The 72,089-nt window shown below is 32.3% G+C and overlaps 4 protein-coding genes across 9 annotated transcripts; 2 read left to right on the top strand and 2 right to left on the bottom strand.

Moving 5' to 3' along the window:
• The first annotated feature begins 734 nt into the window (after positions 1-734).
• LOC120090168 (WEB family protein At5g55860) lies at positions 735-4,748 on the top strand. The gene is made up of 3 exons (XM_039047692.2): positions 735-1,732; positions 2,362-2,578; positions 2,712-4,748. The coding sequence occupies exons 2-3, from the start codon at positions 2,399-2,401 to the stop codon at positions 4,491-4,493; spliced, it is 1,962 nt and encodes a 653-aa protein (XP_038903620.1). The 5' UTR covers positions 735-1,732; positions 2,362-2,398; the 3' UTR covers positions 4,494-4,748.
• Positions 4,749-5,081: 333 nt separating this feature from the next.
• Positions 5,082-10,856, bottom strand: LOC120090169 (Sec14p-like phosphatidylinositol transfer family protein). Its single transcript, XM_039047693.2, has 11 exons — positions 10,119-10,856; positions 9,990-10,018; positions 9,064-9,147; positions 8,898-8,951; positions 8,138-8,215; positions 7,898-7,951; positions 7,492-7,551; positions 7,314-7,409; positions 6,940-7,041; positions 6,730-6,810; positions 5,082-5,600 (listed from the first exon to the last, which is right to left on the bottom strand). The coding sequence occupies exons 1-11, from the start codon at positions 10,171-10,173 to the stop codon at positions 5,280-5,282; spliced, it is 1,014 nt and encodes a 337-aa protein (XP_038903621.1). The 5' UTR covers positions 10,174-10,856; the 3' UTR covers positions 5,082-5,279.
• Positions 10,857-20,440: 9,584 nt separating this feature from the next.
• On the bottom strand, positions 20,441-26,817 carry RPAC43 (RNA polymerase I subunit 43). 5 transcript variants are annotated; one of them, XM_039047546.2, is made up of 10 exons: positions 26,620-26,817; positions 26,243-26,472; positions 25,732-25,917; positions 24,002-24,128; positions 23,770-23,850; positions 23,457-23,650; positions 22,180-22,275; positions 22,018-22,108; positions 21,416-21,532; positions 20,441-20,702 (listed from the first exon to the last, which is right to left on the bottom strand). In XM_039047546.2, the coding sequence occupies exons 2-10, from the start codon at positions 26,417-26,419 to the stop codon at positions 20,599-20,601; spliced, it is 1,173 nt and encodes a 390-aa protein (XP_038903474.1). In that variant the 5' UTR covers positions 26,420-26,472; positions 26,620-26,817; the 3' UTR covers positions 20,441-20,598. The 5 variants fall into 5 exon arrangements, with proteins under 5 accessions (XP_038903474.1, XP_038903476.1, XP_038903477.1 ...); XM_039047548.2 differs by having other exon boundaries at positions 26,243-26,534; positions 26,620-26,796; XM_039047549.2 differs by having other exon boundaries at positions 25,732-25,913; positions 26,620-26,787.
• A 30,295-nt stretch (positions 26,818-57,112) lies between these two features.
• Positions 57,113-61,321, top strand: LOC120090160 (oligopeptide transporter 1-like). 2 transcript variants are annotated; one of them, XM_039047683.2, is made up of 7 exons: positions 57,113-57,391; positions 58,009-58,454; positions 58,799-58,896; positions 58,988-59,560; positions 59,792-60,056; positions 60,149-60,331; positions 60,482-61,321. In XM_039047683.2, the coding sequence occupies exons 1-7, from the start codon at positions 57,307-57,309 to the stop codon at positions 61,100-61,102; spliced, it is 2,271 nt and encodes a 756-aa protein (XP_038903611.1). In that variant the 5' UTR covers positions 57,113-57,306; the 3' UTR covers positions 61,103-61,321. The 2 variants fall into 2 exon arrangements, with proteins under 2 accessions (XP_038903611.1, XP_090162764.1); XM_090306638.1 differs by lacking the exon at positions 57,113-57,391 and adding an exon at positions 57,578-57,724.
• The last annotated feature ends 10,768 nt before the right edge of the window (positions 61,322-72,089 follow it).

Raw genomic sequence — 72,089 nt, 5'->3', positions numbered from 1 at the left:
TTTCAATAGACTAAAGACCAAATTAATAATACTCTAAAATATTAGCAACTATTTAAAATATCTAATCTATGAAATATTAAAAATCCTCACCGTGTGATCTAAGAATGAATACTTGATCTTAACTCTATATTTATAGAAAACAAGAAAAAAATACAATAATATATAAAATTTGTGGAAAATCTTTAAAATCTTCTTTGTAGCTAAGATTATAAGTTACACTACAACTATATAAGTTAGAGGAGGAAAAATAATAGAAACAAGTAATAAAATTCAAGGGCAAAATTGGAAAGTAAACACTTCTTTCTCTTTTTTTTTCGTTCTTTTTTATTTTTCCTTTTTTTATTAAATAACTATAGATTATTATATACATAAGGTTACTAGGAATCAAATTAAGAAAACCCTAAAATATTAAAAACTATTTGAAATATCTAACCTATGAAATATTAAAGATCTTTTACCTTATGATCGAAGGATGAATATTTGGTCTCGAAAAAATACTAATATAACACATGAAAGATCGAAAGTACAAGGAACTTAATTCTTTCTTTATACCAGGCAAGATTGTAAATTACACTACAACTATAAAGTTAGGGAGGAAAGGATAGGAACAAGTAGTAAAATCAAAGGGCAAAATAGGAATATAACACTTTCCCCTTTCTTACTTTATTTATTTATTATTTAATTAGAAACTATAGATTATTATATAAACAAAACATCATAAATAATGCCAACCCATATTTAGACCAAGCAAGGGAAGAGAATATGATAGGCCCATGTAATAAAGAAACAATAGGTTTGTCCCATGTCCATGTTGGTGTGACAAAAGAAACAACCATAATTTACAAAGAGAAGGGCTCCATCATCTTCCCTTAACATATAAAAACAAATACTTTGAGCCTCCCACCTTTTTTCTATATACAATAATCTTTCATAAAAGAAAAAACTATTCAATACAAAATGATTGAGATAAAACCAAAAAATTTCACATATTTCTTGCATCTACCTATAAAGTGAAGTGAGGCTCCAAGTTTCATACAATCCATGGAAGCTGTGATCGTGTGAAAGCAAGTCCACCCCATGATCTCTGAGCCTTTCTTCTGTAAATCTTGGAAAGGGGTAATTGGATCAATGATGTGGGTCATGATTGTCCATTATTAGGTGAAAAAGATGAAACTTTTTGGAAAAATCACAGCGAAGATCACGCGCCAGCATGGAAGACATTGTAGAGGATATTGGCTCTTCTTCGTTTCTTCTTTTCTTTCCCCACCTTCATGCGTGTCTGACTATTCTCTGATTCAAAATTTGTCTGAAACAAAAACAACCCATTTTCAATTGAAGCTCCTTCGACAAAGAATCCCTCGGTTCCTTTGGCCATTTTTTCTTCTCAAATCGATACTGCGTTTCACGTATTGTATCGTTTTGGGAATACCCTTTTGCGTTTTCTTGTGATACGATTGTTGGGTACTGGTTTTTTGGGTTTGAAATACCGAAGAAATCCCTTGTTTTCTTGACCCAGTGTTTTTTTGTTCGATCTTTTTGTGGGTTTGTGTTAAAAGGGTTTGTGGGTTTGATGGAGCTTCTTTGTTAATATGGTGGACGATTTGGTTGTTTGATTTTGTGATGAATAGCTGACTCTTCTTTTGGCGCTTTCGCGTGGTGTTTTGATCGTTTCTAGGGTTTCATATCTTCTTGGCTTTTTGGTGTTTTGTGTTTCTGGCTGAGTAATTTTGAGGTTTGTTTCCGACTCTTCTTTTGATTTATCCTCTGTTCTTATTGGTTTTTTTGTGTTGACATGATTGTTCATCAAGTATCTCTCAAATTCTTGAGTTTGGCTGGAAGTTTTTAGTCATATGGAGCTTGAAATGGCTTTCATGGAAGCTTTTTGGTAGTTTAAAAATGTTGGGCTGTTATGGGGTTTGTTTGACTAAAGAATTTTCTCTGATTGATTGGTCCGTTTCTGATATTGATAGGGAACTTCTCTTGATAGTTACTCTTGATCTTGATATTGTCATGAAAAATTGTAAAAATTGTTGTGGATCATTGACACGAGTTATGTAGCTTTGTTACTGCCCTGCAAAATTTTTAGTTTCATGATCTTCTGAACTTTTAGTGATTGTTATTGCATGTTGAGATCCAGGTAAGTTTTTCCAGCTTCATTGTAATGAATAATAATGGCCTTCTGAACATATGCAGCCATCTCTCTATGTTCCTAGAGATGATATAGTTTAGGAAGATGGAAAATAACGTTTATGTTTGGAGAATGTTGGAGGATTCGAGTGGATTGGATGTCTCATGTCTATGTAGCTGTAAGTTGTTCGTATATAGGTTCACCTTGAACCTGATGTTGATTTGTTCTAACAGGTAGAATTTGCATAATACTTGGAAACTGAAAAGTAAAATGGGTGCGAAGGACCATCAAATTGCGACTCACTCACCTAATGCCAAAGTAGAAGTAGGAGAGATTGACACTAGTGCACCTTTCCAGTCTGTTAAAGACGCTGTTAACTTGTTTGGTGAAGGTGCTTTTTCGGGAGAACGAATGATTGTGAGGAAGGCGAAACAACCTCATTCTGCAGAGGTGCTTATTTTTGTGCATTTAAGAAGTTCATCTAGCAGCTTTTTTTTTTTGAGGTTTTATTTTCTTCCACAAAGGGGTGAAGTAAAACAGTTTGTATTGTGTTGGTAATTTTTTTGGTTCTTGTTGTCTACAGAAAGTGTTTGCAAAGGAGACTCAACTCCACTTGGCAGAAAAAGAACTGAGCAAATTAAAGGATCAGCTAAAGAATGCTGAAACTACCAAATCTGAAGCACTTGTTGAGCTTGAAAATACTAAAAGAGCTGTTGATGACCTGACCAAGAAGCTGCAATTGCTGAGGGAATCGAAAGAATCAGCCATCAAGGACTCAGAAGTTGCCAAGGCTCGAGCAAAGCAGTTTGAGGAGACAAATGGAAGCAATCATTCTGGAAATGATTGTGCTTGGAAACAAGACTTGGAAACTACCCGAGATCAGTACAATGTAGTGATCGGAGAACTAGATGCTGCAAAGCAAGAATTGAGGAAAATCCGTCAAGATTCTGATGCATCTTTGGAAGCAAAAGTAGCTGCATTGAAACAGGTGGCGGAGGCTGAGGAATCGGTCAAAACTCACAAGCTGAAAGCAAATGAACTTTCTGAGGAAATTTTGGCTGCACGGGAGTCCATTGAAAAGCTCAAGCTTGCATCCCTGCAAGCACATAAAGAGCAAGAAAAAATATTTGTGGAGAAAGACATCCAGAGGCAGTCTTATAAAGCGGCTCTTGAAGATTCGGCAAAAAAATTGTTTTCTTTGCAGAAGGAAATTGACCCTGATCTCACCCGGAATCTTGAATTGCAGTTGAGCGAGACGATGAATGAAATTGGGAAACTGCAGAAACAAATGGAAGATAAAAAGGCGTTGGATTTAGATTCAGTGAAGAATGTCACCTCAGAGCTTGATGATGCAAAAGAGTCCCTACAAAAAGTGGCTGAAGAGGAAAGAACTCTCCATAACCTGGTTGAAGCTCTGAAGTTGGAACTGGAAAATGTGAGGAAAGAGCATTCTGAACTCAAGGAGAAAGAAGCAGAGGCAGAATCTACTGCTGGGAATTTGCATGTCAAGCTCCGGAAGAGCAAATCTGAACTTGAAGCATACCTCACAGAAGAATCTAAAGCAAGAGGTGCTTGTGAAGAGATGCTCTCAACTCTTAACCAGCTGTCGTCAGAAACTGAAAATGCTAGACGGGGAGCAGAAGAAATGAATAATAAAGCAGAAGATTTGAGGAAGGAAGCAGAAGCCACCAGAATAGCATTGGAAGATGCTGAGAAGCAGCTGAGAGTTGCACTGGATGAAGCTGAAGAATCAAAAGCAGCGGAAGGTAGGGCCCTTGATCAGATTAAGGTACTGTCTGAGAGAACCAATGCTGCACGAGCTTCGACTTCAGAGTCAGGCGCTAACATCACCATCTCCAGGGAAGAGTTTGAGTCATTAAGCCGGAAAGTTGAGGAGTCTGACACATTAGCAGAAATGAAAGTAGCTGCTGCATTAGCTCAGGTTGAAGCTGTGAAGGCTAGTGAAAATGAAGTTCTAAAAAGGCTAGAAGCATCCCAGAAGGAAATTGAGGATATGAAGACTGCAACTGAGGAAGCTTCAAAGAAAGCCAATATGGCAGAAGCAGCTAAGAAAGCTGTGGAAGGAGAGCTACGGAGGTGGCGTGAGCGAGAGCAGAAAAAAGCGGTAGAAGCTGCATCAAGAATTTTGGCTGAAACAGAGGTGTCATTGGAATCATCTCCAACCCACAATAGGATTCAAAAGCAGAGCACAACAGTGAAAAGAGTTGAGTCCAAAAAATTGGAGAAAGATAAAACCTTCTCAAAGAAGGTGCTTTTACCGAACCTCAGCGGCTTATTTGTTAGGAAAAAGAACCAAGTCGAGGGTGGATCGCCCTCCTACCTGCCTGGTGAGAAGTCTACGTGATATTTCTTTTGCTTGACTTTCATGTTACTTTTAGTATTCAGGTGGGGGAACATATAATCATTGTGTGTACATTTTGTTGCCTGTAAATTTGTGCTCAGGTAACCAAAAATGACCTTGTAAGCAACATGGATGAGTGATTTTGTATATGGGCTGGTTTGTTAGATTATTGATCGAAGCATATTGTATTGAGATTTTCTATCTGCTAACGGAAATTTGTTTGCTAATCAAGGTATGATTGGATTACTGAGCTGAAAAGGGATGGATCATTTGTTACTACTAATCATATCAACATTTGTTACTACTAATCATATCAACCTATCTCTTTAACTGGAAATGCATAATCGGCAAATGAAGTGCCTAGTTTGACAAGCCAGGGGGTCTTGTTTCAGCCATAATTCTCTTGGTTCGTTGTACATGGAAGGTGTTATTATATGTTTTAATCAGCTGCTGATGTTAAATTTCAATGAAATGAAATGAGATGTCTCTTCTCGAAAACGATGAAATGTTGAAAAGTTTTGCCCCTTTCGGACCATGTGCACTTAGATCTTTAATTCATGGATTTTTTTAGTTTAGTTTGAGAAATCGAAATAAGAGCATTGAATCATTTCATTTTATGTCATCTCGAACAAGACCAGCCTTAAGCATAGGTTAGAGATGTGTACCAATGCAGCAGATAGTGTAAATAAACTTTCTATTACATATGAAATTGGAAGCAGGAGCTTTATCCTAAATGTAATAATAGAACAAGAGGCTTGTAGTTTCCAAGACATGATTGGTATTCTACATTCATTCTCCATTGACTTGAAGGCCATTCATAGAATAACTGAGTGCATTGTGATTTTCCAACTTATGGAACTCTGTTTCTATCGTTCTGGCGATTTCGACATCTCTTGGATCTGGTTCAGGGAAATCCACATGGAATGATCCTTGTTTGATTGGTACAATCGACTCCCTAACAGCACCTTGTTGCTGAACGTAATTGTAGAGTTGTTGATGGAATGCACTATCAAAGGAGAAACAGTTTTCTGTATTTCCATTCTCAGCATGCCGAGATGATCCTGATTTTTCTTTTCGACAAAAATGTGGTAGTGATGCATAATCCATTACCTGCAATTGAGTTCCAAACTTTAAAATAAGAAAATTGATGTTAAGGATTAAATTAGTGCACTAAATGATAACACATAGTTGTTTAAATTTTCAACTTCTACTATAGGGGGGGAGTTGAAGATGTCAAGAGTTGTAAAGCATGAGAGCAGGTAACAACCGACAGGTCAAATCTGATCAGAAACATCTAGATTCACAAGAGCTCTAAGTCAATCTCAAAAAAATTTCTAGTACGATGGGAGTATGAAAAATTTTCCATACTCCCTCAATTTATTGTGTGCCACGTAAGCATGCTTTTAAAAATAGGGTAGGGTCTATTGATACTAATGTGAGGTCCACTAATATTTATAAAGACAAATTTATGGTGTGAACAAAAAAAGTATGTAACTCTTATAGTAATGGAAACTTTCGTATCAATCACCACTAGAATTATAACTTTAAAGTGCAGAATTGAAGTTTGAAAAGCTGACAAAAACCAAATGAACTGGCTGGTTCTAATTACTTTCAGTTGATTTAGTGCAATGCAATTTGATCAAAGTTCTTAGTTGGTTTTCATCAGTTTTGGTTGGACAATTGGTTTAGTTTCTAACAATATTTGATTGACAGTTCTTGTAATCTTTATAAAACAAGGTATCGGTTCCAAACAAAATTGAACCGTATTGTCCAGCTTAAACCCTGCAACTTTATGTAGTTTTGAAATTTAAAGAGGCAAGGATGAACCTAATCAACATGGAACGGACCCATATGGATATCAGGCTGGGTTCGACATCCACTGTATAACCACCAAGAAAGCAGCTATCCTATCCACAGTTGATGATTCGGTTCCATCATAAGTGAATCTCAGTATTGTAGAATTAACATGTATCATGGAGTGAGAAATACAATGATGATTCGTTTTAGATTGAGATTTTCCAGATTTTCTAAGGATAGAAAGATATGGTGATGCTGTAGTATAGTACCAAATGTCAATGTCAGCTTAGTGGAACTGTAACTTTCAGTAAGAGATGTTTTATGTCCATTCCACTAATATGGGGTGACTTTTTTCTTCTCTAAAAGGATGAGAGAGAGAGAATTTCATGTCGAAATGGTAATCATACTGGGTGAAAAGTAACAACAGAGAAAGGAAGCTTGCCTTTAGTAGTTCATCTCGTCCACAGTTCTGTAGCACTTGGATTTTCTTCCTTGTCCTTTCTTGCAAAAGAGGTTTTACGACCTGTCAGCAAGGTCAACAAATCATATTCACATTCCCTTCGAATGGCTTACCGTCCCAGGATTTTCTTTTTCTTTCTGATACAGTAAGTATATCGAGAATACTTCTACATGAATTAATATAGGCACACACCTTCCAGCAAGCAGAAAATACATATGGAACATTTACAATGTAATAAGTATCGGTCTTCTCGGGATAGTTTAAGTCGTCAATGGTGGATATGACAGTCAGAAGCTGCATTAACCGGGGAAAAAAAACATAATTAGCATATTACTAATACCAAATGTTTTCGTAGAAGGAAGCACCAACAGCATATGCTGCCGGAGAAAAAAAGATCAACGAGTAAACAAGCAACTGTATTGTAAGCTTCACATCAATGATAAAATAGAAAATGCATTCTGTCAACTGAAGTTTGACTAAATTAGGCTTGTCATGTTTGTGAACGTTTGATTCCAAAAATAAGGCTGAAGGTAAGGAAATGTTGTGACGTATAAAGAGCTAAGTACCTTTATTTGATTTAATGCTGAAAGCTTTAACCCTGTCATATCCAAAACCTTGAGGCAGGTGCTTATGTGTCGCCCATGCTTCTTTGTCGCAGCAGGCTACAGCAAAAAGAGCATGTTATATTAAGCAACATTTATTAGCCAGCAAAATGATTAAACGGTCTTAATCTTACATACTTACCAACACAACGCGATCCCTATATTCATTCATTTGGATGTGGGACTGCACATAATAATGAACCTAAAACGAAAGAACCCATGTAAATATCCTTTGAAATTTTAATGGAATTAAATGGTTATTGAAGTCTTGTGCTTCTAGCAGATGTGATGTGACATCAATTAACCTTATTATCCATGATATCACGACAAATGTAGTGAATGTATATGCACATTGCTCAATGTAATGAATTCTATCACAGATATAGTTAATGTGCACACAGTTGCAGAAAGTTTCATAGCTGCAATGTCATGCATTTGATCTGTGCATATTATTTGATCATGTCTTGTTCAAAACTAGGATTTCCATTCTCTAAGCTTTAAGAAAAGATCAAGATAGAGATGGTACACAGAGGGAAGTAAATCCTTACAGATGCCTTGTCAAATGTGCTTTGACCAACACCAACAGCTATGACAGGAAGACCCTGGAAAATATTGTTCAGTGGAAAAGAGGAATAAATTAATGAGGGAGGAAAAATGTAGCAGCCTACCCAAGGGAAGAAAAGTTGATTTACTTCTCGGTAGCAAAATATAATTCATGTTGCTAGTTGGATAACTGGAAACGTATTAAATATCAAATATTGAAAGACAACATGATTCAATTTATGTACCTCTTTTGAGTATCCAGACAATCCTACTAGCTGAGAGTCTCGCACTGCTCTGTATAACTCAGGAGGAATGATCGGTTTCTGTAAGAATAGGAGATAAATTAAAACTTGTAAACGTATGTAAAGCCAAAAGTAACCTGAAAACTTCAACATAGAATAGTGATGAGACATATTGTACCACCTCTGGTTTACTATTGTCAGTATGCTTAATAATAAAAAATTAAAATTTAAAAATTAAAAAAAAAAAAAAAACTTGAGTTATATGTTACAATTAATCCATGATTTACATAGAGACATAAATGTTGTAAAAAAAGCCTAGGGTATCAAATTTATCAAAAGATTAACTGAAGTTAAGACTCTTGCGTTGCAAATGTAGGAATGAAAAAGACAGACTTGAGACTACTATAACAATTGCTAGCTTTTCCATTTTCTTGCTTTTGTGGCATTGAATAGAGACAAACAAGATGTTTGATCTCTCCTCCACCTTCCTGATTCTTTTTGTTTCTATTTGTAGTGATAATTGCCAGAAACTTGACCTTTTAATGCTTTTTACATATTCTCTGGGGGGAAAAGATAGTTTACCATTGGCATTTGACGTTATAAAGGCATATCTTGTAATGGTTGTCTCTACATTTATGTTTTTCAATTTTCTTCTACTGATGGAAATAAAAAATGTATTACAATACACATAACTAGGGGAATCAAAGGAATTATAAAAAATGACACATTTATTCAATAATAACAGAAGGGGGGAAAAACTCACCGCCAATATGTTATCAATCTCATTTTGTATCCTCCAATGTAGACAGTCTATTAACTGAAGATTCCGAAGCAAAACAAACCAAAAGTGAGTGAATGTGAAACAGACAAAAAATGCTAAGAGAATTTAACAGAAAATTGAAACTACTAAGCTAACCGACTTATCTAACCATTTTATGGGCTTTAGCTAAATTCCAGTCTCTGGCCTTCAGAAACCGTTCCAAAGTTTCAGCTGGATGACCTTGATGCATATTCTGGAGATAATAAGATATTCAATTCAGTCAGTTATGCAATTAAAGTACAATTTTATTCAATAACAGTAACAAAATGCAAATCATTTCCAATGTAAGGAAGTTTGTAATCATCCCAGTTACATTTTGGAATCAAATATTATAACTGAACAAGTTTCTTTCTCATTATTATTGGCAATCTTCAACAAGCTCAACTTCTTTTCCAGAAAATAGCTTGCATTACTTTTACATCCAGAAATCTCTTAACCCTTCATTTTTGTTATCAATGCAAACATCAAAACAATCCTGCAACAATTTCCAGATTCTAACTTGAGTGCCTACCAGTTCAATTCATCCTACAAAGCCTGGAGAAATTAACTTGTTAAACCCTTTTAAACTACTTCACCCAGAAATCAACAAATCTTCATTCGTCCAGGCAGTTAAATTAACAACAATTTGATCTTCAAACCTATTCATAAGACTTGATCCCATATCAACCAAATCATGATCTTGGTTAAGGAGAAAAAAAAATCAATCGATTTCTCTGGACAACAAAAATTTATTCTAGCTTCAATTGCAAGGCAGCCCTATTTCCTACCAAGAATGAATGTCATTCATGATTATAAAATGTTACGAAACCACTGTCTCCAACAGCCAAAAAAATAGATTCAGATCTAAGGCAAAGAGAAATTTACGATTCAATAATTGAAGCTGCGATTGAGCAATTAACCTTCTATATACTAGTTTGCGTTTATAAAGCTTTTAGATCGAAAAGCCCGACCAATGTCGCAATACATTTTGTTTTATTCACATTATCCAATAAAAAAAACAGATCCAGCAGTAAAGATCAAAATCAAAGAACAAACCTCAAATGTGTTCTTCATTGATCCATCGACTGTTGGGCGTTACAAAGAAAATTAGAGAGAGAAAAATGTCAGGTCACAAATATCCATCACAGAACAGAACAAGATGAAACTACAAGGAAATGGGATTACCTTCCTCCATTAGCAGTTGAAACTGCTTCATGGCTTCTCGATTGGCAATACCCATTTCTTCTTTCACCTTTCTTTAGCAGAAACTTGGGCAAAAAGAGAGAAGGAATCTCAAAACCAGGCAATGGAAAGAAAAGGAAAAGTGGGTTTGTTTCAAATTCAAATATGATCCTCGTTCCAAGTAATAATTAGTGATGAGATTCAGAGTTGGTTCAACCAAATCTGGGGGAATGAAAGGTGGAAGGAGGATCAGAGTGAGAGCAACAACATTGTTTGATTTGAAGATGAAGAAGAAGAAGAAGATGATGATGAAGAGAGTGAGAATGAGAGGGAAATTCACTTGGGTTTTTTGGTTTTAAGCTTCAAAAATTGGAATTTCAAGTTTCAACAACAACAAGCGTTTGTTCTACAAAATCTAAAATTAAACACCAAAATCCTCTCTCAATCAATGCTGATTGCTAGAAAACGGAAGCTGCTGACAAAAAATAAATAAGTTGTAATTAAAATAATATCAATTTGTTTGGTTAAACTGACATTTTCCTTCCTATAATTGGTATAATTTTAGTCTAGGATATTTTCAATAAATTTTAGATTTAATCTATGAAAGTTGATTTTTTTTCGAAATTGGTTAAATAAAAAATAATTTTTATTTAATTTAATATAATTTGTAAATATATTTTTAAAATTTATAGTAAAAATATTTCGAGATAACAAAAAGTTTTTAATAAATCAACAATAAACTAACATTGAAGATTAAATTTAAGATTTATTGAAAGTATATGTACTAAAATTACACAAACGTTAAAGTATAGAGTCTAAAATGATATTTTAATTTTTTTTGTTTTAAATAAAGGTTATTTTTTAAGTAAGGTTTTGAATTTACATGGAAGTGTCCCATTTCTATTTATATTTTTGGAAGTTCATGTCCTTATTGGTAAGAAGATTGATATGAAAATAAAAGAAGGAACAAAATATTATTGATGTGAATATAAATTATAAATAATAACATTTTAATTAATTTAAAATGTGTAAGATGTTTATTTGTTAATTTAAATAATTTTTTGAATTCATTTTACTTCTGTAATTTGTTAGAAAATCATCAATATTGATATTTAATTAATATTTTTATAAAATTAAGACATTGATGTTTTTGTCAACATGACACGGACCATTTAAATTTTAGAATAGATGTGGTTTTTTATAATAATATAAAAGGCATGTAATATTCTACTAAACCTAACGTATAAAAATGATCTTAAAAAATATGGGCAATACATATATTTTTTGACAAAATGAAAGTGGAGGAATCGAATTTCTGACCTCGATTTTAGTTTACCTATACACTTGTTGACAAAAATAATATAATAATATAGCTAAAAAATTAGAACTTTTATTCTTAATTATTGACTTATGCTCATATCGATTTTTTATATAGAATTATTTTTTAGAATAAAATAAAATTAGATTTAAAATGGAACAAAATATACTTTTATTCAGAAGATTTAAGTCTAATTTTTTAGTCTTTAGATTTCAAAAAAGAAACTTTAATCCCTTAATTTTTTTTAAAAAAAAATATTATAAAAAGTCTCTAATCTCTTTTAATTTGGTCATTAAGTTGGTCTAACCGAATGTTGACATAGAGATTAATATGTTGATAGAAGGAATAAAAGAGAAGGGAAATGAGAGAGAAAGAGCAGAAAAATTGGTCACGTAGTTCAACATTGATAAAAAAAAAAAATTTGACATTATGTGGATGAAAGAATCAAACCTCTGATCTCGAAATGGATTGATGATTAGTTTGACCAATATCGATAAATTAATTTCAACATCAACTCCATGACAACATTCTATTAGGTTAACTAACAATTGAATGAAGTCGAGACATTCTTAGAATCATTTTTTAAATTTATGATGAAAATATTCATTTTAAAATTTCAAGAGCCTAAATAGACATCAAACTCGTCAATCCTCACAAAATCCAAGTTGACACCAAACCTATGCTTAAAATGTTCCTTTTATTGAATCTAAGTTAGTTTCTAGTAACATATAAAACAAAATATAGACATATATATTTTTTGAACTCAAATTCATGTTATTGAATTTCGTCGACATGTCGGTATTTTCTTCGATATTTCTACTTTTCTGTAGAGTTGATATCGACATGAAGGGTAAATCGATATTTTCATTATATCATAAAATAATCCATGAAATATAAAAATAAGAAATATCATGTCGTAAATATAATATAAATAATAATACGTTAACTTGTTTAAATAGCCTGAAATATTTTATTTATATAATTTTTCTAAAACTTACATCGACATTTGATCGATATTTTATCAATACATTTTCGTAAAGTTGAGATTTCAACGTGTTCGTCGACATCGACATTTTGAATCTTGCTAACTTTATTTCTAAGCATGTCCTTTATTCTTTCACAAAATTTTTGGAATGTTTTTTTTTCCTCGAATTACTCGTATGTTGATTTGGTAATGCAATTGGGAATCCAACAAATAATGACCCTTACCTATATAATGGAATTCAAGACATTAATATTCCTATCTCCATATCCATATTGGATATGCTTTTATATTTTTATGATTAAATTTAAGCACTTTTTTTTTAAATAATAATAATGAGATAACAATATTCTATATAACTATAAATACGTTGTATATTCATGCCTTGATATTCTAGCACTCCCAAGAGTCATTTAAAACAAAGAATTTTTATGTAGAACTAATGCAACTTTTATAAGTATATGATTTTCAAATTAAAAAAAATTGATTTAATTATTTTTAAAAATAGGGTACTCATGAAAGTAAACTACTAAAAATTACACATTAAAAAGTTAGAGCATGTTTAATTTTGAAGTGATTTTGTAGGGAAAAAAAATTTGTGTGAGTTTTTATTCTGTATGTTTTTTTGTTTTCTTTTACGTTGTTTTTACCTCTTCTATGATTTGTTTGCGTATTAATCTCAAATTATTGTTGTCTCTATCTATTTGATACAATTCAAAATCTTTGGAGAAAAAAATATTTGAAAAACATTCTCATCATTCATAAAATTGAAATTTCATATTAAAAATATTTTAAAAAATAAATATTTAGAACTTTTTTACTTGTGCTTTGTAATTTTTTTACAATGAATTACATCTATCTCGAGGAAATTTTTGAATTATTGGCTAGCTAAATTTCAAAAATAAAAATATGTTTTTTTTAGTGACAAATTTTGAAATAAAAAAAAAAAAAACTTATAAGTGAAAATAGTATTTATAAGCTTAATTTTTAAAAATAAAAAATTATTGACCTGATAATTGGAACCTAAAATAATTTCAAATAAAAAAATATTCCAAAACCAAGAAACCCTAAGTTCCAAATGAAATAAAAGTTTGAATTGAATAGATGATTATTAGAATTAGATTGGCATTATTGAAAGCCATGTGGAAGAATTTTGAATGCTTTAATCTAATTCCCCATCCACAAGACTAACAAATTTGTATGCAATCAACACAAATTATATTTCAATAAGGCCAAGAAGACTATACCATGCTTCATTCAATCACATGGCATGTTACATCTTGTCATCTTCTAAGATTTTGTCCCCTTCAATTCATATTTTATATAATATGAGCAAAATCTTAGGAATTGCTTCAATACATTTGTATTAATTTCATCAAATAATTGTCTGATCTTAAGATTAAAGTATCTACTTCCATGAGTAGCATTAGTAATATTTAATTAACAGTTGCTATGGATTTGAATAGAGATGTTGATAGGGCAGGAGTGAAGATAAAGATGTCTTTTTTATATGTCCCTTAAGAGAACTTTCTCAAATGTTGAAGGTTGTTGCAGACAAGATCTAAAACTCACGAAGATGTCCAAATCCAAGAGAAACTTTAAGGTAGCATAGGGAAACACACATCTCAGTAGGAAAAAGTTAAAGCCTCAAGTTTTGGGCCGACCAGCCGAACTGATAAATATATACCAATCAATAAATAACCAAGCTATGCTCGGTCTGGTGCTTACAAGCTCAAGCGTAATAAACAACCATAACATCGCTTGAGTTATACATAACCACAAGCTAGAAGGAGGGCACTAGAAATAGTCTCATTTGACGATTCCGAAAAGAAGAATAAGTAATCTCTAAAGGAGGGCTCTAACCTTACTTTTGTATATTCAGCTAACTTAAGCATCAGAGTATGGTAGGCTCAGTACAACACTAGTGCGAGGATCTTTCATGCAAGTTAGCTCGAAAAATAAGACCAAACCAGGAGAAGTGGGTTAGAGGTCAAGCCCATGAGAGACTTGCAACGACGATGAACATGTGCAAGATTCACGCGTCAACCGTCTTACCCTTGATTTTGAGGGAAAAAGATTTTCTCAATCTGACAACTATACAACTGCCAATTAATAACTATTTTGGATGCATAAATTAAAAAAGTTGCAAGCTCTCTAACAAAATACGAAACTGTTAGTTATACTGTGTTGTCTCCTTCAATCATTTCTATTAATTTGGAGGGTGGGAGGTGAGTTTGGGAATAGATTCAAGAAGGAAAATTTTCAACTACTTTTTTCCTTTTTTTTAAAAAAATAATTTAGTATTAAATATTAATAATATATTTTTAAAGTTAAATAGAGAGAAAATTAGTTTTGGATTATTGGAAAAAAAATACTAAAAATACTTTTCTTTAATTAGTTTTTAGAAATAGATGTATTTGGTCCCTAAAGTTTCAGTTTATTCAATTTAAGAACCTAAAAGTTATAATATAAAACTAAAAAATAAAAAGACGAAAAAAGTTAGAGATATAGACATAGAACAGAAATAGAGAATACATTCTCGATCCCTATTTTCAATCATGGTCCCAAACTTTAAATTGGAAAAACAAAAAATTACATCCTCAATTGGATTCCCCACTCCTTGGAAGAAAAAAAAAATTGTGCATGAGTCCCTAGATTTGATATGATTAAATTACATAAGATTTCTAAATAATATTCTCTTTTCAATTATAAGTAAATGGCAAGCACTTCACTATTTATTGTAGAATATATGCTGAAGTTTTGATACTCCCTACCCATCTAAAGTATAACCAATTCAATGCCTCCAAGAATCCACCTTCACTCACAATGAGCTTTTTTCAACCATTGAAAACCTCTTCTTTTCTTGTGCCTAAATCACTAAATCATATATATATATATATATATATATATATTTGTCTATATTATCAATCCCTTTAATTTTATTTTTTTATGATAAATATAGAGTGTGAATTTGAACTTCCGACTTAAAAAGAATACGTATCGATTACTTTATGCTTGGGTTGATTATATGTTTCAACTTCACTTATTAGTTATAGATTTTTTTAGGTTAAAAGTTTTTTTTTTTTCCATTAAGAATGATAACGTATAAATTTAAATGATGTTTTTATGAGGTTGTTAAATATTAGGATAGTATTAAATGAGTATTCGATTTTCAAAGCAATAAATCCTAAGATGTTTAGGTATTATTTTGTTTCTTTTTTTTTTATTATTATTATTATAATGAGGTAGGAGGATTCAAATTATAGACTTAATGATTTCTAGCACGCTTGTATGCTAATTGAACTATGTTCAGTTTGGCTTTTAGATTAGATTAATTGGATAGACATATATATTTCATTCAATTAAAATATAAAGGGAAAATACCTTTTTAGTCCCTAGATTTTGGACCTAGTTTTTATTTAGTCCCTATGTTTCACAATATTACACATTTAGTTATTAAGTTTTGAGTTTGATTTCAATTTAGTCTCCAAGTTTCAAAATGTTGCAATTTACTCATAGATTTGAGCTTTGTTTCAATTTGACTTCTAGGTTTCAAAATGTTACATTTTTAACATCATTTTTTCATTAAATACGCACTTTCAATCATTGACGTCAATGTTTCTTAATTAATGTTAAATAATTATTAAGTGAAAATTTAAATTCAATTTTAAAGGTGATGAAAAATAGTGGAACTTAATTCATTGTAATTATTTTAATTATTTTAAATTTATTAACATATATTAACACTAAATACCGAAAATGAGTATTTAGTGAAAAATCTATGTTAAAAATATATATCTTAAAATCTAGGGACCAAGTGTTTGAAACAAAATCAAAATGTCAAAGGTAAAATTATAATATTTTGAAACCTAAAGATTAAATTGAAACAAAAATCAAAATTTAAGGACTAAATAGAAATCATACCTAAAACATAAGGACCAAAAAGATATTTTTTCCAAATATAAAGTATTTCAAACTAGGTTAATAAAATAATGTGTTTTGATGTTAACTCTTAGGATGAAATTAAAATTTTTAACCAAATCGAGCATAGTTCAACTGATGTACGGATATCTTAGTGACCAAAGGATTTGTGCTCTGAATCTCCCTACTTCTATTGTACTAAAAAAAAAAAAAAGTAAAACTTTTTATCTCCGAGTTTTGAAGAATGTGTTTGGTCCCTTAATTTCAAAGTGTAACTTTTTAGTTTTCGTTTTTTAAGAACATGTACATTTGATCTCTAAGTTTTCAAATGGTAATTTTGTTCTCAAATTCTCTAAATTACTCAAAGAATTTTTAAAATTATTCTTAAAATTTGGAGACTAAAAAAGTATATTTTGAAAACTGAGTGACCTAATGCATTTATTCTAAAAAACTCGACGTTTTGAAAATTCAGTAATTAAATGCAACTATTCTTTAAAACTCGGGATAGTTTTCCAAAAATTTTAAAATAAAGTTACAATCATTGAGAAAATATATATATATATATATATATATATTATGGGCAAAAAAAATGATGCTCGTGATGTTCCTCATGGATGCAAGTGGGTTCTTCATTGTTTGTCTGTGAGGGTAGGGCTCAACTCATATGATACTTTTTAAAGATTCTGATGTGAGAAAGATTTCCATTAAACCACCAAAATTCATTTCTTTTTTTTTTCTTTTTTTTCTTTTTTTTTTTTTGTTTTTCCTTATTATATTGGTAAAGAATCTAATATCATATTGACATTAAAAATAATAACAATAATGATATCATCTTCCTCAAGAGAGTCCAAAGTCATTGCAATTTTTTGTCAAAGGGTATTTAGAGATAGAGAAATATGAAATGTTATTTTCAAGAATCTATTAACATATTTTGTAAACAACATATATTATTCCAAATCACTACATCTTGTCAACTCTATATTTTCTTTTCAAGAATAATTAGAAGAAATGAAATGCAAGAAACTTTTATCTTTTGTGGTTAGTTGCTATCAACCCAAGAAAGCTTTTATACTCTATTGTTCTCACTCCCTTGTTAGATTCTTCGCTCATATGTCAAATATAAGCTCCATTTGATAATCATTTAGCTTTTAATTTTTAAAAATTTGACTTATTTTCTCTTTATTTTTTATGTAAAAGATTTGAATTATTAGCCAAATTTAAAAACAAAAATAAGTTTTTGAAAAACTACTTTTTTTAGTCTTCAAGACTTAACCTGTTTTTTAGGATATTGGTAAAAAGTAACTAAAAAGCAATAAATTTAGAGGTGAAAGAGATATTGATAAACTTAATTTTCAAAAACTAAAAACAAAAGCCAAATGGTTAGGCTCCGTTAGGTAATTATTTAGTTTTCTATTTTTTACTTTTTGAAAATTAAGCTTATGAATACTTTTTTCACCTCTAAATTTCTTGTCTTTTTATCTACTTTTCTCCCAATGTCTTAAAAAACCAAGCTAAGTTTTGAAAACTATTTTTTTTTTTTCTAGAATTTGGCTAAGAATTCAACTCTTTTACTTAAGAAAGGAAAACCAGATAAGATTTTGAGAGAAAATAAGCTTAATTTTTAAAACTAAAATAGTTATCATATGAGGTCTTAGTGTTTTGTTTTTTCCCTTTGAAAATTGTGCCTATAAATACTTATTTTCACCTAGTTCCTATTTTTGTCCACATTTTTATGAATGTTTTAAAAATCCAAGCCAATTTTTGAAAACTACCTTAAGTATTTTTTAGAATTGAAATGATTTTGAAATGAAGCTTGATCATTTTAACTTTGAATTGTGTGAGTCGTATGAATCATGTACACTCTTGAAGTAATTCCTATTAAATAAACACAAGGTTTCAACTCAAACCAATTGACAATGAGTGGAATAACTAATATATTTTATAATAATTGTTAAGTCTCTTTATCTTTTCGTTGTATGAGATTCTCATTTCTCAGCATGCCCACTTATGTTGGCATAAAGCGTGTACTTTCGATTAAGAGGTTAGAGGTTTGAATTTCTCGCCCCACATATTGTTGAACTTAAAAATGATGAATCCAGAGATGAACCATCTTTAGAGAGCATATTGAAGATCTCACATTGGAAAAATGAGAAGAATTCATGATCCTTATAAGATACATTCATTATGACCCTCATAGCCAATTGGTTTGAGAGAAACCCCATGTGTTATCTTATGTGGTATTTGAAATCTAGAACTCGTAATGCCCAAATGGGTATTCCGTCCATGTTAAATTACAAATATAAACTTTTAAGTTTGTGTATATTTGGTCCATGATTTTTAGAATGTGTCTAATAAGTTCTTAATCTTCCAAGCTTGTGAATTTGGTTCTTGAACTTTAAAAGAATATCTAATAGGTCCTCGAAACTTTCAATTTCGTATCCAATATGCACCTAAAATTTCAATTTTAGGTCAAATATGTACTTAACCTATTCAACGCTTTTTTTTTAAAAAAAAAAAAAAACATAAATCTACTAGACATTAAATTGAAAGTTTATAGTCCCTATTACACATAAAAATCAATTTGATAAATAATACATCAATACTTTGATAAATTAAATTTGTAATATAACGTTTGAATATTATTAGTTTCTTCATTTTCATTTCTGAATGTGAAGAGAGTTCGAGCTAATAATGGGCTATTGACTACTCTCATATATATATCACTAAAATGGCAACTTGAGAAGGAAATTAAAGACTAAAATCGAATTTGATAGCAGCACAAATTGAAGAATCACATGTCAGTGACCCTTAAACATGACATTAGGTAACTTAGTGAAAGTGCACTCCACGATAGATAACTATTTGCTCTTTGTAAATTACCATAAACCAAATTTGTTTTTAGACTTTAGCGAAGACTTCAATAATTTTTTTAAAAATATGAAAATATAATTAGAAATTTAAGAGGAAACAAACATAAATTTAAAAATATATAAAACTAAAAACAAAGACCTAAACTACAATAAAAATATCATAGTTTAAATTTGATTTTGGTCCTCAACTTTGAATAATATTTTATTTATCCCTAAATTTTTTAAAAGGTTCGTTTTAGTCCTTAAATTTTGAGTATTATTTTATTTTGGTTCCTAAAATTTAAAAAATGAACGTTTTAATCCTTAAACTTTTAAAAAATATTTATTTTAATCCCTAATATATTAAGATTTTGTTAATTTTTTAACAAAATGGCAAAGTGATTTGTATTTTTAGATGACTAGACTACCAAAGTTAGCTATATTAAAAAATCTAAATTTTCAATTTTGAATAAGGTGACAATGTAAAAAAATTTAAAAGACATTTTTTTGTTTAAAATTTTGACTATTTCATATTTTGGTGTATATTGATTGATATTTTACTTCACTTTCATCTTGTTCAATACATCTAGAGCCTAGTCATCCAAAAAATACAAACTCCCTCACATTTATGTTGAAAAGTTTAACATAATTTTAATTGTAGGGACAAAAAATAAACACTTCTTAAAAGTTTATGGACTGAAATGAATATATTTTAAGTTTAAAGACCAAAATAGAACAAGATTCAAAATCCAAGAGGGACTAAAATATGATTTAAACCAAATATACTACCTAGTAATAAAAAAATGTAAATGTTATCAATGAATACCTGGAAAAATAAATCTTGTTGAACTTGAAAAATAAATCTTGATATTATCTTAAAACCTGGAAAAAAACATTATCTTTTTTTTTTTTTAAGGTCTAAATGAAAATAAAACAAAATATTCAGGGATACGATCAACTAAAAGTATTATTCATTTAGCATCAGAAAAGGCAAGGAAGAAGAAAGCTTGATATTAATCAAAGCTAAAAAGAAGCAAAGAAGATAGTAGAGTACCTTAAGAGTCTTTAGAGATACACAATGCTTTCATTTCATCAGTATAATTTCACACATTAGCTCCAAAGAAAATAAAAATGTTCTAAGTGACAGATTGTAATGGTCTCAAGTTTCTCTTTCTACAGCTGTACTAAATTAGTTCAAGTTAGTTATATTCAACTTCAATTATGTTAGATCCATCATCAAATAAACACATATGAATAGTCCAAGATACCTTTGGTAATCCATTGGTGATCCTATTCCACTGTCAATTCAAAAAGAAAAACTCAACTATTCAACTCATATATTTTACAAAAATTGGTGACCTCTAAAAATATAATGAAATAATATACAGGTCCGTGTCTTTTGGACAAGAAGAATCAAGACAGCTCCGCAATTAAACGTTCACACTTATCTTCCAAAATCTTTACAGCTTCAGTGAATAGCACCTCGGGAGGTAAAGCTCCTGTTGATTCAATCTTAACTGCACAGAGGAAATGAATGAAAATATAAAAACCTTATCTCAATTAAAAACGGGTTTCTTGAAACAAAGATGACTGGGATAACTAAGATTCAACTTGAGCATAGACCAAGACTAAATCTTCGACCTAAAGGTTCGAGATTCAAATCCCTAGATAATAATAATTGGGGAAAAAAAAAAAGATAACTAAGTTCATGTTTATTTGGGAGCATGTTTGGTACAACTAAAAGAAGTTTTTCATGACAAAAATACTACCTACTAAGACTTAAATATGTTTGAAAGTAATCTATAAGGGGACGTTTGGGGCAATGAGTTAGTTATTATAGTCCTAGGTTATTATAGTTTGGTTATAATAGTTTGTGTTTGGGGTGTAGATTATTTTAGTTTTGGTTATAATAGTATGTGTTTGAGGTGTAAACTATTTTAGTTTGAGAAGGAAATAGTAAACACTGTAGCAAATAATAAAAAAATGATGAATATAAAATAGTAAAAACTGTAGTAAATAATAAATACTGTAGCAAATGGGGATTTTAAAATAGTGTTGACCGTAACTAATTGGAGGTTTTAAAATTGTTTTTACTATAGCAAGAGGTGGTTATTATATTTTGATGATAACTCTTGCCCCAAACACTCCCTAAGAGTTCTTTTTTTATAGAAGTTCTAGTTCCCAAGGCACTAAAAGCATCTTAACAAAGGTAGAACCAGCCATTACTTACAAATGAAATGATCTTTCACACGACGCAATGCGACACGTTTCTCCCAGACATCTCCTCTTATGCATTCTCTACACAATGTGCAAGCTCGTGGGCGTGCTACAGTCGCCCTTTTCTTACCTACAAAATAAAAATTGTCCATAAAAGGAAATGCAAGTTGAATTCAGCAAAAAGAGACCAACAGCATGTAACAACTTTGGAATCCATCTTTTGAGTATCAGAAACAACAAATAATTATTCATTTATTCATCAGAAGTGCAAGGGATATAACATACCTAGAGAGGACAAAAACTTAACTCTTTTTTCCAATTACATTTTAATAAGAAACAGAGACATTTATTCTTCAAAAGAACCAAAGAACAGCCTAAAGGCAAAGGTAGACAACCCCTCTTTTTCTCTTACATTGTAACACACCTTTGATATTTGAAAGGTTACAAAGCTTATAGCTCCATCAAGGATATAAACAAGACTCCCAAAGTAGGAAAATTAGTTATATCCATGACAAGAACTTTACTCTCAAGGAAACCTTCCCATCTAGGAATCATCACCATCATAATGTTCCAAGTACGTACATAATTAATAGCAAATGTAAGAAGGAAACTAACCAGCTATGTCTTCAATGTCAAATACATTAACGGGACACTTCTTTTTTAATTCTTCAGCTAGCTCATCTTTTATCTCCTCCAGGAGTACAACCTAATATCACAAGTTTCATTAGTTCAAAATATTGATGCATCTTTGAGTAACACAGTAACATATTTACTCACCTCAGGAAGCATCCTGTACCAAGCAGTAGCCACTGGGGACCACTTAGCGTGTGTTTTACCCATACCTTTAACAGCATGAGCTTCAAGTTCAATTTCCTATAAATGTTTGAAGCAACAATATCCCATTATGAACTGAAACAATTAGCCTTATAGCATAAGCACCACATTCAAAGGTACTTGCAGCATAAATAATTAGGCACAAGCACCACATTCAAAGTGATATCTTTTTCACGATAGGAAACGATTTCATTGATGGCATGAAATTACAAAATGGAGGGAAACCCCCAAACAGAAGATGTACAAAAAACCTCTCATTCGAGAGGAGGGAAGAATAGCTATATCGATGGAAGAGAGGGGAGCATTTGCTCCAAGAGACAACTTTATCAACTATAGCATAAAAAATCTATTAAAATAAAATAAAAACCCTTATTTTGGAAGTGATATCAACTCCAGTTATAAATTAGTTACATCAAATTCCTATTTGATTTTGAGGCGAAATCTCTCCAATGAGGAATTGAAGGAATGGCTCAGCATCATGAACCCACTGAATAATACCCACTTGACACACTAAAGAGACCAATGGGCTTAGAGGTTGACTACAAAAAGCTCTTTTTCTACAAAGTCCTTCTTGGCAGACCTAGAAAATAATTGGGCAGCAACTATTCACACTCTACATGAAGCGATTTGGACTGATTATTACTTAAAAGAAAGCCAAATTATTCCTTTGAGAGCTTTGCCACAATGTCATTGCCATCAATATCCATGATAGAATGCAGCATCATGTTCATACATGTCCCTACCCCCATTGCCGCATCATCTGTAAAGCTTTCCATAAGTCACAAGATGACTTATATATCAATTGTCAGTTTTCCAATAGATTCTCGAAAGAACTTATTGCAGCAGCAAATTGGCGCTTTTTTCAAGAGACTTCAACCGTCTTCTCAACTATTCTCTCAATGACCACCCTTACACTTTGGGGAAAAGAAGCCTTTGGATGAATCCCATTTGGGCTTTTTTGTGGAAAACTCGGAGGGAGCTCTACAGCCGCCTCTTTCAAGATAAGGAAAACACATTTGATAGCTTCTTTGATCATATTGTTTTCCTTGCTATGACTTGGTGTAAATGTGCTACTTTTTTACTACAAGCACATAAATCACAATTTCAAATTTAAAACATGCTATTCTAAGCATAACTCATCAGCTTCTGTCATCTACCCATGCACACCACTGCTTCCCTATCTTTCAATAGATGAGAAATAAAATTTAGAGTTCAGTTACCTGACCCGGGCCAAGTCTGGCAAGTATAATATCACTGTCCTTTGGACCAATTGGATTGTTGGAAAATTCTGGCAGTGTGTCTTGGCTGCAACTAAAAGAAGTATAGGTTTTGGGTTTTGAGTTTGAAACTGATTTGTCTGACACCAAAGGAAATTCACTACCATTTGGCAACCACGTCAATGCTTTTGATGTCACTGAATCACCAATTATACATTCATCATTAGTAATGAGAAAAGAAAATTGTTCTGAAATAAGTTAATGATTAAGAAAAGTATGCACAGAGCATGAACTCCAAAAGAAACTAGAAAAATACCTGTAAGACGCTGTTTTCCACGTTCACAGCAAGCATGCAGTCTAAAAACAATGGTATTCTTCTCATTTGGTGTGTCTTTATCTAATTATAAACGGAAGCTATTAGTTAAATATCCTTGAAATTAGTTAAAGGATAAGAGTCAAATATAAAGTATCTGACAACAAGAATTTAGAAGTTCTCAGCGTCAACATGCATAAGCACATTAAATTTTTATATATATACACTGAAATACCTGAGTACTCGAAAAGCCTTGGATCAACATGAATTGGAACGAGACCTAACCTATGGGCAAGCACTTCATCTTGGACTATTGATGTATTGTTGGCGACAAGAACTTTTTCAATAGCCATAGTGGGAACCTACATAAAAATACAGATCAAACCGAAATCAATAATGGCAACAATGTAAATAATGCAATAGTTAACGTAGGAAAAGATCAAATATGAGCAAATGCAAACAAAAGAACATATATGCAATTCATTATTAAGTATTAACTATCCCTAACCACAAGGAATGCTCTAAAACACTAAAAATACTCTATGCTATGATAATTATTATTTTATAAAAATATATAAGTAAATAAATAAAAGTCTCATTTCTATGAATTTTCACCTTTTTTAATTTCCAACCTCTATTTATTTTTTATTTATTGGCAAGAAACTGCACTTTCATTGAGAGAAATGAAAGAATATAAAAAGGCCACACAAAAAGGACAAGCCCCAACCAAAAATGAGAGTTTGACCTTAGCTACAGAAAAGGACTCCAATCCAAAAAACAAGACTAGGCTCATAACTAGAAAGAGGCACCGTGACCAACGCCCACAAAGAAGCATTAAACCTAGCCCCCAAACTTCCTCTCACATATCTCTCCACCTCTGTAAAAATTCTATTGTTCATCTCACCAAATGCCCCTACAAAACAACGAAAAAGCAAACATGCAACAAAACTTTACCCTGCTCCTTGAATGGAGAGCGTGAAAGCACCTCCTCCACCTGGGTGCCATCTCTATTCCAAACCAAACAGACACCAAACATTCTCAAGTTCTCGACCAACAACTCCAAATGTGGTGAGTAAACTGGCAATCCCAAAACAAATGAAACAGGTCCTCCTCATAGCCCTTATAGAGTGCACCATTGTGGAAACAAAACATTGGGAGAGAGAGAAAAAAGAGGCAACAAGAGGTGGAGAAGGGGAGGACAAAATATGGAAAAGAAGAAAGAATGGCAAAAGAAACCCCTATAAGGATCGAAGGACCAAATACTAACATTCCTTCTCCTTGGGATGACATGCTGGTCTCGAAGAAGAGAGAAAAGATCAGCCAATTTTAATGTCTCCCTATCATACTAGGGACGCTGAAACCTGAAAGGGATTGAAGAAGAAGGGTCTAAATTACCATCAGTTGATTCCTTCTTGGTTAAATCTATCATCATCATTCAGGTTAGCAGGATTGTCTCATTCTTAATGTTTGTCACGTCAATAGTGTCTCTTTGAGCTAAAGTGGTAAAAGAAACAATAGGGTATTACAACACAAATTTCTTTTTCTTCTTAACCAAAGTGTGAGCTTGCACCCTGGGCCATGTCTGACAAGACAAACCTTAAACATCCCAAGCCATTACCACCAATATCCCCATTTTATTAGATTTGAATACATGAACAAACTTACAAATTTTGAACAATAGACAACAACTAACGTAATTTTTATAACCATTTCATAAGCCACAGACTCCAAACATTCATACATTGTCATAGAAAGAATACGTCTTTTTCCTACAAAGCACAAGCTTCAGATGAAACAAAGAAAGCTAAGAGCTTGTAGCTTGTGCTAAATCTCAAGCGTTGTGATATATGACACACAATACAACACCAGAAGTAGTGATAAGGAAGTAAAAGCCAAGAACTCAGCAAAGTCTCACTAAAATAATCAATTATTTATGGTTTTAATTCATTGTGGTTGATTACCTACCTCGGCTATCAGGATTCTTCGAAATGCATTAGCAAGTGCTGGATCAATGCCAATCATGTCAAACTCAATGTCATCCTCTTTGAGATCAATAACTTCAATTTTAAAGTTGTTGCGAAAATAATCCAGACGCAAACTATTATCAACACCCATCGAAGCAAATGCTCCAGAATACTGTATGGTATCTGTCTACAGAAGTCCACGTTTACAACAAGGACCATGAGAAGAAAATTAAAGTAAGCCTGTTACACCATAAAATAATGCGAGTACACGTACAATGAATAAAAATCAAGTAAAGTACACAGATTCCATTAAATTCGCTCCAGAAGCATGAAACGTGATTTAATAGGTTCACATTTAACATTCAACTACAGAAAACATGCTAAAAAGGATATTTCCTCCAGCTTCTACTTAGCTTGAGCAATAAAACAATACAAAATTTATTCTAACATGAATTGAAAAGCATTCTTAAAGTTCGAATAACCAAATTATGTGAAATGGAAAAGAAGAGTACATGAATGGGAGCATCGGCTTTGCATTCGACTCGAGTTCTCTGCAATTCCAAATGTGGTGGGAGCTTCATGGGTACGTCTGGAAGGTTCATAATCCATTCAATGCCTTCTTTGGCAACACCTTCTTGTTCAGATTCCGAATCCGACATATTATGCAAACTCTTATCTTTACCGGACATTATCAATCTTCGACTCAGAGTGTGCACAATTTGGTCGTTGGGCTCGGCCGTAACTTTAAAGGAGATGGGAACAAAATCAGACAGATGAGGGTCAAATCTGGCTGTAAGAAACTTGCTTCTAACGGAATAAGAACAACAATTAGAAAGAGAGAGCTCCAAGACCAAGCTTTGTAGGACAAAGTTGCGAACAGAGAGAATACCTGAGATCAGAACTCTGAAGAGCTGCGCGGTGGAGAAGCAAACTCGGGAAAGACGGCGGCGGCGGCGCTCAACAGCTCGGCTGAGAAGGTTTTAGACGGGAGGGGAGGGTTTAAGCGCTAGCGTGGGAAATAGAATTCGCTAGGGCTTATTGTAATTTTAAAATTGACAATAAATTTAGTCCTAAGATTTTGAAAAATAGGTGGAAAAAATACTATTGGTCCTTTTTTAAGGGATCCTTGTGATTTACCACAAAGATTACTTAAAAAAAGCTTTATCAAACAAAAAAAAACTAAATTCTGACTAATTTTATAATTTAATCTATTTTTTTAAAAAAATAAACAATTTTCTTTTTTTCTTTTCCATCTTCTTAACGATTTCTTAACGATTTGCCCAACTCTCACTGAATGAATATTTTTTTAGATTTCTATCACAAATTTGATAATAATCTAGTTAGAAACCTACCTACTAATTAAAACATCACTTCCTAAATTCACCAACAATTCCCAAATGTTTTAAGATCGATGGGGCATTAAGTTGATGTTTATGCCTAAATCACAAAATGCACATCCAACATTTCTTCCTTGTAAGGAATTGTGAAATCTTCTAGGTTTTGTAGTTTGGGTGTCATTCTACGAAGCACAGACACATATACGACTATACGATACGGATATGATGATTCATCAATTTCTAAAAAAACTAAGATACGGATACCTCTAAGGATGTGCCATTTTTTATTATATTTTTTTAATATATATATTTGTAAAAAACAAGGATACTGATATGTTGACGATACATTTTATTTGCCTTTAAAAAAATCTAGGATATAGATAAATTTAGCATACAAGTTAATAACAATAGCACAAAATAGAATACACACTGAAATACAATACAAAAAAAAGTAACATCTAAGATGTTGAAGTACTATAGTTAATAAAATGCAATAGAAAAGTTATTCATATCGCAAAGAAGAAGAAGAAGATTAGAGGGAGAAGTACGAAGATAAACGAAGAACTTCTTCATTGTTGTTGAAGATATCCAAATGGTTTATATTTTGGTGGACTTTGTGGGGACTCAAATGTAAAGATGGAGATTAGATAATTCTAGTCTAGGGTTTGGTCGGTTATTTATTTATTTTTTCCTTTTAATTTTGGACTCGAGTAGTAAGCTTTTTAAATAGATTGCCTAGTTTTAGATAGAAAAAATTAGATGAATTACTTGTCTTTTTTCTTTAAAAAAAAAAAAGTATGCGTAGAAATAGATACGTCGTGTCAGATACGTATTTTTTGTCTCACATGAAGTATCTGTGCTTCATAGGTGTCATTTTTCTTGTTAACAATATGTCATAATTCTCAATCAATGAAATTGTTTCGAAATCTTCTAACATGTGTTTTTTCATTAAGATTTCGTCTAATAAAAAGTTAGATAGCTAAAAATTTCCTCAAGAGATTTCTACTAACGAGATATTGATGTTAAGCTGGTTAAAAATATCTAAAAAAACTTTGTAAAAAATTTCATCTTGGTTCTTCTTCTTGAACCTCTAAAGAATTGGGAGAGGTGGGCTAACATTTTTATAGTTAGGTTTCATTGGCTCAGGATCTTTATAGTTCATTGATGTAATAATATTGGTTTGAATAATTGAGTCACACTTCACTATGGTGAGGAATTTTGAGTTGCGTTTTGTGGTTTCGATTGTCGTGTATTCTTTTATTGTACCTAGAGATATTCATGGCCGGGTGAGGCAAGCCTTCCCTACTCCCTTTCCATTTCCTCTTCCCAAAAATTTTCCTACCATCATTTTTTTTTTAATTTCAATTAAATATATATTTTTAACATTTTCTTAAACATATCTAATACAATTTTCATTTAAAAAAATATTATCAATTTTGGTAATAAAAACAATAATACTCATTCAATTTAAAAAGTTATAATTAAAATGATAAATTCTCATAATTTTTATAAATTAAAATTCAACAATTAGAACATTCTATCTTAAATTAAAGTAATAAAGTCTTAAACTTAAATAATTAAAACCTCCATAATTATCCTAACAAAGTCTACAATATTAATATTAATATATATATATATACACGATAAATTTATAATTTATATACAAAAGTTGGGGTGGGGCGAAGTCAGGAATATATTTCCCCTCCCCTGCCCCGAATTACGAATAGAAAAAATATTCTCCACTCCCTTCCCCATTTTCCGTGTATTTAGATATTCCCCCTCCCATTCGAAGTTGGTCCTGCGAGGCTTCGATCCTATGAGTTTTTTGGACATCTCTATTTGTAGGTAAAAGATTGAGAATTAAATCGCGATAAGAGTCCTTATTATGTTTGTTGATTTGTTTTTGAAAATTTTGCATTATTTTGTCCACCCATGATAATTTGGAGTGTTGTCCTATGATAACCTTGTTTAGTCCTATATAAAAGATGCAAGGATAAGGATTGACTTAAAAAAAATAATAATAAAAATAAAGTCTCTATGGATATACACTACTAATATACACTTATTGATATATATGATATATGTGATAGTGATGCACTTGACTGATATATTTGATATACTTGTCAATCATGCGCTCATTTATACTTTGATAAATTTGATACATTTGACTTATATACTTGATATACTTAATGATGATGCACTCGATTGATATACTCTTGATAAAATTTTCAATCATGCATTTATGTTATACTACTAATAAATTTGATATACTTGACTGATATATTTGTTTATGCTGCTAATAGACTTGATATACTTGACTGATATACTTGGTAATGATACACTTTACTAATATAATGTTGATAGACTTGATAGTGATGCACTCTTTTTTATTATTTATGCACTTGACTAATTTACTATTGATACGCTTGATTGATATACTATTGATAGATTAAAAAGAAAAAAAGAAAAAAACCACTCAACTTCTTGTTCTTCACACACAATAGACCCCTCCCCCTCCTAACATCTCTCTTTCACCAACATACTGTCTACAATTATACGTTGTCGACCACCACTCTGCCCTTCTTGCCACTTACATCTGTCAATCCCCTTAATCTTGTCACGCATCTGATCACTGGTCGCCTCACCAAACAATGTGGATTGCCATTTCTCTCTCTATCATTATTGAAATAAAAAATAATTTGAAATCAAGATCCGAAGTTTTTGCCATATTTGCAAAATATCAAGTATTGGTGACACACCTAAATAACCATATTCAAATCGTCACCTAAGGAAAATACCCAAAAAATAATAATAAGACTGAACATAACATAATTAGTTAAATTGAAATGCTAAAATAGAGTTTAAGAAAAGAAGGATGAAAGAAAGATGAAGGCTTGAAGTATATAACTCCTGATATAACTTTTCTCAATCTTAACCCTGATTTAACCTTTAGCCAGGAGAATCGGGTTGTATCATTTTTCCAATAATCAATGTCTTCTTCCAATAAAGCCTCCAAATGCTAGAGTTTCTTCTACAATTGGTGCCCAAAAATATCGTCTCGTCACCTTTAATACCTAGCTTAATCAAGTACCAAAACTTCAAAATTTTGTCAAATTTGTCTCATAGTTGTTGACACAGAATTGCAATTGTAATTGGGCACTTTGCAAACTTCCTATACAAAACCAACAAAATCAATGAATAAAGGTCACTTTTCAGATTCACTATTATTATACCATGCTTAAATGGTTCTTGCTTAATCTAAATTTGTTAATTAGTTTATGTTAACATTTCAAGCTAAAGGCATATGAATGTCCAATAATAACTCAAATTTGGAATGCTTCAACAACTTGTTGATGAGAATAAATCCCCTTTTGTTTTTCTTTGATTCTTTCTCAAACCAAAAGGGAAAAGAAAAAGAAAAAGAAAAGAAAAGTATAGTTGTTGCCATATATTGCATATTGTCAAAATTACTATTTTTTTATATCCGCAAGTGTTCGGGTCAGTTTATACACACATCGACTAATCTTATGGGACAACCCGTCTAACACTACAACACTTTTATGTTAAAAAAACTCGTGGGAAATTAATTTCTAGATAGATAACCACCATGAATTGAACCTTTTGACCTTTTAGCTTTTTATTGCAAAACTACCATCTTTCTCTTTAAAAATCCTTACAAAATGTACAATTTTGTTTGTAATTAGTTTTAAATGTACAATATTCAATATTATTTTTGCATTTTGTAAGAAAGCCAAATTTCAAAAACCCACCCTACAAGCGTAAAAATTGGACCCTAAATTTAATTTGAGTAAAAATTAAATCCTTGTAGCCCCTTGGTTAGAGGATTTAAATTTCCAAAAAATCAAACAACCCTTCAAACTATTATAAAGGTAAAACTTTGTATCTTCTTTCTTAATTGATATTATATCTTAACGACTCACTTCTAGGAAGTTCACTTCATACATGTCATTTGGTTGCTCATCTTCTTCTTCTTTTAATTTAATTGTTTATCTAGTTGTAAAATAGATTGCCTAAAATTTGTGACCGATGTGGTCTCTTTTGTTTTTTCAACAATATGTGAGGTTAGGGGAATCAAACCCTTGACTCAGCTGAGCTATATTCATTTTTGTTTTACTAAATAATGTTAAGGTCCTCTATTTCTTAAAAAAATAAAAATAAAAATAACTAAAAGTTTGTGGCTGATATGGTCTCTTTGTTCCATTTTTCTCATTTCTCACTCTTAGATTTATTTTTCTCCTCCTTGAAAGTTTAGGAGTGCAATTGTTGTATTTAAACACTAGTGGATTTTTTTTGCAATTTACCAAAAATAATTCTCTTATTAATGTCCATTCACTACAAGAATAAAAGGTATCTTTCAACGTTACATTGAAGCGTTGGTGGTTAGATTGTTGGGCGAAACAATATCTACCAATGCCTTTAATGCAAGCATCAGGAGTTTAAGACTATTGCCGACGTCGTAGAAACACCATCGGCATATAGGACGGATCTCCCGACGCCCTATTGGTAGGTGTTCGGAATAAGAAATGGCCACCAAATTAAACGACTACTCCCGATGATATTTTATACTTGTCGGGAGAGAACATAATGCCCAACGGTGGTTTTGACCATCAGGAGTTATTGTCTGAAATTCCTGAAATCTCAAAATTTTACCCAACTTTTTATTTCACCCAAAATCGGACCGACACCCAGACCCTTCGACGATATCACTCTCTCTTGGCCAGACCCTTCAACGTATATCAGCATTAGGAAAGTATATCCGTTGATGTGTTGGATTTTATGTCCTAAAACTCATGGTTTGTAAACAATAAAACTTATTCTGAATATTCAATAAGTTGTTATTAACTATATGTATTGCTTATTTCGTTTTAGAAATCCAATAAATTAAAAGACCCATGATATTACATGAGTACTTGAACTATATGTGGAGACATAAAAGTGGATCAAATTCGAGTAAATAGTCAAAATGATCTATAATATATGAATGAGGGTGGGTGCCTTAGTCTGGTAATGCTATTAAATGTGGCCCACTCTCTAGTTGTTACAAAGAGTTGTAAAGTGCTATAGACGATGTGATCCTAATTCGTACATGTTATGACATGAGGAGTGGGGGCATCCTGTGTAATGGGTTTGTACAAGATCGAACCACGAAATCAGTCACTCTTACTTTATAACGTTATTTACTGTATAAGATAGACTATTTCAAAGCAATGACCTAGGTAACTTGACCTTAATCTTGAGCTAACTATGAGCTTCTATTTATTCAGGATTATCCTTAGATTTTCATAGGTGAAGGTTGGCTCAACAGTGCCGGCTCAATAAACTTCTATTTCAGGGGTAAGACCAGGTAGATAGTTGGGGACATAGGGTGCAAGATAAAATTCACTCTTACCCCCTTTTAGGGATAGTAGATAGGTGTTATAGGGTGCAAGATAAAATTCACTCTTACCCCCTTTTAGGGATAGTAGATAGGTGTTGGGAATGTCCTAGAACTCACAGTTCATGTTAAACATTCTATTTATCAATAATAATGACTTGTTGATTTTGCATCTTATTATGAAAATCCAATAAACGTATCCTTTGCTATAGTCTGAGTATTGTAACTTTATATAGTGACATAAACAGGATCAAGTTGATAGCATATAGCCTAAATGGTCTAATAAGTATATGGATGAAATTGGGTATCTCATCCTAGTAACACTATTGGATGCGGCCCATTCTTTAGTTGTTACAAGAAGTTGTAAAGTGTTACAAATGATGTGATCCACAAATCATTCATGTTGAGACATATGAGTGAGGGCATCTTATGCAATGAGTTTGTATATAGACTGGACCACGAAAATAGTAATTTTTCTTTATAACGATTGTTTACTATTAAAACTGACTATTTCATTTATCATCAACCTAGGTTACCTCGATCTTAATCCTGAGCTAGCTATGAACTCCTATTTGTTCAAGATTATCCTTTGATCTGCAAACAGTGAGAGTAATCCAATAGCACTGCTCAATAAGTTTCCCATTTTGGGGATAAGATCGGATGAATAGCTGGGGACATAGCCTTGCAAGATGGAATTCACTCCTACCCTATTTAGGGTTAGCAAGTAGGTTGTTCTCTTAAGTACTGATTCCAGGTCTTGAATAATCGGGGCCCCACCTTCTCATGATAGAGAAAGGATTTGATTCATAGAGATTATGAATCAAAATTATTCATTAGAGGGTTAGTAGGAACTTAAGGAACAAGATGTATTCACAGGGGTAAAATGGTAATTTTGACCTAGTTGTGATTACGAACAACCTGTGAAGGATCGACTTAATGATTATGGTTTTAAGTGGACATAATATATCTATGGTGAGGGGAGTTCAACTATAGGCTATAGTGGAGTGTCCCATTAGTTAACGAATGAGGGTTAGATCGGACTAATGAGTTTAGTCGATTAATCTCGAATCGTTGGAGCCCATGATCTGTAGGTCTGCGAGGTCTCCCTACTAGCTCGTAAATGGTTAAGTTTTAGAGTAGCTTGAGAAATTAATTTGAAACGTTCAAATTAAATGGAATAGAAAAATATATAATTAAATATGATTTAAATATATGAAGATGATTATTGTGCAAAAATTAATTTAATATTTGATATTAAATTAATTAATATTTCAAATTAATTTTATAAAATTATTTTTCAATTTTATAAATTAAAATGGTTTTTGAAATCAAATTTTGATTTTAAAAGAAAATTGAAAAAACGGTTTGCATGCATTAAAAGGAAAATGTTGATTTTCTAATATCATCTTCTTCATGCTCACACAAAACCCATTTTCTTCCCTTCATTAATACTCCAAGCATGAGCTACAAGCCATGCATTTCTCTTCTTTGCATGTTCATCTGCAATAAACAAAGAAGTTTAGAGTGATTTGAGGGCATGCTAGTACATAAACTTTGAGAAAAAATTTCAGTGAGAAGAAAAAGTTCTTCAAAGTGAGCTGTTGTGAGTTTTTCACTATTCTTCATCGTTTCAAGTTGTTCTTGAGTCCCACAACTCAATCTAAAGCTCCAAGAGGATAGTGGGGAAGATCTTGAGGTGGTTCACGGTGATCTTTGGTGAAGACTTCTGCTGTACAATCAAGTTTTTGAAGAGTTTTTCAAAGATATGATCTTAAAACCCTTTTTTTTTAGAAGATCATGTTTTAGTTTCTGCCAAAATTAGTGAATTTGAATGCTTATGGATCCTTGATATTTCCGCTGCATGTTATCTAACTCTAACAATTGGTATCAGAGCATCATATAAGCGTTAAATTCAATTTAATTTTGGTCTGGTGTGTGTTTTTCATGAGATATATGAAACTGATGCACTGATATAGTTTTCTAAGTTTTGGCATTTTAATTCTCTTTAATTTCTCAATTAAATTTGTAATTGGCTCTTGTTTGATGAGCTTTTATATGTTAGCAAGAGTCTGTAATTTATTTGGAGTCATTAGAGTTGAAATTAAGATGTAATTGAAGAAACAAGTGAAAGAGGCCAAGCTGTTGTTCCAGTTTTTTTAACTTCTGCTCAAATTCGTTGTTGGGTAGTTTTTAAGCGATCATCTAGTTCCCGTCGCTACACAATGTGAAAAAAAGCTAGACGATCATATAGCAATGGACACTGGTAGTTGTGACATTGAACGTTAAACGATCGTGTACCTACGAGCTAAGCGATGCGTTCAAATGCTATACGATAGCATTATGCAATCGTTTAGCTTTGGCGTGGGAGCTAAACAATATGTTGGATTTGTTAAACGATGGTGCTACGTGATCGTTTAGCTACAGCGTGCATTAAACGATGCGATGAAGTGCTACGCAATAGCGCTAAGCGATCATTTAGATGTGGTGCTAAGCGATTGTGTAGACAAAATGCTAAGCGACATGATGATGTTCTATACGATAGAGCTAAATGATCGTTTAGCTACGACGGATACTAAACGATGACATGTAAGTGATAGCTAGGCAATGGTATTAAGTGATTGTGTAATTCTATAAGATAGAGCTAAGCAATCGTTTAGCTTCGGCAGTCACTAAGCGATCGTGTACCTCTTCTCAACATAAGGTGATGGCACTAGATGATTGCCTTCAGCGCTACACGATCGGCTTTAGCAAGACTTTGAGGTTGGACCGAGAGCAGCCGGTTCGATTGGTTTTCTCAAGGTTCAATCTGGTTCAGCTTCAAAAGGTTTTTGTCTAGTCCGGTTCAGACTCATCCAGCTCGGTTCAAGATGCTTAGATTCAGTTTGGAGCAGTTCGAGCGGTTCAAAGATGATTTTAAAGCTGTTTGTAATAGTTAGGCTTCTGTTTGCTTGTTTATGCCAAAACAAAAACCATATCAATTAGTATTTAATTTTTTATACATGAGATATATGTAATAATTAAATAATTCATGTATATCCATATAGTATGCCATGTAGATTTAAAACCCCACCATAGGAAGCATGTTACATGCATTGAAAGTATGTTATAATTGTTATAATACATAATATGCATGTTAGGGTTATGTTTAATATAATGGTTATATTAGATATCTTTGTTGAATGTTGTGGATATTAAGCATGTCTAAATTTTGTAGGTTGTTATAAAATTGGTTAGATGTTTAAAATCCATAACAAAGAACAACTGCATGCTCACTTACATTAACAACTAGTTTTAAACGTTAAAATAGATTGTTACCTTATAAAATACAATTACAAACTCATTTTAGTTCATAAACCTATCTAAGGCTAGAGGTACTTAAGCTGACAGTTTACAGAACACCTCCTACCTAGGGATTATGACTAAACGGTTGAGAATTGTTAACTGATTTTATGAGCTTGCGTGAGCGATGTGAGGTAATAAAATGGTTTATCACCTAGACATTGTAGGTTAAATCTAATTATAAAAGTTATACTTGGATAAACCACTTAGACTTAGGTTATATGAAATTAGTCGTCATGTCTAAGTAAATTACCCAAACATTTAGAACACTTCAGTGGGAGATTAATAATATATTTGATATATAGTTATTAGCTCTTACGTCCTCAAGAGTTCACACCGTGAGATCCATGCTCGGCTTCTTGTTAATTTCACCTCGATTGCTCCATTCAGAAAGTGTTTGCATGGGTCAATAACAAGGTGAATGAGGGATATCGTTCATAATAAATGGGTGAAGGAAATGTGTCAACATTGTCCTACGGTCTCCTCCATTAGTTTGAACTGTGAGATTTCTATGTTGCGCCCACTGTCGTGTTTAGGCAGCACTAGCTAGTCGTTTAACCGTGGCGATCCCCTCAAAGGGTTGTAACATAAGATTCGGAACAACCCAAGCTTCAGTAAAATGAATAGGGTCTTATAGTTCCGTCTTGGATATTGTCTTCTATTTCGAAGGCATATTCATACAGTTCTATAAGATCTGAAAATAGTGGGTCACACTTACAAGAATTACTAATTGTTAGTAAACATCTTGACCGAAAGCGATAACCAAAAGAACTATTGGAATATGAGTTATTCTGGATAATAGTATTTGGTCAAGAACTGTCTTGCTTTTGTGAAGGAATTTTTGACTGCCCCTCGGTAGTAATTGTTCTAAATCACTTAAGTATCGTTGCAAATAAATAAATATTTATTGGGCACTTTATTAAGTTTTGCTAAAAATGGATTTAGATGCATATTTAATAGAGTTTGTTTAAAATGTTTCAACAATGTCGAACTCAATCATACAATTGCTTGCTTCTGACAAATTTAATGGAGAGGGTTAGTCGAATTGGACGTCAAACATCAATACAATATTAGTAGTAGATGATCTGAGGTTTGTGTTGACGGAGGAGTGTCCTCCAGTCCCCAGTTCAACGGCTACCCGAAATGTTCGGGATGTCTATGATAGGTGAGTGAGGGCGGACGAGAAAGCCCGAGCCTATATCTTGGCAAGTATATCTGATGTACTCAACAAGAAGCATGAGGTTATGCCCACAGCTCGTGAGATTATGGTATCATTACAGGAGATGTTCAGGCAACCGTTATCTTCCGTTAAACATGAAGCCATCAAATATGTTTATGTAACACGCATGAAAGATGGGACCAACGTAAGAGAACACGTTTTTGACATGATGGTCCATTTTAACATTGCGGAGGCTCAGGGGGCAATGATAGACGAAACAAATCAAGTGAGCATGATACTAAAATCTCTTCCTAAGAGTGATCTGTCGTTCAAGACAAACACTGTCATGAACAAAATCACTTATAATTTGACGACGTTATTGAATGAGTTGCAAACTTATCAATCTATGATGAAACTGAAAGAAAAAGAAATAAATGTTATTTTGAAATCGAAAAAGTCCTATAAGGGGTCAACGTCAGATACGAAACCCACTGATGATAAGAAAGTTGATCCTTCTTCTTCTAAGGACAGAACTGTATAGATGAAGAAGAAAGGAAAAGGGAAAAAGAAAGTCACTGCAAAGAAAAACAAACAAAACTCTCAAAGGAAAATCTTTCCATTGTGGAGAAATTGGGCATTGGAAACAAAACTGCCCAAAATATCTGGCTGAAAAGAAAGCAGAAAAGGTTAAACAAGGTAAATATGATTTACTGGTTGTTGAAACATGTATAGTGGAAAATTCTGACCTTACCTGGATATTGGATTCAGGCGCCGTTAATCATGTTTGTACTTTTCTACAGGAAACTAGTTCTTGGAGAAGACTTTCTAAATTTGAGATGACTCTCAAGGTGGGAACAGATGAATTCATTTCAACTGAAGCAGTGGGAGATGTGAAGTTTTTTTTTTTTTTTTTGAAATTCTTTTATCTTGCTTAAGAAAGTGTTCTATGTACCAAAGATGGAAAGAAATCTAATCTCCATTTTCTGTCTATTAGAAAATATGTACAATGAATCTTTTGAATGTAATGAAGTGTTTGTTTATTCAAGAGGTGTACATATCTGTTCTACAAGATTTGATAGCAACTTATACATATTAAAACCAACCGAAGAAAAAGCCATTTTAAATATAGCGATGGTTAAAACGGCTGAGACTCATCATAAAAAGCGGAAAATTTCTCCTAATGCCTATCTTTGGCACCTCAGGCTTGGTCACATTAATCTTAACAGGATTGAGAGATTGGTAAAAAACGGTCATCTAAATAAGTTAGTAGACAGTTCCTTACCACCATGTGAATTATGTCTTGAGGGAAAAATTACGAAAAGATCTTTTTCTGACAAAGGTCTTCGTGCCAAAGAACCTCTCGAACTTATACATTCAGACCTATGTGGTCCAATGAATGTTAAAGCTCGAGGAGAATATCAGTACTTCGTCAGTTTTATTGACGATTACTTTCGATATGGCTACATTTACTTAATTAGTCACAAGTCTAAAACTCTTGAAAAGTTCAAAGAATTTAAGGCTAAGACTGAAAATTTATTAAGTAAAAGAATTAAAACACTTCGATCTGATCGAGGTGGTGAGTATATAGATTTACAATTCCAGAAATATCTAGTAGATCATGGAATTCAATCCCAACTCACAGCACCTAGAACACAACAACAAAACGATGTTGCAGAAAGGAGAAATCAAACTTTATTGGACATGGTTCGGTCTATGATGAGTTTTACTTAGTTACCTCAATCCTTTTGGGGGTATGCAGTAAAGACTGCAGTATTTATTCTGAACGTTGTTCCATCCAAAAGTATTTCAGAAACACCATATGAATTATGGAAAGGACGCAAAATGAGTTTACGTCATTTCCATATCTGGGGTTGTTCAACACACGTGTTGGTACAGAATCCTAAGAAATTGGAAACACGTTCGAAATTATGCTTATTTGTAGGATACCTCAAAGAAACAAAAAGATGATTATTCTATGATCCCTAAGAAGATAGAGTATTTGTATCGACAAATGTTACGTTCTTGGAAGAGGATCATATTAAAAATCATCTACCTCCCATTAAACTAATATTGCAAGAACTGTCTAAAGATACTACAGAAAGATTAACAAGAGTTGTTAATCAAGTTGGTCCATCAACAAAGGTTGTTGTCTCGTCACATCCATCCCAAGAGTTGGGAATGCCTCGTCGTAGTGGGAAGGTTATTCAACAACCTGAACGCTACATGGGTATAACAAAAACTCAAAACATCATACAAGATGGTGGTTTAGAGGATCCATTAACCTTTAAAAAGACAATGGAAGATGTCGACAAGGAATAATGGATAAAAGCTATGGATGATGAAATGGAGCCTATGTACTTCAACTCTATCTGGGAACTTGTAGATCAACCACATGGGGTAACAACTATAGGTTTTAAATGGATCTACAAGAGAAAACAGAGAAAACGAGACCAAATTGGCAAGGTACATACCTGTAAAGTCAAACTCGTGGCAAAGAGTTAACCCAAAGAGAATGAGTTGATTATGAAGAAACTTTTTCTCCTGTTGCCATGATCAAATCAATAAAAATACTTCTTAACATTGCCACATATTATGACTATGAGATATGGAAAGTAGATGTCAAGACAACTTTTCTGAATGGCTATCTTGATGAAAGTATTTTTACGTCTCAACCAGAAGGGTTCATCGAAAAATGATAGGAACAGAAAGTCTGTAAGCTTAATCAATCCATTTATGGGTTGAAACAAGCATCCAGATCATGGAATATAAGATTTGACACTGCGATCAAATGCTTTGAACAGAACGTTGACGAAACTTGTGTATACAAGAAGATAGTAAACAAAACTGTAGCATTCCTAGTTCTATATGTTGATGATATTTTGCTCATTGGAAATGAGACAAGTTTTCTTGCTGATGTAAAGAGATGGTTAGCAACACAGTTCCAAATGAAAGATTTAGGTGATGCTCGGTATGTTTTAGGAATACAGATCTTTCGGAACTGAAAGAATAGAACATTGGCACTATCTCAGACATCTTATATTGACAAGATGTTGTCAAGGTATAATATGCAAAATTCCAAGAAAGGTTTATTATCTTTTAAGCATGGAATTCATTTGTCAAAGGAACAATGTCCTAAGACACCTCAAGAAGTTGAGGAGATGAAAGAATTCCATATGCATCTGCAGTTGGGAGTTTAATGTACGCTATGTTGTGTACACGCCTTGACATATGTTTTGTAGTTGGAATCATTAGTAGGTTCCAATCCAATCCAGGACACGATCATTAGACCGCTGTAAAAAATATCCTCAAGTATCTAAGGAGAACGAGGGACTATATGCTTGTGTATGGACCTAAGGATTTGATTCTTACAGGATACACTAATTCTGATTTTCAGACTGATGTAGATTCCAGGAAATCTACCTCATGATCAGTTTTCACTCTTAGGAGCTATAGTTTGGAGAAGCATCAAGCAAAGTTGTATTGCTGACTCCACCATGGAAGCGAAATACGTGGCTGCATGTGAAACTGCTAAAAAAGCAGTATGGCTATGCAAATTCTTGGTTGATTTGGAAGTCGTTCCAGATATGCACGTACCGATCACATTATATTTTGATAATAGTAGTGCAGTTGCCAACTCAAAGGAATCCAGAAGTCACAAACGTGGAAAACACATTGAAAGAAAGTACCATATCATCCGACAGATAGTACACAAAGAAGATGTGATCGTCACAAAGATTGCCTCTGAAGACAACCTTACTGATCCATTCACAAAGGCCCTCTCGGCTAAAGTATTCGAGGGCCACCTAGTTGAACTAGAACTCTGAGTAGTGTAATCTAGGGCAAGTGGGAGAATGTCTATGGTATTTGAGATGCCCTAGTTTATTGTATTTTTTCCATTATATTTCTCAACATTATATTGTATATATTTGTTCTCATTGGAGTTTTAATCCAAGTGGGAGATTGTTGGGAATATCCTAGAACTCGCAATTCGTGTTAAACATTCTATTTATCAATAATAATGACTTGTTGATTTTGCATCTTATTATGAAAATCCAATAAACGTATCCTTTGCTATAGTCTGAATACTATAACTTTATGTAGTGACATAAACAGGATCAAGTTGACGGTATATAGCCTAAATGGTCTAATAAGTACATATATGAAATTGGGTAATTCTGGTAACACTATTGGATGCGATCCATTCTGTAGTTGTTACTGAAGGATCTCATACCGAGAGTTCCATGAGCGGGCTTAGATCGCTCTGATTTCACATTGACCAGAACATAAACGATATACATTCCATACTAACAGTTATGCATATTAAACTCATCAACGGCATGCTCAGAATACAATAAAACATAGAGAAAAGGGGTTCATACCAGAGGAAGATTTTCTTCGTATGTGTGAACCCACAGCAGCGGAGAACTCCCACCGATCTACCAGCATATGGTGCGTCTGTCAACTGTTACTGCACGATCTGAACATACACAAACAAGGCCGCGGGAAAAACACCACCATAAGGGAAACCCGGGTATCCTCGACATTAAAAACCCAAAGAGTGGGCTCTGGTGAGTTTGGTAGAGGATGGAGGAGAAAATTTCATGTAGATGATAAGCGCGCACGAGAAGAACTCTGCTATCGTATAGCGGAGACGCTTATCGTATAGTAGAGCTACACAATCGTTTAGGAAAAACTGGATGATCGTTTGGTAAAAAAGTATACAATTATTTAGAGAATGCATGAACTAGACGATCGTTTAGACGAATGAGATTCTATCGTATAGGTTCTCGTGATTGCTCTTTCACGAATTCTTTTTAGGGCGCAGGTTATCAAAATGCACGACTGAATTATTTCTCAAATGAAAAAGATTTTCAAAACTTTAACCCGCTAGTTGCCATAACCTTCGCAGCCCCATCTTCCTACGTTCGAATGTAGACTAATTGGTTAATTATTAAATAATTAATCAATTAATTTAATTAATAAATATAATCATATTATATTTATATCCTATAGTTTGATATCATATATCTACTATAGTATTTTTCCTTTACTTTATATAAATCATATTTGTATCTAATTTCCTCCAAAAAAATAATGTATCTCATACATTTAGCCAATTATATCATATATAATTAACCAGTCCAATTATATCATATATAATTGAACTTCCTCTTGTCAATTTGAACATTTCAAATTAACCCAAACACTGGTTCTCGACTTTATCCAAACTACCCAGGTGACTTAATGGACCTGTTGCTCGAAGCTCCAACGATATGTGAATAGTTGACTAAACTCTTTAGTCACGAGATTCACTATCTGTTAATTGTCAGTGATTCCACTAAAGACCAACAGCTGAACTCTTCTTACCACAAATATATTTCAGTGTCCATTGGATATAACCAATCATGAGTACGATGACCCTTCACAGATGCTCGTAAGTACAGCTGGACCAATTTACCATTTTGCCCCTGTAGTTACATCTCACTCCTTAAGTACCCCTGATTCCTCTAATGAACAATACAACATAGTCCAACTATATGTGAACACCTCTCGGGCCAAGAGAAGGTGTGTGGCGCCACATCGTTTAAACCTCGAAATCAACCCTTAAGAGAGCCATCTATCTACTTACTCCTGCTCGGGGAAGGAGTGAATTCCTTCTTGTGTAGTTGAGTTCTCAGCTCCTAAATTAGATGAATCCCCAAAATGGTAGGTTTAAATCGGCGACTTGGCCACTCACACCCATACAAATCAAAGGACCCCTCAATGGCAGGAGTTCCCAACTCACTCAGGATTGAGGTCATGTTACCTATGGTCATCCTAGTGAAGTGAAGTCTCTGTCATGAACGGTGTTATATAACGAGACATTAACACTTCATGGTCAGGTATTATACAAACTCTTTGTATAGGACGCCCCCGCTCGCATGTCCCCAACACGAATGATCAGGATCAGACCATCTATGGTAAGTCACAACACTTGTGACCATTCCACAAAATGGACCACCTCCGTAGCATTACCAGGATAAGGTTTCCCTCCTATATCCATATACTACAGACCATTTTGGTTATCACTTGAGATATGATCCACTTGTATGTCACCATATACATGCTCGAGTCACATACAGATAACCAGGGATTTCATGTTTATTGATTTGTGGTAAAGCAAATAAAAAAAATAAAAGAGCAAAACAACAAGATGTGAAGTAAATATCATATATTAACAATCACAGGTGTTTGTATATATTGTTTACAAACTACAGGACATGAGACTTTAGGGCATTAACCCCAACAGTTACAAGAAGTTGTAAAGTGTTACAAAGGATGTGATCCACAAATCATTCATGTTGAGACTTGTGAGTGAGGGCATCCTATGCAATGAGTTTGTATATAGACTGGACCACGAAAATAGTCACTTTCTTTATAACGATCGTTTACTGTTAAAGCTGACTATTTCATTTATCATATAACATAGGTTAACTCGATCTTAATCCTGAGCTAGCTATGAACTCCTATTTGTTCAGAATTGTCCTTTGATCTACAAACGGTGAGAGTAGTCCAACAACACTGCTCAATAAGCTTCCTATTTTGGGGATAAGATCGAATGAATAGCTGGGGACATAGCCTTACAAAATGAAATTCACTCCTACCCTATTTAGGATTAACAGGTAGGTTGTTCTCTTAAGCACTGATTCCAGGTCTTGAACAATCGGGGCCCCGCCTTCTCATGATAGAGAAAGGATTTGATTCATAGAGATTATGAATAAAAAAATTTCATTAGAGGGTCAGTGGGAACTTAAGGAACAAGATGTATTCACAGGGGTAAAATAGTAATTTTGACCTAGCTGTGATTACGAATAACCTGTGAAGGATCGACTTAATGATTATGGTTATTAAGTGGACATAATATATCTATGGTGAGGGGAGTTCAACTATGGGCTATAGTGGAGTGTCCCATTAGTTAATGAATGGAGGTTAGATCAGACTAATGAATTTAGTCGATTAATCTCAAATCATTGGAGTCCATGATCTGTAGATCTACGAGGTCCCCCTACTAGCTCGTAAATGGTTAAGCTTTAGAGTAGCTTGAGAAATTAATTTGAAACGTTCAAATTAAACAGAATAGGAAAATATATATTTAAATACGATTTAAATATATGAAGATGATTTTGTGCAAAAATTAATTTAATATTTGATATTAAATTAATTATTATTTCAAATTAATTTATGAAATTAATTTTATAAAATTATTTTTCAGTTTTATAAATCAAAATGATTTTTGAAATCAAATTTTGATTTTAAAAGAAAATTGAAAAATCAGTTTGCATGCATTAAAATGGAAAATGTTGATTTTCCAATATCATTTTCTTCATGCTCACATAAAGCCCATTTCTTTCTCTTCATTAATACTCCAAGCATGAGCTGCAAGCCATGCATTTCTCTTCTTTGCATATTCATCTGCAATAAGTAAAGAAGTTTGGAGTGATTTGAGGGCATACTAACACATAAATTTTGAGAGAAAATTTCAATGAGAAAAAAAAGTTCTTCAAAGTGAGTTGTTATGAGTTTTTCACTGTTCTTCATCGTTTCAAGCTGTTCTTGAGTCCCACAACTCGGTCTAAAGCTTCAAAAGGATAGTGGGAAAGATCTTGAGGTGGTTCATGGTGATCTTTGGTGAAGACTGCTACTGTACTATCAAGTTCTTGAAGAGTTCTTCAAAGGTATGATCTTAAAACCATCTTTTTAGAAGAGCATGCTTTAGTTTCTGCCAAAATTAGTGAATTTGAATACTTATGGATCCTTGATACTTCCGCTGCATGTTATGCAACTCTAACAAGAGGTTGTTCTCTTATGTGCAGACTCGGGGTCTTGAACAAGGGGTCTCACCCTCTCATTGGCCCGAGAGGGACTCGATTTATTGATCGGATCACAAATCATTTGTTCATTAAAGGATCAGTGGGACTTAAGGAACAAGACGTAATCTCGGAGGTAAAACAAACATTTGACCCAGCCGTTATTACGAACAATCTATGAAGGGTTAACTTACTAATCATTGTTATATCGAGTGGACATAATATATCTATAATGAGGGGAGTGCAACTATGGGCTTTAATGGAGTGACCCATTAGTTAACGAATGGGGGTCAATTCGGTGTAAAGAGTTTAGCCAATTAATCTCGGATCATTGGAACCCATGATCTGTAGGTCCCGAGGTCCCCCTACTAGCTCATAAATGGATTAACTTTAGAGTAGCGTGATAAGTTAATTTGAAACGTCCAAATTAGAATTAAGGGAATCAGGTTTAATTTTAAAATTAAACGGAATTGGAGAATTAATTAATATTTAAATATAATTTAAATATTAAATTCATGAAGGTGGATTTGTGTAAAATTAATTTAATATTTGACATTAAATTAATTAAAATTGTTTAATTAATTATTATTATGAATTTTATTAGAAAATTAATTTATGAAATTAATTTTGTAAAATTAATAAATCTTTTCAGTTTTGAAAAACAAAATTGATTTTTAGAAATCATTTTTGAAAATCAAAATTGCAAAAACACAAAATTTGAAATGTGGAATGTCTCCACTACTCATTCAACTAGCTCACACTAAATCCACTTAAGTTTTGCTTCAAATATCCAAGCATGAGCTGCATCTCATGTAGCTATCTTCTTTGCATGAAAGCCCTGCAATAAATAGAGAAGATGGAAGTGGGATTGAGGCATGCATCAATAGAGTTTTTGCTGAAAAATTCGAGTTGAAGCAGTTGTTCTTTAAATGGGTTGTTACAGTGAGTTCTTCTCCAAGTTCCCTTCATTCAAACTTATTTTGAGTCTCACAACTCAATCTAAAGCTTCGAGAGAATAGTGGGAAAGATCTTTAGGTGATTCACAACGAGAATTGGAGAAGTTTGCAGCTGAGAATCGAGTTTCTAAAAGTTCTACAAAGGTATTGCTTGAAACCCTCTTATTATTGTATGAGCATGCTTTATTTATAGCCAAAATTAATGAATTAGAATACTTATTGATTCTTGTTGCTTCTGCTGCATACATATATACTCTTACAATTGGTATCAGAGCATATTTTAAGCATTCAATTTGGTTTAATTTGGGATGGTGGGTGTTTTTCATGAGATATGAAAATGGTGCACCAATATGGTTTTCTGAGTTTTGATATTTAATTTCTCTTTGATTTCTTGATTAAATTTGTAATTGGCTCTTGTATGATGAGCTTATATGTGTGCTCAAGAGTCTGTAATTTATATGGAGTCATTAAAGTTGAAATTAAGTTGTAATTGAAGAAACAAGTGAAGAAGGCCGAGCTGCATATTCCAGTTCTTCAGCATCTGCTCAAATCTCGTTGATCAAGTTTCAAGGGAGATTTCCATTTTGAGTGAGAGTGGGTTTTTTTCAAGCGAGATACCATTTCAAGCAAGATTCCAATGGAATTTTTGAGCGAGATTTCAAGTTCAAATGATATTTTGAATCGAGTTTGAGCAAGGTTTCTAGTTCGAGCGAGATTATGAATCAAGTTCGAGCGAGATTTTAAGTATGGAGTGAGAGATTGAGTTTGAAGCGAGATTCTTGAATCGATTTTCAACAAGAGTTTGAGATGGAGCGAGATTTCAAATGAATTAGCGAGAGATGAACCGAGCGACACTAGAACTAGCAAGAGCAGCCGGTGTGATCGATTTTCTTCAAGTCTTGTCTGACTCGGCCTCAAATGGTTCTTGGCTAGTCCGGTTCAAACTGTTTGGGTTCGGTTTGGAGTGGTTCGAGCGATCCGAAAGCAGTTTTGAAGCTGTTACTTGCTATTTAGTAATAATTAGGCTTTTGTTTGCTTGTTTATGCCAAAACTAAAACCATATCAGTATCTATTTAATTATTTTTGCATTTGATGTATGTTATAATTAAATAAATCTTGTATGTACATATAGTATGCCATGTAGATTTAAAATCTCACCATAGGAAGCATGTTACATGCATTGAAAGTATTTTATAAACAGTTATAATATATAGTATGTATGTTAGAGTTTCTTTTATTTAATATAAATTTTATATTAAATATTGAATGTCTTTGATGTATGTTGTGGATGTTTAGCATGTCTAAAATTTTGTAAGTTGTTATAAAATTGGGTTAGACGTTTAAAATCCATAACAAAGAACAACTATATGCTCACATAGGGTTAACCACTCATTTTAATAGTTAAAATAGGTAGTTAAACTTGTAAAACTCGGGTTACAAACTCAACCGGTATATAATCCTATCGAAGGCTGGAGGTATTTAAGTTGATGATCTATGGAACATGTCCTACCTGGGAATTATGGCCAAATTATTGAGCGTTGTTAACCAGTTTTATGAGCAATACACGAGCGATGTGAGGTTTTAAAACTAGTTTATCACCTAGCCATTGTAAGATTAAATCCAATTATAAACGTTATACTTGGATAAATACCTAGACTTAGGTTGTTTAATTAGCCAAAACAAGCCTAAGAAACGAATACCCCATTTATCATTAGAACACTTCAGTGGGAGTTTAGTAATATATATGATATGCTATTAAAACACTTCAGTGAAAATCAAATAATGTATATGATATGTTAGAACACTTCAGTGGGAGATTAATAAACATATGTGATATGATTATTTCTAGCTCTCATGTCTATACGAGTTCACAATAAAAAAAATTCATGTGGCACTTCGTGTCACCTTGGGAGTGACATCCATACGGAAAGTGTTTACATGAATCGAGATTATGGTGAATGGGGGAAGTTGTTCAGTTTAAAATCAAATATGGTGTTTCGATTTTAAAATTTTCACGTTCTCAAGATGTTCACACTAAAAGGTTCATGCGGCACTTTGTGTCACCCTGGGAGTAACCTCTATATGGAAAAGTGTTCGTCATAGATCAAGACCGAAGCGAATGGGAGAAGTAGTTCATAGTAAGTGGGTGAGAGATATGTGTCACCATATCCTACGGTCTTTTATGTTGGTTTGAATCGTGAGATTCCTATGTTGCACCTGCTTGTCGTCTTTAAGTCGACCTCGCTAGTCATTTAACGACGGCTATCCCCACGGAGGGTTTTAATATAGGATTCGGAATAACTCAAACTCCAGAAATGGATAGGATTTCTAAAGTCGATTTCAACTTTGATTTTCCAACTTCGGGAGCATCGTTGGGATCAAACTTCTAAGGTATGAAAACAAAGGGTTACACTTATAGAATTATCAAAGAGTTAGTAATTTCTGACAAAAAATGGTAGCTAAATGACTATCGGAATATGAGTTATTCCGGTGATAGTGTTTAGTCAAGAATGTCTTTCTATAGTATCTTTGCAAAAATAATCTTGGGTATATTATTACTTTGCTAAAACTTGATTGGATTTAAAAGCAATTCACTTATAAAATTTGTTTATATCTTTTAGAATGACAAGTGCACTAGTACAATTGTTGGCATTTGATAAACTGATAGAGTATAATTATGCGACCTGGAAATCAAATTTGAATATTTATACTGGTGATAGATGATTTACGATTCGTCTTAATAGAGGATTATCCTCCCGTTTTGAGATCTAACGAAAATCGAACTGTTCGGGATGCGTACAATAGATGGATCATGGTGAATGATAAAGCCCGTGCTTATATCCTTGCCAACACATCTGATGTTTTGGCAAAGAAACATGAGGATATAGGTACAACCAAAGAGATTATGGAATCTCTACGAGAGATGTTCAAGCAACTGTCCTTCTCCCTAAGGCATGATGCTATAAAGTATGTTTATAACTGCCGCATGAAAGAGGGGCCCTCTGTTCGTGAACATGTTCTGGATATGATGGTCCACTTCAATGTGGCGAAAGTAAATGGCGCTGTCGTTGACGAGAGAAGTCAAGTCGGTTTTATTCTAGAATCTCTTCCGAAGAGTTTTCTACAGTTCTATACGAATGCGTTAATGAAGAAAATTGAATACAGTTTGACTACTCTGCTAAATGAGCTAAAGGCTTACCAAACAATGATGAGAGCTAAAGGTATGGAATCAGAAGTATACGTTACTACCACTGAAAAGAGAGGATCGTCCTCTAAAAAGCCTGATGTTGCTTCCTCTTCACAGAGTAAGAGTGTTCCTGTTAAGAAGAACAAAGGGAAAGGGAAAAGAAACCCGCTGGGAAGAAAGGCAAGAATAATGCTACAGACAAAGGAAAGTATTTCCACTGCAACGAGGAAGGGCACTAGAAGAGGAACTGCCCTTGGTACCTTGCTGAGAAGAGAGTAGAGAAAGCAAAACAGGCAAACTAGTTCCTGAAAACCGCTTGCTCAGCTTAACTAGTGGGAGATGTTGCTGTCTGATGATAATTTTTTGCTTTTGTTATCATGTAAAGAACAAATTTTATATATTTTTGTTGTAAATGAAATGTTTATTTTCGAAAATTATGTTTGTTCTATCTCATAGCAACTTTTGTTAAGAACTAAACCTAGTTAAAAGCCATTTGTAAATATTCAGATATTTAAAACAACAAATAGTTATTTAACCTAAATGATAAGTTTAGAACACTTGAAACGTTCAGAGTGTACAAAACTTGTTAGGTAAAATAAACCAAAATACTTTCATTAGATCAAAGTATAGAAAGTTTAAATATTTTAGATCTATTTGATAGAACTTGAAATCCAGTGCTAAGCTTTCTTGTTGCCTTAAATTGGTTTCTCAACATCATTGGAATGGTGTTCCAGATTACCTTGTATACTTGTTTCCATAAAACTTGTATAAATCAATAAAGAGTTAATGAATTAACATTGTTAACAAGATTTGTTTAGATAGGTAAGATGCGTCTTACTCAAAGAGTTTAGAGTACCTCGATGTAGTAGGAGGAAAATATGACTTCCTGGTCATTAAGAATAAGATGCATTCCCTATATAGTTTAATAAGAAGTCTATTGTACACTAACGTGTTTACAGTGATTCTCTCGGCTAAAGTGTTAGAGAATCATCTAGTAAATCTAGGAATACCAAGTTAATAATCTCAGGCAAGTGGGAGAAATATCGGGTATGGGATATCGAATGGTAAACCATAGTATGGGATGCCCTAGTTTATTGTATTTTTTTGTAAAACTCATAAACGTAGTTTTATATATTCAGATATATAAATTACCACTGGAGTTTTAATCCAAATGGGAGTTTTTGGGTTTTATGTTCTAAAACTTGTGGTTTGTAAACAATAAAACTTATTCTGAAAATTCAATAAGTTGTTATTGAATATATGTATTGCTTATTTCATTTTAGAAATCCAATAAACTAAAAGACCCATGACTGTTACATGAGTACTTGAACTATATGTGGAGACATAAAAGTGAATTAGGTTCGAGTAAATAGTCAAAATGATCTATAGTATATGAATGAAGTTGAGTACCTTATTTTGGTAACACTATTGGATGTGGTCCACTCTGAAGTTGTTACAAAAAGTTGTAAAGTGCTACAGACGATGTGATTCTACTTCGTACATGTTATGACATGGGGAATGGGGGCGTTCTGTGCAATGGGTTTGTACAAGATCAGACCACGAAATCGATCACTCTTACTTTATAACGTTGTTTATTGTATAAGACTGACTATTTCAAAACAATGATCTAGGTAACTTGACCACAATCCTGAGATAACTATGAACTCCTATTTATTCAGGATTATCCTTAGATTTTCATAGGTGAGGGTTGACTCAACAACGCCGACTCAATAAACCTCTATTTCAGGGGTAAGACCAGGTAGATAGTTAGGGACATAAGGTGCAAGATGGAATTCACCCCTACCCGCTTTTAGGGATAGTAGAGAGGTTGTTCTCTTAGGTGCTGAACCGGGTCTTGAACAAGGGGTCTCACCCTCTCATTGGCCTGGGAGGGACTCAGTTTGTTGATTGGATCATAAATCAATTATTCATTAGAGGATCAGTGGGACTTAAGGAATAAGAGGTAATCTCAGGGGTAAAACAGACATTTGACCCAACCATTATTACGAACAACCTATGAAGGGTTAACTTACTAATCATGGTTATATCGAGTGAACATAATATAAAAGGAGTGCAACTATGGGCTTTAGTGAAGTGACCCATTAGTTAACGAATGAGAGTTAATTCAGTATAAAGAGTTTAGCCAATTAATCTCGAATCGTTGGAGCCCATAATCTGTAGGTCCCCCTACTAGCTCGTAAATAGACTAGCTTTAGATTAGTGTGATAAGTTAATTTGAAACGTCGAAATTAGAATTAAGAGAATTATTAATTATATGAGATATAATTATGCATTTAATTTTAGAATTAAATGGAATTGAAAATTTAAATAATATTTAAATATGATTTAATATAATTCATGAAGGTGGAATTTATGTACAATTAATTTAGTATTTGATATTAAATTAATTAAATTTTTTTAATTAATTAATTAATATTAATTTTATTAGAAAATTAATTTATGAAATTAATTTTGTAAAATTAATAAATCTTTTCAGTTTTGAAAAACAAAATTGATTTTTAGAAATCATTTTTGAAAATCAAAATTGCAAAAATACATAATTTGAAATGTGGGATTTCTCCACTACTCATTCAACTAGCTCACACTAAATCCACTTAAGTTTTGCTTCAAATATCCAAGCATGAGGTGCATCTTATGCAGCTATCTTCTTTGCATGAAAGTCTTGCAATAAATAGAGAAGATGGAAGTGGAATTAAGGCATGCATCAATAGAGTTTTTGCTAAAAAATTTGAGTTGAAAAAGCTGATCTTCAAGTGGGTTGTTGCAGTGAGTTCTTCCCCAAGTTCCCTTCATTCAAACTTATTTTGAGTCCCACAACTCAATCTAAAGCTCCACGAGAATAGTGGGGAAGATCTTGAGGTGGTTCAAAATGAGATTTGGAGACGTTTGCAGTTGAGAATTGAGATTTTAAAAGTTCTACAAAGGTATTGCTTGAAACCCTTTTATTATTGTATGAGCATGCTTTATTTATAGTCAAAATTAATGAATTAGAATGCTTATTAATCCTTGTTGCTTCCGCTGCATGCTGATATACTCTTACATGACGTTTAGCTCCCGATGATATTGCCAACAATGTAATTAGCACCGGGAGATGTTTTCCTAATGCTTTTTAGTGATTGCCCGACGGTTTTTATCATCGGCAAATACCTTTTTCCTTGTAGTGATGGGCCATAGTTTACTAAATTTAATAAATCAAAGAATTGGACCGTTTTTAAAAAAATTAGAATGAAGGCAAGATACTAACACAAAATTAGATATGGTTTAATACAATAGTTGGGATGTGAAAATGAGCATATAGTTCAATTTTTGTGTCACCATAATAATAATAATAATTAAAAATAAATAAATGATATTTGGGATGATAACAAATTAGGGTAAGTAGTAATAAGTTGGGTGTAATAATGTTAATGCAAATAAAGCAATAATGACAAACAAAACATGCATGGTCTGCACAATATTAATATCATTTTTTTAGTCAAAATATTAATGCATATATTTAATGACATTAAAGAGTTAGGTTGGCCTTCTCAAAAAAGTAAAAATAAAAAGAGGGAAAATAAAACAAAAAAAGTATGATTGACACTTTTATTAAAACCACTTATATATTACTTTATTGTAACATGCATTGTGTTAGTCTTTTTTAAAAAAAAAAAAAAAATTGATTTTTAATAACACCAATAAAAAGAACATCAAATTATAAAAAAATTCAACTTGAAATGTTTCCTTTAATTTTGATGTTTGAAGTTTTTTTAAACAACTTTTGAAGACTTGTAGGGGACGTTTAATTTGCAGTATGAGATTTAGGTTAACTCTACCTAGTGTTTATTTGATCAATTAAAAGAAACGGTTGATTTAATAATCTATCATTTTACTTCTAAAAAACTAGTCTTAATAATGTATATTTTCAATTACTTCCATCTTAACTCTTTTCAGACGTTTCTCTCTCTCCCTCGTCTGTCGCTTCATACTTCTTCCATTCATATCTCTTCCACGATTTTCTCTTATGGTATGAAATATTATTGTCAGATCTATTTTTTTTTTCTAGTTTATGGTTTAGATCTATTTTTTGGAGTTTTTTTAGATCTACTTTTTTTTTTTTTTATAGTTTTTCTTTTATGTCTACTTCTATTGGGAGTTTTTTTTTTTTTTTTTAGATTTACTTTCTTTTGGAGTTCTTTGTTCGAATTTACATTTTTTTTTCGGTATCTTTTTTCATGAGTTTTGGATCTGTAGATCTATAGGGTTTTGCATGGTTTTTAATTTACTTTTCTCAACATGTTAGATCTGTAGAGTTTTGCATGGTTTTTTCTTGGATTTTTTTGGGGTTTGATTTTATGATTTTGTATTTGATTTATTTTTTTGGATTTCTCTATTTTTCTTGATTTTTCTGTGGGCTTTCCTTCCCTTTTTGTAGGTCTCCTCTTACCGCTTCAATAACGAATGTCTCTTATTATTTTTTGCTCTTCCTCAAATTTATATTATTTTGTTTCGTGTAGGGTCCAAACTAATTACACATTTCCAGATTTCATTCCCAATTAGTTTGAGGTTCGTTGGTTTTACGTTCGGAGTAAATTTTTTTGTCATCCAATATTTGTCAATAAATTTTCGTGAAGTATTTGTAATAGATCGCAATTGTGCGAACGTTATTGCTATTTACATTTTTTTCATATGTACTCGGACATTTGTTGAGGACATTATTATTTGCTTGAGGACAACATAGGAATGAAATAAATTTATATTTTTCTATGGTATTATTTTTATACCTTCAATACTAATAAAATTTGTTATGTTGAATCTATAAAAAAAAAAAGAAAAAGAAAATTGTACTTTAATTTTGAAGGGTAACTAAATTGCACGAGTTTTCAATATTTTCATTTGAGATGTTAAATGATTTTTTTGGTTATATTTAATCGAAAAGATGCAATTTAGACAAAATGTAAATTTTAATATTGGCTTTGTAAAAAAAAAAAAAAGAAAAGAAAAAAGAAAAAATTGAAAGTGGGTGTTAAACAAAGCTGCTTGAAAAAGTGTTTGGTAAATTAGTTTAATTTTTTTAAAAAAAAATCTGTAAGCAAACAACAGCAAACAAACGGTTTAAAAAATATTTGGTAAACAAATTTAAAGAAAAACAATCCGTTTATGGAAAACAAGTTTTTTTTTTTTTTTTTTTTTTTTTTTTTTTTTTTTTACAATATTTGGTAATAATTTCAATAAATATTTAGTAAACAGATTTTTTAAGAAAAAACGTTTATAGTAAACAAGTTAAAAAAATTATATAAATTAGAATGAAACTAATTGGTAAATAGTTGGTAAACTATTTGGTAAATAAAATTAGAAAAGTAAATAGTTTTTGTCATAACAGGGTTAAAAAAATAGGTGTATAGTTGAAAATTAATCAACAATAACAATATATATATATATATATATATATATATATATAAATAAAAGAACCAATCTCATTTATAAAAACTGCACCAGATACCTCAACTCAACTCAGCACTCGAAACACAGATAATAATTATTAATTCAACTCAATTCTGCACCTCAAACACAAACAATTTAATTTTCTAGATAATAATTACTTATTCAACTCAACTCTCTGTTTTTATTGCGTGCTACACACCCCCTTATAGTTAAATGAGTGATTTTGGCAATTTAGAATTTTTTTACAACAATTGCTAGAGTTGAGGGATCAAATCTCCAACCTTTATGAGAAAGATCATGTCAATTAATGTTGAGTTAATCTCATTTTAGCTTAAAATTTTTAAAAACATTTCGAAAAGGAAAATTAAATGGATATATATTTTTTATTTTAAACATGATAATCAGTTTATTTTATTTTAATTATGAGAAAACTTTATTTAAGAGGAATTCAAAACGTTTTATCTCTCAATCAAGTATATTAATTGTACAGCAAGTTGAGTTATGTCTGTAGTAATTAAATATAAGCTAAGATTGTTTTGATATCAATGAACTTTAATTTCAGCGTAATAATGGATTAATATCTATCAATTTATCATTAAATATTTTATTAATATTGGCACTGTGCCAATTATTTTGCAATTAGATTATAAGTTTGGAAGTCAAAATGAGCTTAGTCCAGTGATCTTACATCCACTCCAATTCAAAAGGTCAGAGAGGTTCAATTTAGTTTCTAAGTTTACTTCGATAAATTTAATACCGATAGTTTAAACTTGAATTGAATTTTTATAGTTGGGTTAAATCTCACACACCATCTCTAAATTTTCTATTTTTTTTTTAAAAAAAATCATATATTTCCTTACTCGAAAAAAAATGTTATAATACAATTACAATATAAATGATTTGCGAGGGTTTAACATAATATTTAGGACCAAAATTTAGGGTGTGTTTGAAATATTTTTTAAGTGTTTAATTTAAAAATAATAAATCATTCTAGAAAAAGTTAAGTGTTAATGGCAACCACTTAAAATGAATTTTGAAAAAACAAGTTTATGAAATAAGTTGGTTTAGGATAAACAATTTAAACGAACTTTTAGATTGAGTGTTTAATGGTTAATATGTCCCTAATTTGTAGTTTTTAGAGTTACCAAAACGCCCCAAAGTCATCTACCTCACTACCTTTATGTTGTCTGCCTTCCGTCGACCACCTCTGGCAACCGCCATCAACAACCTATTCCGGTGACTATCATGAGTGCCAACTCTCGTGACCACCATCGACAAACATTTTTCGCGACGCCGTTGATATACTCAGCCACACTACTAGAGATCACCGCTAGCCAATTCTGACCACCACAACCGACCATTTTCTCATACAACTAACTCCAATGGCCATTATTTTAAATTATTCGTTCATAGTATTTTGTAATAGTTCTTTAGAGTAATTTAACATTAATAAAAATACTTTTAGTATCTGACAAACTAAACTAACTTGTATATCAAAACACTTTGAGAAAGAATTGTCAAAACACGTGTGTTTTGATTTAAAGAATTTTTATCAAAAGTATTTAAATGAAAATAAATTTTTGATAAACATTTTTTTAAAGTCATTTCAAATAAGCCCTAAAAAGATCCAACAGAAGAAGAAAAATCAATTAAACCGACCAAAATTTAACTTAATTATAACTTAATCTTATTTTGCATAAAGTAGGGATATTTAAACCAACAAAGTCTCTAAATTAAACCATACAATTGTCATAAAACTTGTATAATAAATTCAAATTTCTCGAAAAGGCAAACAACAATCAAGTCCACACGTGGCTATCCATTCAACAAATAGATGATGAGCATTTTTATGAAAGAAGAATCAATTCAAAACTGCAACGAGAGAGAAATTTCCCCTAAAATATTAGATGAACATTGAGTTATATTTCAGAATCAATCGACAATAAGATGAGTAACTTTTATATACTTTATAAAGGTCATAATGTTTCTTTTATTTTTTAATTGTCAGATCTTCAACACACTCCTTTAAAATGGTATCTTTCTTAATCTATCATTCTTGGGATCGAATAATATTTGACTGGACCTAATTTCCATTTGGACTTTACAAACTCTTATATCATATTAGATAAATACGAGATCCTAATTCAACATTAATTAGAAATTAGAGAAGTAAAGATTATCAGTTTCTCCTATCTTTTTGATGTGTCCCCTCAAAATAATGCCAATTTGGGTTCACCATTCTTGGGGTTGATTTTTTTTTGTTATGCCATAAATGAAACCAACAATCAAAAAATAATGACAAAGAGACTTACATGGTTTACTAATAACGTGTTAGCTACATTCACGAGCATCGAGAGAGAATAATTTATTATTAGAGAAGAATATCAGAAAAATACATATGCAAAGGCAGATGCGTCAATAGGATTTGAGCGTTTATATATGATATCTCTCTAATCCCTAGGATTAAAATTGCAAATAACATATAACGTGCGTATGTAACTTAGGTTTTCGACGACAGTCTGGACTTTATAGGTTTTGATATTATATTATATAAACATGAAATTTTATTGAAAAAATTAATTGACAACGAGAAAAGTAAATATCGTTACGAGGTGTTCTCTTTGTCCATTTTTTTAACGTGGATGAATCATTGGTAAGAAAACCCCCCAAAAGAATTGTGAGAGGCTGAACTGCAAAGTAGGCATTTTAATTGGGTATCTTTAGTGGTAATGACAGAAGAAAGTTCTAAAAATGGAAGAATCTTTGTCCTCCATTACATGAATTTCGCCGAAATACTTTGGTTTTTGTTTTGTATAAAAAGAGAGGTTTTGATAGGAACAATTTGGCATTGAGGGAGAGATTTCCATTGAGACAAGGAAGGAGGGGAAGAGATAGTGAGGAACAGGGAGTTATGATAGGAAATCATGTTGAGGATCCTCGATCCAAGCTCAAGGATGACAATGACAACAAAAATTTCTCAAGTTTGTCCATGGCTGGTTAGCTCTCTAAAACTTTCAATTTGTTGTTTTTTCTAATGATTTCTCACTCATTTTTTGCATATGTTAAATTGTTGGTAAAATTAAATTTACCATAACTCATCAGTTTAAACTTTTGGTCGGAAAATCGCCATAAATAGCCTCAACATGCTTCTTTCTTTCACACAATTAGTATACTTTTTGGAAAGTTGTTTAAATAGTATTTTGGTGAAAGATTCGGGAAAAATTACATAAAATTTGAAAAAAAAAAGAAATATAATCTCGGTGTTCATTCCTGACGAGATTCCATCAGGAAAGCTCAAAAGAATGGATGGTTTGGTTATAAGATGAAAAGTTAGTTTTTTATTCAAATCTTGGTGGTCGAAGCAACGAGAAAAACTATTTGAATGATTTTCCAAAAACTGCATTAGTTGTGATAGATGAAAATATTTGCGGGTTATTTTTGACAATTTTCTTTTTGGGTTATTTTTGACGATTTTCCTTTTGTGTCGGTTATAATCGCCATCTTAAGCCATCCGTCATTGTATCCTATGACTAGTCATCATTCGCATATGATGTCAAATTGTTATAATGATCACATGTTTTAACGATATTGATTGTTGGATATACGTTGGTAGGAGGAGAGGAGGAAGAAAATGACTGTCCCATCGAGGAAGTTCGGCTGACAGTTCCGATCACCGACAATCCATCGGAGGTGGCACTGACATTCAGAACATGGTCTTTGGGGCTGCTATCATGTTGTCTTCTGGCATTTGTGAACCAATTTTTTGGGTATCGTCAAAACCAACTCTATATTTCATCTGTATCAGCTCAGATTGTGGCTTTGCCTCTTGGAAAGCTGATGGCTGCAACTCTCCCTGCCAAAATTATCAAGCTACCCTTTAATTGGTCCTTCTCTTTGAATCCTGGTCCTTTCACCTTGAAAGAACATGTTCTCATTACCATTTTTGCCAATTGTGGATCTAGCAGTGTTTATGCTGTTAATATTGTCACCATTGTTAAGGCTTTCTACCATAGAACTCTTCATCCTGCTGCTGCTTTGATGCTTTCTATGACTACTCAGGTCAGCTAAATTTCTGTTTTATTGCTTCCGTAAATGAAATTTAAGGGATAAAATACACTTTTGGTCCGAATATTTTGTTCTTCCCCTAGACCGCCTTGGAAGAGAACAAAATCTTAAATCTTATGGAAGAGAACAAAATCTTAAATCTTACATTTTTTACATTGGATAAGTATCATCGTCTTTAAATAACTCAAAAATGAACATACTAAATTTAGGATTTTTTTTTTTTTGTCAAACTGGTATTTGTACTATTAACTTCGAGTTCTAAGTTTCTCTATCTCCTACTACTACGAATAATAAAAATCTCTTTTATTTGATATTGTAAGTATATGAATATGTAATAGATGCTTGGCTATGGATGGGCTGGAATATTCAGAAAATTCCTTGTGGATTCACCATACATGTGGTGGCCAGCAAATTTGGTTCAAGTTTCTCTTTTCAGGTTATACTTCATATTATATTTTCTAGTAAAAACTTAGCCAATAATATTATTGTTCTGTAAAAGATTTAATGTTCATTATATGAAAATTCAGGGCATTGCATGAGAAAGAGAAGAGGCCAAGAGGAGGACATACAAGACTCCAATTTTTCCTCCTAATTTTCATCTCAAGCTTTTCTTACTACCTTGTTCCTAGCTATCTCTTCCCCTCCATTACTTGTATCTCTATTGCCTGTCTCATTTGGAAAGACTCCATCATTGCCCAACAGATCGGTTCGGGTTTCTATGGTCTTGGCATCGGCTCGTTCGGTATCGACTGGTCGACCGTTGCTTCCTTCTTGGGCAGTCCTTTGGCCACCCCTGGCTTTGCCATTATCAATATCTTAGTTGGGTTTTTCTTGATTGTCTATGTTATGCTCCCAATTGCATACTGGTCTAATGCCTATGAAGCCAAACGTTTTCCCTTCATTTCTTCTCACACTTTTGATTCCTTAGGCAATCCCTACAACATTTCTAGAGTTCTTAATAGCAAAACCTTTGATCTTGACCAAGTTGGCTATGATAACTATAGCAAACTTTACTTGAGTGTCTTCTTTGCCTTTTCTTATGGCTTGAGCTTTGCTACTTTGACTGCCACTATTTCCCATGTCGCTCTCTTCCATGGAAAGTAAGTAACCGAGAAAAGTAACATGTTAGTCTCTGAGATTTTACGAAATGGTTAATAAACAGTTTCTGATTAGTTCATTTCATCGCTAGTTTCGCTAATGGAAAGATGACACATGACCCAGTTGTCATCTTTGCATGTTAGTCAAACTACTGACGAACTGAACTTAAAACTGTTTAGAACTGTTTTTCGAACTTCTTGACTGAAAATGTAATTACTCGATGGTTTTTGCAGAACAATATGGCAACTATGGAAGAAGACGACGACGGCGATGAATCAACTCGGAGATGTGCATACAAGAATAATGAAGAGGAACTATAAAGAAGTGCCTCAATGGTGGTTTCACAGTATCTTAATTGTAATGGTTGCTCTTGCCTTGTATGCTTGTGAAGGTTTTGACAAACAACTCCAATTGCCATGGTGGGGGATTTTACTTGCTTGTGGAATTGCATTGTTCTTCACTTTGCCTATTGGAATCATTCAAGCCACAACAAATATGGTATGCCCCATTCATCAAAAACAAAAATGATATAATTAACAAACATAACATAATCAAATTCTGATTATATTTTACCTAAATATTTGGTGCAGCAACCAGGATTAAATGTCATAACAGAGTTGATCATAGGTTATATTTACCCAGGAAAGCCTCTAGCAAATGTGGCTTTCAAAACTTATGGTTATATCAGCATGGCACAAGCTCTTAGCTTTGTTGGTGATTTCAAATTAGGACATTACATGAAGATCCCACCAAGATCCATGTTCACAGTTCAGGTAAAATTAAACATTCAATTGATTTCGAGAGATCAAAAGTATGTTTAGGAGTGATTCTAAACCTAACCGGCAAAAGTGATTACGCATGCAAATTTTCATTTCAAATCATAAACTCGAACTCATTACTCACTCCCTCCACCCGCTTCCCAGCTCGTAGGAACAATGGTATCCTCAAGTGTCTACTTCGCCACGGCATGGTGGCTTCTAACAACCATACCAAACATCTGCGACATAGATCAATTACCAGAAGGAAGTCCATGGACATGTCCCGGCGACGACGTATTCTACAACGCATCAATCATATGGGGAGTAGTAGGACCGCTACGTATGTTCACGAAATACGGTGTTTACGGGCAAATGAACTGGTTCTTCCTGATCGGATTACTCGCCCCATTGCCAATTTGGCTTCTATCTCTAAAATTCCCTGAAAAGAAATGGATTACACTGATAAACATGCCAATCATAATAGGAGCAACCGGAGGAATGCCACCAGCAAGATCAGTGAATTACATAACATGGGGAATAGTTGGAATATTCTTCAATTTCTATGTGTACAAGAAATTCAAAGGATGGTGGGCAAGACATAACTATATATTATCAGCTGCATTGGATGCTGGGGTTGCATTTATGGGGATTGTTATATATTTTACTTTACAATCAAAGGATATTTTTGGACCAGATTGGTGGGGTTTGATAAGTGATGATCATTGCAATTTGGCTAAGTGTCCTACAGCTCCAGGGGTTGTGGCTAAAGGATGTCCTGTTCTTTAAGGCCTAAATTATATCTTTATTATTATTTGATTATATTAACCCTTATAAATCAAGTTGAAATTTGTACATTTTATTTAGTTTTTAAAAGGATGATATATAAATCCATTTATAATAAGTTTTTAGTTTTTATTTTTTTTTTAAAGATGTATTTGTGTATTTGTTTCAGATTGGAATTAAGATTTGTTTGTTTATGAAATATTCTTCTATCTTTGATTTGTATGGATGGATTTAATGTAGGACGGATTATTGATGTAATTTGTGTTTTGATTTTATATATGGATACAATATGCTTTAAGCTTTAAAATGGAATTGCTGAGGAAATTTAAAGCAAATTGACCAGATTTCTTACTAGTGTTAAATCGTTGATTGATCAAAAAATTTAAGTTGGTAGGTCAAGATAAATTTAATATCATGTCATCTAACAACTAGATCATAATTATCTTTTTTTCTAAAAAAACAAACTCTAGAAAAGAGTCGTTTTGTTTGATTGATTAAAGCTATACGTGAGGAAAAATGAAAACTTTGAAAAAAAAAAAATTAGACAATGGAATTCAAACGATTGGTTTAGTTACAATTAAAGTTTTGCAATTCTACTTGGATCTTTTTATTTAGTTTTGAGAATGCATTAATTTCACTTGAAGGTAAATTAAATAATAAATTTAGTCGTTGAAATTTATGTTAACTCTTAATTAATTTTAAATAAATTTAGGAAAAATGTATTGGGTAACAAATTAAGTTGAAGGTTTAGCAATTATGACTTTCGCTTTTCAAACTTTGCAAATATTCAATCTCTAAACAGTTTCTTCATTTAGCAATTATGAATTTCTAATTATTTTTTTATTACATAAGTCCCTAAACAATTAATTGATAGGGAGATAAAAATGGCGGCCAATGATCAGTGGCCGGACATGCAGTGGTTGATGGAGGGTAAGCGACATAGAGATGGAGCAGTGGTCGACGACAAATGTGTTGGGATTGATATCCTAAATCTAATGTATCTCGTGAGTTTGTAGTTTTGTTAACACAAATTATTTATCTAATAAAATCAAAGGTATTTTATTTGACATTTAGACAACATTATTCAATCCAATAAACTAAGATCCAAGGTTATATGATGTCACTTCAACAGTATGTGGTTCACATACAGGTAGTTCATGTTCAAGTAATAACCTAAAAAGTTTGCAATAAATGGATGAAAGTTGGGTGCCTTATTCTGGTAACATTTCGGATACGACCCACTTTGTAATTGTTACAAACAATATGAACCATGTTGTTCATGTAGAGACATGTAGAGTGGGGGTATCCTATATAAATGAGTTTATACATAGATCGGACCACGAAATGATTAGTTTCTTTTTATAACATTGTTACTTGAAGATATTGATATTTCACTAGGATGACCATAAGAGATTTGACCTTAATCTTGAGTGATTTGTGAACTCATGTTTACAACGACAACCCTTTGATTTGTATGGGTGAGAGTAGCCATGATAGCTGACTCAATAAGCCTACCATTTTGGGGATTTATCTGATTAGAGAGCTGAGAATACAACTACATAAGATGAAATTCACTCTTTTAGATAAACTGTTCCCTTAATAGTTGGTTACAGATCTTGAACAATGAAGGCTTCAATCTTTCACTAGCTCGAGAAGTGTTAGCTTATAGTTGGACTATAAACTGTTTATTCATTAAAGGAATCAGTGGTACTTAAGGAGTTAGATGTAACTGCACGGGTAAAACGATATTTTGACCCAGTTGCAGTTATGACCATTTGTGAAGGGTCATTGCTTTATTGATTGGTTATATACATGGACACAGAAATATATCTACAGTGTGAAGAGTGCAGCTACCGATCTTTAGTGGAGTGATCGGTAGTTGATGAATATTGATTAATTGGATTAAAGGAGTTTAATCAAATGATCTCATATCACTGGAGCTTCTAATCTATAAGTTCATAAGGTCTTCTTGCTAGCTCACAAAAGGATAGTAACGAGGAATAATTTGAATAGTTTAAATCAAATGAGGGAATTTTATATTAATGAGATTAATATATAATGGTTAATTATAGATATGATCTATAATTCAAACTATGTAAAAGATATATTTGAATAAAATTCAAATATTAGATACATATGAATTGGATTCATAAAAGAGATGTATACATATAAATATGTGATATTTATACGTTGATTAACTCCATATTAGATATGATTTAGTATAGTTACTTAATTAAATAATTAATAGTTAATTAATTGATTAAGAAATAATGGAGATTGGAGGTTAGCATAAATATATGATATTTATGATGATTAATTAAACATATATTAGAATATTAAAGAGGATTTAATATATGATTATTTAATTAATGTGTCAATTAATTAAATAAGAGTTATTTAATTAATTAGTACAAAGGCATAAAAGGAAATCCTTGGAGAAGGGGTTAACCCTTCTTTATATAAGTATATCCTTATGTCCATTTAAGGTAAGGTTTTTTGATATTATACAAAAACCTAGCCTACATTCTCTCTAACTACTCTTTAGAATTCTATACCCTTTTCCTCCTTAAAGTTCTTGGAGATCACACTTCCAAGTTCTTTGAAATCTAGAGAGTAGCAAGTTAATCTTGTTGGTGATGTCCATCATGATTGGAGAAGTTCGAGATCGTGGAAAACGGTGGAAGAAGAAAACTAGAGGATTCATCAAAGGTAAGTTTGATTTCTTCTCTTCTTCCTCTTTACTAGCATACTTATGTTTTCTTTGAATGTTTATCCTACAAATGCATGATTTGTTTTACTATTTTGTTTCTATAAAAACTGATTATCTAAGTGCAAGGCGTTCATACGCTTCCGCGGGAATTCAATTACTTGAAAATGGTGTAGAGTAGAGTTGGTGACAGAGACATATTGGGGAAAAAAAGATAGAGAGAGAAAGAGAAAGAGAAAATTGACGACCGACAACCGACGATCAGTGATCGGATGTACAGTGGTCAAAAGAGGTAAGTGGTGGGGAGGTGGAGCGATGGTTGACAACAGATCGTGTGTAGCAGTGCTAGTTGTTTGAAGAGAGATGTTGGGGGAGGGGAGAGAGGCCTGCTGCTCTCAAAGAAGAAAAAGAAGTTCAATTTTTTTTTTTTTTTTTTAAATTCTAAGCATATCATTTTAATTCAAGTACATCAAGGAGTATCAAGTGTATCAAGGGATAACAAGTGTATCAAAGGTATCAAGTGTATCAGGTGTATCCATACATTTTTTACATTGTCTGTTTTAAATCGTGAGTTGGGCTTGTTTATTTTATTTTATTTTATTTTTTTGCAAAACTATAAGATTTGGGCTTCGGGTCTAATATTAAGAACTTATTTTGTCCATTTTATGTTTATGAACTTTAGGCTAAATTTACTGAATAAGGGAAGTGAAGCCATCAAATTTGATTTTAAAAGTACTAGTTTATTACTACATGGCACATGTGTTATCAATTTTAAAAATATGATTTTTTAATGACCTTTTTCTCTCCCCTAAAAAATTGCTACTATTTATGAGTCATAGAATGTCCGGTTTGTTGCCAACAAGAGTGTAGCTCAACTGGCATAATGTTCATATTCAGTCTATCTATTTAATCTTAATAAAATAATTTTACTTAGAAATGGTTAGTAAATATAATAGAGAAATTTAGAATATTTGAATATACTCACGACCTAGTCGGAATAGAAAGATCTCTATTCAATCATTACCAAAGAAAACTTAATAATTAAAATCATTTTAACTTAATAAATAAATCAAAATTTGAATTTTTTTTTCTAACTCACAAATGAGTTGAAAACTAAATAAATTTACATTATTTTATTATTTAGTTAGAGTTAATGTTGAGATTATAAAAGATCCTAAATCTCATCGCTAAAAAAAGAAAAAGAAAAAGAAAAAAGTCTAATAATTTAAACAGTCACTATTAAAACATTGTTTAATATAATAAATAAATAAATAATAACCAAAACTATTGTTACTAAAATATTGTTTAATTTAATCAATAAATGTATATATTTTCTTTCAAATAAAGTATATATTTAAATTAAAAATAGACACCATATAAAAAAAATATTAAAGATTTGTTATGATCTTAACATTAAAAATTGAACTAAATAATAGCTTGACGAATTAATTTATAATCCATCTAATTACAGATATACACTGTTTTTTGTGCCCTTTAGTTATAAACCTCAATAAAAAAAAAATTTAAAAAAAAGGAAGAAGAGCGAAAAAAGAAAGTGGATGATGAAATTTTTAAGGAAAAGCCTACTTCCAGAGGGTAAAAAAAATATAAAATATAAAAATATAAAAATATAAACAAAGAACTGAGAGGAAGAATGAGAAAAAATGGGGAGAAAAAATGAGAAAAAAAAGGGTTAAAAAAGAGGACATATCTTAAAAGAGAGACTAAAATAAAGTAGGAATAAGGGAAAAAAGAAAAAGGAGAAAAATAAAATTAAAAAAGAACATATACATGAAGAAAAAAATTGGAGGAGGCTCGTTAGAGAAGTGTTGAAGGAGGAGGATACTTGTCGAAAATAGCACAAAAAGTTTTCCAACCTTGTGCCCTTTTTTAAGTCAATTGTCTTAGTAGCATATCTTGGTGCCTATCTCAAGATTGATATTGAGACAAAAATAAAACTTGTAAAAGTGGCAAATTTAAACCACCAATTTTGTGTTAACTCAAAACCCTAGTCAAGACGATCGTACACTATTACAAAAATCACATTATTTGATGTTTGAAGCTTTTGAGTATTTGGCGTTTTTATTCTAAAACATCAAGTAACATGTAAAGTGATGAAAAACGTCAAAGAATAATGAAAAAAGTGGAGATTGGTAGAAATTTTCGGATTTTTTCATTCCATTTTACTCGACGCTTTATAAACGCCAAGTAGTTTGTGGTTTATTTGTTTTAGGATTTCATATATTTAAAGAGATGAAAAATTGGGGGAGGTGCCCCCAAACCCCCAAATCACCCCAAACCCTTCATATTGGTGGTTCCTCTTCACACTGTCGATGATTCTTTCACGTTGTTGGTTCCAATTTACATTGTTGATTCCTTACCACTGCCAGTTCCTTCATTGTAGGATTATATCAGCAACAACGGAAGCATAAGGATCATCTAAGCACTCTAATTCACTAATTTTGGCAAAATATAAAGCATGTTCTTGCAGAAAACAAGTGAGTTTCAAGACATACCGCTTGTAGAATTTCTTCAAAGCTCCTTCTCCAGCTACTATCTTCTCCAAATCTTGTTGCAGACTACGTCAAGATCTTCCCCACTATTCTCTTGGTGCTCTAGATTGAGTTGTGGAACTCAAAACAAGCTTGAATCAAGGGATGAAGGAGAAATGCTTACTGCAGTAATCTTGTTGAAGAACCCTTTCTTCAACCCGAATTTTCTCTAAAATTCTCTATAGATTGCATGCCCAATTTTCACTCCAATCTCTTCATTATGCAGATCAACATATAAAGGAGAGAGTTGCATGAGTTGCAACTCATGCTTGGAGAAGACAAGGCAAAGAAGAATACTATTTGTGTGAGCTACTTAGGTGATGGATAATGGAAAATAACATTTTCCATTTTGTGTTTTATTTTTTCTATTTTTCAATTTTATCTCCAAAAATCAAAATTTGATTTTAAAATTCATTTCGATTTTAAAACTGAAAAATAAAATTAATTTTAAATAAAACTTAATTAATTTAATATCAAATATTAACTTAATTTTTACACAAATCCATCTTTATATATTTAAATCATATTTAAATATATAAATTCTCCTATTCCGTTTATTTTTCAAATTAAACACACAATTATATCTCATATAATTACTAATTCCCTTAATTCTAATTTGAACGTTTCAAATTAACTTATCACGTTATTCTAGAGCTAATCCGTTACGAGCTAGTAGGGGGACCTCGCGAAGTTGGGCTCCAACGATCCGAGATTAATTGGCTAAACTCATTAGACCAGATTAATTCCCATTCGTTAACTAATGGGTCACTCCACTAAAGCTCATAGTTACACTTTATGTCCACATGATTTAACCATAATCAGCAAGTCGACCCTTCACAGGTTGTTCGTAATAACGGTTGGGTCAAATATCTGTTTTATCCCGAGATTACGTCTTATTCCTCAAGTTCCTACTGATCCTCTAATGAACAATTGGTTTGTGATCTAATCACTAAACCAAACTCTCTCAGCCTAGTGAGAGAGTAGGCTGAGAGAGTGTGGCCCTTTATTCAAGACCTGAATTTAGCACTTAAGAGAACAACCTTTCTCCTATCCCTAAATCGGGTAGGTGTGAACTCCGTATTGTACCCTATGTCCCCAGCTATCTATCCGGTCTTACCCTGAAATGGGAGTCTTATTGAGTCGGCACTATTGAGCCAACCCTCACCTATGCAAATCTAACGGAAATCCCGAATAAACAAAAGTTCATAGTTAGCTCAGAATTAAGATCGAGTTGCCTAGGTCATCTAGGTGTAATAGTCAGTCTTATACAGTAAACAGTGTTATAAAGTAAAAGTGACTTATTTCTTAGTCCTGATCTTATGCAAACTCATTGCATAGGACGCCCCCACTTCTCATGTCATAACATGTACGAATTAGGATCACATCATATGAAGCACTTTACAACTCTTTGTAACAACTGCAGAGTAGGCCGCATCCAATGGTGTTACCAGAATAAGGTATCCAACCTTATTCATGTACCATAGATTATTTTGACTATTTACTTGAACCTGATCCACTTTTATATCTCCACATAAAATTCAAGTACTCATACAATAGTCATGGGTCTTAGTTTATTGGACTTAGACTTTCATACAATTTATGAAATCAATAATAAATATATTGATTATAGAAAATGTTTATCATTTTATAAACTGCGAGTTTTAGGACATAAAACCCAACATTCATGTCTTTGAGTATCTTCAAATCTGTGCACTTTTACTTCCTTCTTTTGCATTTTTTTTAACAAAAATGTGCATCTCGCTTCACTCAATCCCAATGACGACTCTGACTTCCCTTCTCTCAAAACCAACGGTGCCATCAAGACCATTTCGATCAACAATCCATGGCTATGACGACGGTTTTCGAAAACTCGTCGACCCTTCGTTATTGAAATCGAACGTGCTATTAGTGGCAGAAGGTTCAGAGATGCCGACCCTAGGCAAGCCTTGGAGTTCCATTTATCTCTTAGTACTTGTGATTTTGATTTAGTGTTCTTGTTGATTTTCTTGTGTTGAAAATTGGAGATGTTGATTTTAGGTTTTAGGGCATAATCTATGATAACTACCAATATTGAAAATATCTCACTAGATGGTAACATTTTTTTACCCTTACAGTCCCTATGGACTCTAGAAGAATAAGTTTCTTGAAATCGGAAGCAATGTGATATTATCTTTAATTTCAGCCATCGCCGCTGCTTTTGACGCTCAGCACAACAGAGCTCTTGTCGTTGCTCTCAACCACCATATGCAAAGAAAAAAAGGATAAATAAAAGTAGTAGGTACTAATAACTCTTAAAGTATTTTTCAAACTCTCTCTTTCGTATTTTCCATTTCTTATGATTGTTTAATTATTTTTTTCTCTATATAAACCCTTCTCCTTTTTTCCTTTACATAAATCCTTTTAATTTTATTTTGGATTTAGAGAGTTGAGTAGTAATAGTTATGAAAGAAATGGAAGTGTGAGACAATACATTAGATCCAAAGTCCCAAGATTAAGGTGGACTCATGAGCTTCATCACTCTTTTATTTTTGCCATTCAAAGACTTGGTGGCTATCAAACTTCATGCCGCTAATGCCAAGGAGGTTCTTAAAGTACTTTCCAATTGCAATATTAACAAAGGTGAGCTTGAAAGTGAACTTTTTCAAATAGAGATTTATGAAATTCTTGAGATATCACTATTATGGTCCAAATTTGTGTCAGTTTGTATGTCAATTATATGACTCAAGGAACACACATTTTAAATTTAAGTTCATGCTTTTCTTGAAGTGTTGTATCAATATACTTAGGAGTTTTTGGCTTTTGTTTTTGAATGGTAAATTACTTGAGTAGTTGAAACTATCTTGTAAATGTACAGGTTTAGATCCTTCAAACTCCGTCAAACGTTTTCCACCTTGCACTCATGTTTGTGGAAGTTAGATTTGGTGAGTCATAACTTTCTTCCATTTCAAATTAGATTGGGTGTTCGAAATATATTATAAGTTATTGGAATTCTTTGGTTGTTATGTTTGTGTCAATTTCAAATTATTCAATTAAGTTTCTATAGGTGTTAACATGCTTTGAATCCTTTCATACTCGATTAAAGTATGTTAGATTAGTCTTTACCTTGTAAAAGCTGCTTATTTGTAGTTTTGAACTTGTTTGGAGTGATCGATTAACTTGTGAAACCAATGTAGTTCTTGCCTTGGTGAAATTTGAATGCAATTGTTGTTTTCTTTTGATGTGCTTTAGTTCAGTAGAATTTAAGCTACCATATTTACTTCATGACTTAACCTTTGATATTTATATTGTTGCATGTCTTTCGAATATTTAAGTGCTAAAAGCAACAAGTTCAAGGTGAGCTACATTATTCTTGTGGAGGCGGGAGCATAATGAGCAAGATTTGGCTATGACTACTTCATCTGGCATTAATAGTTGTATTTTTTGGAATTGTGTTTTGGAAATGTGTTCATATAGGGTTGATAGTTAGTTATACTCTTGAAATTGTTCATATGAGGTTCATAGTCTTCTAACTTAGAAATTGTTCGTTTGAATTTTGTTATGAGTTAACATGAGGTTGTTATATGATGATATACATGTTCAAGATATATGAACTTTCTTCGGTTCGTAAAAATTTTGGGTTGATTGATGTTTTCTATTTTCATATATGTGTTTGTTTATTTGGTTAATAAATGATTATCTTCTTCAATTAAATTATATCATTATTAGATCTCAAAACAGTAGCAATTATAGGTAATTTCTAATAATACATCTAAAAAAAAAGCACATACGAACTTGATAAGTAAAACGTAACAAGTATTCATTAAGTTGTCAGTTTTTGGGTATTAAGAAAAAAATTACATTTGAGGAGTAAAAACTGTCAAGTTATAAAAACTTTGATCCATAATAAATGTCAAAAATTTAGATACTTGACACTTAAAATAAGTCAACATATCTCATATACTTTTACAGTTATAACATATCAAGTAAATTACAACTTGACGCTTTTAGCCAGTAAAAAAATTTCTCTTATTTTTACACGGGCTTATTTGACGTTTTTAAAAACGTCAACTAACATTGATGCTTGACTGCGAAAAAAGGTCAAGTAATACCGTTTTTGTAGTAGTGGTACCAATATCAAACTTATGGAATAGAATTTTTTGAGATTTCATTGTTTTGATTTTCTAGGTGAGATTTGAATTTTTTTAGGAGTTGTTTGGTTTAAGGTTTTATAGATGTCTACAAATTAAGGATGTCTGGGAATAAAAAAACATGGAAATAAGATTTATAGGAATCAATGATGACTGTGTTTAGTTATGCATGAGAATGTTATTAGAGTTTTTATGGAACAAATTATTTTTATATTTAATTTATAAAATTGATCATGAAACCTCTATAAAATTTTAATAGATTAATTGATAAACAATAAATTCAATTCAAATAACAATATTAACTAAATTATTAATTACAAGTATTTATAAAATGAATAATTTATAATTAAAGTTATATGATTACATAATTTGATGAATTTAATAATTGTAATTTATTTATTAATGAAACAATCAAAATTAGTTTGAGAAAATAAATATAAATTAAAAATCAATGATTATAATTAATCGATGATAATCTAATTGTAATAAGTAAAAATAATCTCATTAAATATTAACCGTAATAATAATTAATTAGCTATATATATAATTTATTCATGAATTAATAGTTTTAATGCATCAATTCTTTACGATTTATTAAAAAAATAAGTATGTATATGTATATATATTCTTTCCTTTAAAAAAAATTATATTTAAAAAAATAATCAATTAATACATATTTAAATTTTAATATAATTTTCTAAATTATTAATTTTATTTTCGTATATTAATTAATTTAAATTAAGTAATTTTTTTAAAGGATAATAAATGAATTAATTTTAATAATATATAAAATAAAAGAATGAATTCATGGATTAAAAAATGGGAGAGAGTGGGAATCATGAAATCCTACACTTTTAGATGAGTATCATTCATGGGTATAAAGATCATGAGAAAAAGGGTTGACAATGGGGTTAGGGTGGAGGAGGATTCCCCGTCTATGTCTCTGTTGGGGAATTTTACCCCTATCCCTACCCCTCGTCCCCGCCATTTGAAGGTTGGGATGGGAGCAGGGATTCCATGGGAAACGGGTCCCCACGGGGACCCATTCCCTGTTTTCTCTTTTGTTTCCTCATGGAGACATTTTTTTTAAAATATACCTAAAATTCTATTTGGTTTGGGCTTGGATATTTTTTATGGGCTATGATTAGGCTAAATTAAAAACTAAGCTAAAAGTAAAAAATTAAATACCTAATATATTTATATTTATATATATAAATATATAAATATATTTAAAAACCTAATCGGGATGGGTCAGGAACGGGGACATGGGGTGAGGATACCCTCCCATCCCTACCCAGTCCTCGATTTGACTTGATCCTCGGTCAAACTGGGGATTTCTCATCCTGATTGGGGCAGGACCTCACGGAGAATTTTACCAATCTTAATGAGAAAAGCTTATTCTCATGTCTAAAGTTTCAAAACTTGTACCAAACAAGAGGACGAGAATCCCTTATCCATTCCTACACTTATTTATCCAACCAATTTTCCCCAACCCAAACGCCTCCTTAGAGATTTTAGGAGTTCTTGAGTTTTTTATTTGTCAAAAAGGTAAATATGAAATTTTCTTTTTTTTTTGTTCAAAAATTAAAATAAAGAGATCTATC

Source organism: Benincasa hispida, chromosome 11, assembly GCF_027475165.1.
Source record: "Benincasa hispida cultivar pf3 chromosome 11, pf3_genome.v1.1, whole genome shotgun sequence".
NCBI lineage: Eukaryota > Viridiplantae > Streptophyta > Magnoliopsida > Cucurbitales > Cucurbitaceae > Benincasa > Benincasa hispida.
This window is presented reverse-complemented; position numbering and strand designations above follow the sequence as displayed.

Bases quoted from the DNA above. Each gene is read 5' to 3' on its own strand.
- LOC120090168 (XM_039047692.2), top strand. From the start codon at position 2,399: ATGGGTGCGAAGGACCATCAAATTGCGACTCACTCACCTAATGCCAAA. The intron at 2,579-2,711 runs GTGCTTATTTTT...TGTTGTCTACAG, and splicing joins AACAACCTCATTCTGCAGAG to AAAGTGTTTGCAAAGGAGAC.
- LOC120090169 (XM_039047693.2), bottom strand. From the start codon at position 10,173: ATGGGTATTGCCAATCGAGAAGCCATGAAGCAGTTTCAACTGCTAATG. The intron at 9,148-9,989 runs GTTTGTTCTTTG...TATTATCTCCAG, and splicing joins CAATGAAGAACACATTTGAG to AATATGCATCAAGGTCATCC. The intron at 5,601-6,729 runs GCAAGCTTCCTT...ACTCAATTGCAG, and splicing joins GACGAGATGAACTACTAAAG to GTAATGGATTATGCATCACT.
- RPAC43 (XM_039047546.2), bottom strand. From the start codon at position 26,419: ATGTCCGGTAAAGATAAGAGTTTGCATAATATGTCGGATTCGGAATCT. The intron at 24,129-25,731 runs GTAGGTAATCAA...ATTTTTATGTAG, and splicing joins GAAGAATCCTGATAGCCGAG to GTTCCCACTATGGCTATTGA. The intron at 23,651-23,769 runs GTATTTTTCTAG...TTGGTGATTCAG, and splicing joins TGGAAAACAGCGTCTTACAG to TGACATCAAAAGCATTGACG.
- LOC120090160 (XM_039047683.2), top strand. From the start codon at position 57,307: ATGATAGGAAATCATGTTGAGGATCCTCGATCCAAGCTCAAGGATGAC. The intron at 57,392-58,008 runs GTTAGCTCTCTA...ATACGTTGGTAG, and splicing joins CTCAAGTTTGTCCATGGCTG to GAGGAGAGGAGGAAGAAAAT. The intron at 59,561-59,791 runs GTAAGTAACCGA...TGGTTTTTGCAG, and splicing joins GTCGCTCTCTTCCATGGAAA to AACAATATGGCAACTATGGA.